We start from the raw sequence: 72,089 nt of genomic DNA on the forward strand, positions 1-72,089 counted from the left end.
GCATGACTTCAAAACTTTTGACGTATTTGTACATTTAATTAAAATTAGAATCATGCAAATGTTTCTGTCACCTTGATTAAATTCAGTTTTACAGCATCTTGCTGCTCCTTATAGACAGAGAGAATGTCCTGGATCTGACCTTCAGGCCCATCTGGTCAGGTGACCACGGCCTCTATGGACATACTGACTCAACAGGTATCTTTATCCTGCTGTCTGCATCCAAAATGATACAGATCACTCTTATCAAGGAAGAGTCTTCTAGAGAATATTGAAAGCCCAGCCAAAGAGCAAGTCTTGGCAAAATTACAGAGTAAGAGATGTTTTAAGTGGTGTGTCTTTGACCCTCTCATTATAATTCAATATCTGTGAAGGCCGGCTTAACGTTATGTTCAACTTTGTAATTCTTCCCTTTTGCTCTCACCCTCAGCCTCAGTTCTTTCAGTCTAATACAAGGCCTCAGAGTAGACATCTAGGAAATGTCTATACTCCATAACATTTGCCTACACCCCATACCTTCTCTCTCTTTTGTCCTTATCTCTCCAGGATATTCAAACAGAATGCACATGAACACCCGCTCTTCCCAAGAGTTCTGACATGCTCTTGCTTAGGGATCTCAGAACTTGTTGATGGGGTGATCATCCACCCTTCATCAATCAGTAAAATCTTTCCAAACTAATATATGCTCTACACTTATACTTCTGCCTCCAATTCCACTTCCAATGTGTGGGTTTTTCCCTCACTACCACACAACAGAGAGATAGCATCAGAATCCACAGGTTAAAGGCTCAGTCTCACAAGACTGCCCCCAATTCAAGTGCCAATCACAAGTCCAGGATGTTACTTGGGTTTCTGACAACCAAATATAGACTGGAAGTTCCCAGCAGGTTCTCACAATCTCCTCCTCAGATTTGATTAATTTGCTAGAGTGGGTCACAGAACTCAGATACCAGTCTATTACAAAAGGATATAACTCAAGAACAGCCAGATGGAAGAGATGAATAGGACAAGGTGTTGGGGAGGGGCTTGAAGCTTCCATGCGTCCAGAGGCAGCACTTTCCTGGACTCTCCACTGGTTCACCATCCCAAAAGCTCTCCGAACCTTGTCCTTTTGGTTTTTTACGGAGGCTTCATTACATACACATGATAGATTAAATCATCAGCCACTGCTTTCATACCACAAAATGAACACTCTGTATCTTGATAGAAAAATTGAAATGGGAGAGTCTTCCAACAGCCCTCTTGGCTACTTTAACTCTGTTTATGTCAAGGCAATGTTCAAATGTTGTAAAAAGACTACATAATATTATTGGAGGAGACTTAATGTCAAGTGAGAGGAAAGGTTGTCTCTGTGGCATGCCTAAAATAAATATATTTTGATGCAGATTGAAACGCTTTGGAAATTGTTGCTTTACTGGCTTAGAAAGAATAGATTAAGAACTACTACGGGGCAAAGTTTTTTTTTCATTGTTTACTGCTTCACAAGGTATATTTCTATATATTTTTTTTTCATTATTTTTCACCATTTAGTCCACAGTTTTCTAATTCTCCACAGTAATATGATAACTCAGATCTTTGCAACCATCTTCTCAAGTACGATACTGCTTTATTCTTATCTCATTTATATACTACTGCACACTTGTTTTGTGCTATAAATATCAATATTTTTCTCAGTGTCTAGTAATTGATTCCACTGAGAACTACTGCAGTAAATTTTGGTATAGTTGGTGTTTTCCATACCTCCAGTTACTCCCCATTTCATTGCTTCCTTGTTGGAGATGTAGTTGACTGTTACCACTAAGGAAAATGCAAATTCATATTTAGAAATATTTAAGCAAAACCCACACTAGGTAGTGAGCATTCTATGTTTTATCAACAACTACGGGTACTTCACTAAAATTTTTTCTCACAATATTTAGAGACAATTTTTCTCATTTTAAAATTATTTGGGTATTTCAAATTTGTATATTTATATCATTCTTAATAAAGCACATATTCCTATGGTATTGAGGTAATTCGATAAAATAGTTTTTACTAAGTTTATGTTATTTGATAATTGAATTACAAAATTAACCTCATGGGATGTAGAATAAAGAAAGCAATTACCTGTAACAAGCTGTCATTTCATCATGAACCTCAATAATATTAAAAAATAATGTAAATAAAATCTAAGGGACATTTGTAAAACAAATGAACAAGAAAAATTTGTGAAAGTCAAATCACAGTTTTAAATAAATGGAATTGAATAAATAAAATGTATCATTTAATGCTGATAAAAGTGTTTATTTAGAAATATTTCTCTTTTACTTTTATTTCTTCTACTAGGATTTTGTGTCTGAATTTTCATACATTGATGTTCACTTAGGCCTTTGGTTTGTTTCTTACTCAAAATGTGTTTACCTTCTTAAGTGCTAAATGTAATTGAAAACAAATTTATTCTGTGACCATATAACCAACCACTACCCAACATCCAATACTTGTGTACAGGGAAGATATACCACATAAGAGGCAGAGCTGTTCTCAGTACACTCTGCCACTAACACATTTGTGAACTTGGATAGCTCCTTAAATTCTCTGAGCCTCAATTTCCTCATTTTCAAAAGGATTTAAATACCTTTTTTTTTTGCTTTCAGTTCTGATATTCTGTGGTTCTATAAAGGTTGTTTTGCCTGCCAAAATATTGATATTAGTGGTATGCCAATAACAAGGTTGAGAGTAACCTCACACAAAGAACCACATACCCAATCACGTCTATAAAGAGCATGTAGTATGAACTAAATGAAAATGAAAAAAAATAACTTACCAAATTTGTGGGATACAACAAAGGCAGTGCATAGAGGGAAATCTGTAGAATCAAAAGCATATATTAGAAAAAAAGAAAGATGTAAGATCAAGCATCTAAGTTTTCACCTTATGAAACCAGAAAAGGAAGAGCTAATTAAGTCCAAAGTAGGCAGAAGAAAAGAAATAATGAGAATTAAAGCAGAAATCAATGCAATTAGAAACAGGAAATCAACAGAGAAAAATCAATAAAACCAAAAACTGGTTCTTTGAAAAGATCAATACTATTGATAAGACTCTAGTCGGGCAATCTAAGAACAAAAGAGAGAGGACACAAATTACTAATACCAGAAAAAAAGATCATCAACCAGTGGACATGAAAGGATAATAAAAGAATACTCTCAACAGCTCTATGCTCACAAATTTGATAACCTAGATGAAATGGACCAATTCCTTAAAAGACAGAATTTGCCAAAACTCACACAAGAAGAAATAGACAATCTGAATTGGCCTATATCTATTAAAGAAGCTGAATCAATCATTAATAACCTTACAAAACAGAAACTACCAGGCTTAGACAGGTTCACTGGTAAATTCTACCAAACATTTAAGGAAAAAAAATATATACCAATTCTCTACAATCTCTTCCATAAGATAGAAGCAGAGGGAATAATTGCTAACTCATTCTATGAAGCTATCATTACACTAATACCAAAATCAAACACTCTTAAAACTCAATAATAAAGCAAACAACTCATTAAAAAATGGGCAAACGACATTAACAGACATCTCACCAAAGAAGATATGCAGGTGGAAAATAAGCATATAAAAAGATGTTCCACCTCATATGTCATCAGAGAAATGCAAATTAAAACAAAAATGAGATTCTACTACACACCTATTAGAATGGCCCAAACTGTAACACTGATAACACCAAATGGTGGTGAAGATGTGGAGCAAAAGAAACTCTCATTCATCACTGGTGGGAACGCAAAACAGCACAGCCACCCGGGAAGACAATTTTGGTAGTTCCTACAAAACTAAACATACACTTACCATATGATCCAGCAATCACACTCTTACTGGTATTTACCCAAAAGGAGTTGAAAGCATGTGCACATAAAAAGGTGCACATGGATGTTCATAGTAGCTTTATTCGTAATTGCCAAAAGTTGGAAGCAACCAAGATGTCCTTAATAGATGAGCAAATAAATAACCTGTGGTACATCCAGACAATGAAATATTATTCAGCACTAAAAATAAATGTACTATCAAGCCATGAAAAGGCATGGAAGAATCTTACGTGCATATTATTAAGTGAAAAAAGCCAATCTGAAAAGGCAATCATCTGATGCCAATTATATGACATTCTGGAAAGACAAAACTATAGAGACAGGAAAAATATCAGCAGTTGCCAGGGGTTGGTGGGAAGGCGGAGGGAGGCAAGAGATGAATAGGCAGAGCACAAAAGATTTGTAGGGGACCGGAAATACTCTGTATGATAGATATACATCATTATACATTTGTTCAAAGTCATAGAATACACAACACCAAAAGTGAACTGTAATGTAAACTATGGACTTTGGGTGATGATAATGTGTTAACGTAGGTTCATCAATTGTAAAAAAAAATGTGCCACTCTGGTGGGAGATGTTGATAATTAAGTAGGCTGTGAGTGTGTAGGAGCAGGGGGTATTTGGGAAATCCCTCAATTTTTCTTTGAACCTAAAAATGCTCTAAGAAAATAAAGTGTTAATAAATTTTTTAATAAAAATACCGAAAGAAAGGGGGGAGAAAAAGAGCATGTAGCAGTGGTAGGAATCACAAGAGATGTTTGCATAAAATAGAGCTTTTGTAAAATGAAAGAAAAAATGTAATGAGATGTAATATGCCAGTGCTGTCAAAGCTATGCTTAGGGTGCACAACGCAACCTGACTCAAAGTGAATATAATTAACACTGTCATCAGTAACTGAAGGTCTTAATTTCTTAAAAAGCAAGACCATGACGATTTCTTTCTGTCACATCAGAATCTAGAACAGAGCTCTTTATACAAGTAGGTGCTACATAAATGTGTTTTGAATCATTTGGCGGAGTGTGTCTGTCACAATAGGCTGACAAATTTGCACACAAATATTAAGTCACCGACAAACATAGGCAGAAACTCACCAAACCCAAAAGGCAACATTTTTTTCCTCAATATAAAGAACAAATGTGTCATACTCTCAAGGTGGAAGAACCGTCATTGTGCAGAAATTAGCCTCTAGGTCAATAATGAAATGCTTAAGACACAGTCAGGGACAGAAATTTCGGACATGAAAGACAGTGTTATTGTTGTATGTCTATATGACCCTAAGCACCATTTTATAAACCATTAAAAACTGTCAGGTCTCCCATGACATATTATATTCTCATAAAAAGACACAAATGCTAAATCAAGTTTGAATTTGAATTAGCAAAGAATAAGAAAATCAATTTATGTGTTCCCAGTGCAATCTCAACCCTTGCACTCTTGCTTTGCAACTGTGTATTTCATTAGTATATTTTGTTACATGATCATGTAATATTTATGCAGTAACACAATATTCTCTGTACATCTAAGATTAGAGAAAAAGTGCAGTTCCTTTCCATTATTTTGTGCCCTTTATCTGCTGAACACTCTGTAACATTACCCGAGGTTTGATGATTATGTAATGAGGGCTCCTATTATAATACACACTGCACAGTTGGAGAATTGCTGTGGGAACCTTAACTCTGCAAATCCTGAGTTTTGGAACAACTAAAGCCTTGGTTTTAATGTCACATTCACTCATTTTTTTCCCAAAATATTTTGCTTTTTTTCCTTAAAACCCAGAAGTACTACAGTAGAAGAAATGTAACAAGAATTATAGGAAAAAGTTCCACAGGAGATGAAATAACAGCTGCCATCTGGTGCATAACAGATGTGTGTTCCACGAACTTTTTTTTTTTCTTTTGAGTTTTCCTATCCAAGTCCTGGCCAGACCCAAACACTATGCCTTGGTTATGCCATCTGACAACTTTACAGCCCCAGGCTGACTGACTGCAGGCTAGTGTTTTTCCTTGAATTCATTGAAGCCCCAGGGAATAAACTAACAGGTTCAAGAATGATACTCAATGGTTATTTTCCTTCAGAAAGCTGTGGAGAACTGCCACTAAGTTCACTTATAAGAAATAAAGTCCAGAAAGTTTCCAATAAGGGATCATTAAAGATTCTGTGCCTTCGAAGACAGATATTCGGGACTTGGTGCCACGAGCAGTTGCTATCCCAAAACAGAGAAAGGAATCACCTGGAGGGCCACGTGATTCCTTCCTTCCAGGTAAAATAGTCCACACCTGATTAGCCGTTAACATTCGCACAAGTACAACCCTACCGAAACTGACAAAGCCACTTGCTTTCTAGAACCTGGTCATGCGTCCTGAGATTTCCAAGGTTGGTGATTTCTATCAGAAAGCACTGACACACATGGCAAGTAATTAGAAGTTTATGGAGTCATCTCCTTTGTGACTTTATAAATTAAGATAGAATTTTTCTAAAAGGTCAAATGACCAAATTAAAATTTAAAAGTCATTTTTTAAAAAAAAGATAGCCCATGGAAATGCGATTTTCTTTATAAATCTTTGTTCTCTCCCTGAGCTCAAGAGCAACTTACACCAGCTCTCAGATTTTGTCATGGTCCTTTTTTTATGGGTCAGATTCATCTATTCTTAATGCTTTCTGGTAATAATGCCCTTGACATGCCTTTAGAGTTTAACAGTTCATTTTTTTTCTGGGACTGCGACCCTTGTCTTTTTAGCATCCACCTACCTGGCACAAGAGAGCTCAGTCAAGGAAATACGGGTGACAATAACTGTAGTCTTTAGCTCTGAGACAGTACAAGTGTCATTGCTGGAGCTTGCTGCTCCATGTTTTTCTCTTCTCTTGATATGGCTCCAAAGTGGCTTAAATTTCCATTGGTGGTAATTAATTATTTTTCTCTCTAAAGCCATTATCATACAGAAACTTGCTTTATTTCCTTAGGACCTCAACCATGCTGAAGTTCTAGTTGCTACCTTGAGGGGCATCCAGATGTTTTCATGCATTGTGAGGGGTTTGTCTCCTTTCTTGGCGTATCATTCTGCCTTACTATTGATTCTGATGATGTGGGCTCCTGATGCAGTCTGTGGCCTTACCATTTGCCACTCTGTCATTGATGCTACGGTCATCACCATCATCACCACCACTTCATTTCTCCTCTAACTGAACCTCCGGCAATAAATCCCAGCCTGTGCACTTGGCAGATACAGGAAGGAACCTAAAGAGTCAATTCAAGATGATCTGCTATTTGGTCATGGAGTTAATGTGTTTACAAAACAGAGATGTACATAAAAATCATTACCGAATGCAAAATAGTCCATCATACAGTTGTATGTATGTCAATCAATACAAACACTAAAAAATATTTACTTTAGCTAATTTAATTGGAAGTCACTGGGCTAAATCCTACTACTGGGCTCCCAAATAGGGTGGTTTTAAAGTCTGAGTCCTTACAAGAGCCCCGTTTTATAACCCTTTTATTGGAATCATCTTGCAGTCCTATTCTCTGGAAACCTGAAACAAGTTCCTTTGGGGCCGGGGGTGGTGGAGGGGAATAAAAACTGAACGCAACGTAATTTTCTGTTCCTACATGAAACAATACTTTTGAAAGCAAAGCAAATTTAACTTACCTACTTGCACCAGAAGTACTTGTTCCTTGAGGATAAGAATGTGAACCAATAGCCAACTTATTAAGACTAATAGCTTGTTCGTCAAGAATAGCTTCCAGGCCCTGGCTTCTCAGAGCCCATCAATCCAAAGCTATTATGTAATACACTTTCTCCAGTCCCAACTCGTACTCTATCTTACAAGACCTGACTGAAAACTTTCCCAGTCCAGGCCCTGAAACCTTGTTTGATATCCTACCCTGACTTCCCCCTTCTGAAACACTGTTAAGATATTGCCAAGGTGATGCTCTTCCTCATCTAATAAACTTAGTTTTCCTTGATTAATGGGTATTTCCAGTAGACTTTCAACAATTGACAAACGTAGAGGTCCCATGGGCATCCAGTCAAGATCCCTTCATCCTCTGTACAACACCTGGAGAAGTACCTTCCCCTGAGGCTCCTTGATTCTCTAAGCTGGATCTTCAGGTTCCATGTTGTGGTCGTCATCACACGTGCTTGACACACAGAAAATTCGATTCCCAGTGGAACCATAAAATCACTTTTCTCCATTTAAAAGAAATATGGGGAGCTCTTCATCCTCTAAGTTGGGACTGGCTGGGAGTCTCTTTGACCCCAAGAGTGAGGTACGACTTAAATTGGGTCTCGGCTCCAATTTCCTTTCATCAGCTCATAAAGATTGTTTATTTTCTCAATGAGGAATAAAGGGTTTTAGGAATTCTTTGATTATCAAGTAGAAAACAGCCTTTTCTTCTAACACTTTGGTTTATATCTCTGTCGGCCCTTCTCTCATGAGTCTGTAAGAAAAATTTTATGGGGAAAGGAGTGGCGTAGGCCCAGCAAGTCTATCACCAAGGACAAAAGGGCTCAGAAGATCTTGTAAGACCGGCATTTTTGGACAAAATTTATAATTGCTTTGAATAGATATAGTTTATTGTCATAAATTATATATTAATAAAGTTGATTTTAAATAAATATTTATGGACTTTCCTGAGACAGGTCTTTGTGTCCCTAGAAATGCTTTATTTAGTTTTGTCTGCCCTGAGCTCCCAGCTGTTAACAACTTACCTTTGGCAAGGTCTAGAGACAGGAAATAGGAACTGCTACCTTTTTCTGACTTTTACCGATTATAAGGGTCTCTTTTCACATGTTAACTCATGTGTGTAACTCTCCAACATAATTCCACCGAGGATAATCTGACATTTCAGTGGCCTTTGGGAAACTTTTGGCATGAACAAGAATGTTTATTTGAGAGGCAATAAAACAAATAGAGAGATTATAGAAAGATTCTCTGACTTGTCTGTCTCAAAGAGAGATCTCTTTGTTCAAAACAGGAAACTCTCCCTGTGACATGACCATACTTCAAAGTTTGATGTACAATTAAAAAACACACAGCTTGATGGAGTTGCCAAAATTCTGAGTTACTGTTTAACTATATATTTTTTCTCTCACTCTTTTTCTGTTATATGTCTATGTGTGTGTGTGTGTGTGTGTGTGTGTGTTTATGTGTGTGTGTGAAAATAAGTTTTCCTGAAGCTAAACCTTCCCCTCTGCTTGCAGAGGACAAGGTAATTCGTCTTTTGCAGTGATAATTTACTATTGGTCTGAAACATGAAGCTTCTCATTTTTTTCTTTTTTCCTTTCCAACTCCTTTTTCTGTTTCTTTTTCTGTTTCTGTAACTTTAGGGATTAATTGATCAAAAAATAATTGCTTTGTTTTTCTGTACACATTCTAGGAATATCTAGCACAGATAAACTCTCAAGAATTTTCAAAAACAAAAACAAATTGCTCTAACGTTGTGTTTTTTTAACTTGCCAAAACTGTAGATAAGAAGAAAAAGTTTACCTGTGAGTTTGGATAATGATCTTGTTAGATAAAAAGATAAGCTAGGCATTTAGAGCTTTTGACATGAATTCACAACCTTAATTGATTTTTCTGTTACATAAATACAGAGGTTAGTTTGTATTTTTAAGTACATGAAATATAAAGAGATGATTACTTACGTAAATTAGAGTGATTAATTTTAGCTGAAAACAATTTTAGCCCTCTCCATAATATTGCTACCAGAAAAAGTAATGTGAGCACAATATTTTAATTAATACATGATTTGAACTTAATTTCTCATGTTTTAAACGTTTTAAAAATCTTACTTTAGTTCAATGAGTCCATTAAATTATTATTTTTACAAATGGTTTAGAGTACAAATATATACCAAAATATGTTTAACTAAATGAAATTGAATAATAGTTATCTTTTTAATATTATGTATTCTTTTAATGCTATAAATCACAAGGATTTAATGTGTCAACTTAACTCATAATTTCCAGGTTTCTAGTCAACTTTAAGACTTCAGCCTAATATTAAGTTGTAATTAATAAATTATCTTTTTATAGATAGACAAGTTTTAAATAAGAAAAAGAAACTACACACATTAGTCATTAACATTGTTTTAAATAAATCTTTTTTTTCTTATTTTTATATATGGAATGAATATATATTAAAAGGATGTACAAATCCCTTAAATGTTACTGTTCATATGTTTATTTGTCATCTTGAAATATGTTAAAGCTGTATAAAATGTGCTTATGGGGAAGAAAATAGCTAGATAATTCTTGATGTACTACCTCCTAGTTTTTTCTAGAAATTATTCACAAAAACAAAAGTTAGCTCCTTTAATTCAAGGTTGTAATTAATAAAATGATTATAGAGAAACAGGAATGTGCATATAAGATAATAAATCCACTTTGTTCTTTAAGGGACTTGTTCTAGTTTATTGAAATGGTAATGTTAAAATGATATATACATACTGATTATGTACAGGTGATTAAGTTAGTTATATTGGAAAGATAAGATTAAAAACTTTAACTTCATCATCTCTTTGCATAGTTGTATATATATCTAAACATATACATAAAAAGTTACCCTAAGATTAATTCAAATATTTGTAAATAATAAAAGAAGATAAATTTAACAGTATACTGCAAATGTAAAACTTCCATGACAAGAAAATTTTCTTTATCTGACAAAACCATATCAGGTGCTGTTAACAACTAACATAATAGTAAAATTCTAGGATGTTAGTCTTTTTTTCTTTATAACATCTTTATTGGAGTATAATTGCTTTACAATGTTGTGTTAGTTTCTGCTGTATAACAAAGTGAATCAGCTACACATATACATATATCTCCATATCCCCTCCCTCTAGCATCTCCCTCCCACCCTCCCATCCCACCCCTCTAGGTGGTCACAAAGCACTGAGCTGATCTCCCTGTGCTATGCAGTTGCTTCCCACTAGCTATCTATTTTACATTTGGTAGTGTATATATGTCAATGTCACTCTCTCACTTCACCCCAGCTTACCCTTCCCCCTCCCCGTATCCTCAGGTCCATTCTCTACATCTGTGTCTTTATTCCTGTCCTGCCCCTAGGTTCTCCAGAACCATTTTTTAAAATTTTTTAGATTACATATACATGTGTTAGCATACGGTATTTGTTTTTCCCTTTCCGACTTACTTCACTCTGTATGACAGACTCTAGGTCCATAAGACGTTAGTCTTTAGATTCACATTTCTCAGTTGAAAACACAAACATCTTCTTTGAATCATGTTCCATCTAGAAAAATTCTTAGGAATGGTCCAAAAGCAAGCAGATGACATTTGGGAAGAGAAAGCTTCCACTCAAAACTTTTCTGTAAAGATAACTGTAAACAGCAAGACCTATGCAAGACCCACAAACAAGAGCCACTATTGTCACACTTCAATCTGCATGCTTTTTTTTTTTCACAGTGATTTTTCTTTCCTCTTAGCTGTTATAAAGATTCTGGATTCTTAACAGACACTTGCTATCTCTTAACTGAGATATTTATAAGATTCCGTTCTTAACATGGACTTTGGCATCCTTAGTCACTCATTAGTATAAATTCAATGCCTGGCTATAATTTGCTTATGATTTGGTAAAAAAAAAAAAAAGAAAGAAAAAACACACACAACCAAAATGACTGTAGGGTTTGTGTTCATTTTCCTAGATGTCACCCAGTTTCCTTTCACAAGAGTCACTTGTAAATTACTCTGTTGATTTCCTTAGTAATTGGACTAAATCATTAAGCAACATTTTAGATTAAAAACAATATACATACCAGAAAGATAGATATCTAAAATTCTCTCTTATGTCAAACCTAAAAATGGAAGTTTCACAGAAACCACCCCCTACAGAACTTTTAAAGAAGCTAGACTCTGTAAAGAGCTAGGGAACAGAGACTGTATATGTGGATGCTATCTCACTTTTACAGACCTTACCAAAAAGGCATACCACTTAGGCTGTACTCTGAACTCTTTGTCTCTAGATCTACCTGATGAACTCTATACTATAAATGGATCACCTGATATAGGACCACGCTTAATGAGTGGTACCAAAATATTTTATTGCTATTTGAAAACTGCACAGGGATATTTTGACTGAAAACCTATCATTGTGTGGTCTTCTGGCATTGGATTTGTAGCACTGAAGTTTCTTGCCTATTGCCTACAGGTTGGACAAAGATCTGTTATCTTGGTATAACAAGTATCTTTGTCCCTTCAGTATAGCTTTGATACCCAAGGGTCTTATTGGCCTGTCAATTTCCCATCTCCAGAAAAGAGATCTGGACATAGTTTAATTCAAAGACAAAAGCTGTGGGGCTTCCCTGGTGGCGCAGTGGTTGAGAATCTGCCTGCCAATGCAGGGAACACGGGTTCGAGCCCTGGTCTGGGAAGATCCCACATGCCGTGGAGCAACTGGGCCCCTGAGCCACAATTACTGAGCCTGCGCGTCTGCAGCCTGTGCTCCGCAACTAGAGAGGACGCGATAGTGAGAGGCCCGCGCACCGCGATGAAGAGTGGCCCCCGCTTGCCACAACTAGAGAAAGCCCTCGCACAGAAACGAAGACCCAACACAGTCATAAATAAATTAAAAAAAAAAAAAGACAAAAGCTGAGCCTTGAATTAACTTTACAAAAACTTTAGTCATTTAAAGGAAATTTGAACTGCTTTCCCCTGTCTCAAATCTTCTTTATTTCATGTTTTTCAAGAGACCCAAAAAGTGGAGAAAAATTATACATGTTATGGTTCAGAGAATAGCAGGTGAATTGAACTATGTCAGTAAGACCGTATTAGTTTCCTATTGCTTCTGTAACAAATACCACCAACTTAATGTCTTAAATCAACACAAATGTATTATCGTCTGGAGGTCAGAAGTCCAAAATGCATTATACTGGAGTGAAATCAAGGTGTCGGCAGGGCTGCGATCCTTCTGAAGCCTCTGGAGGAAAAATCCATCTCCTGGCCTTTTCCAACTCTAGAGGTTGCCTGTAGTCATTGGCTCATGGCCTCCTATTTTCAAAGCCAACAATGTCATCACTCTGACCCCTGCTTCCACTGTCACAACTCCTTCTCTGACTCTCCTGCGCCATTCTTTCACTTACAAGGATTCTTGTCATCATATTGGGCCCCCAAAATTTCCTCATCTTAAAGTCAGCTGATTAGCTACCTTAATTCCTCCTGCAACCTTAGTTCTCCCTTGCCATGTAACAAACATATTCAGAGGTTCCAGGTATTAGGAGATGGGCATTTTGGTGGGCCTTTGTTCTGCCTATCATAAAGAACAAGAGGATCATGAAAATTTCACAGTGGAGGTTCACTATAGAGCTTCTTGAAAGCTGGGCTGTCAAGATGGAATATGTGCTTCCTTCAGGAAAGAGTGCTACATTTACATCCCTGCCTGTCTCACAAGTATATTACTAAGAAATGTTGGAAACAACAAAATCATGAAATAAAGTGATTTGGCTAATATTCCTTACCTGATTCTACAGCTTCTTTGGATTAGAAATGGAATCTCTTGTTTTAATTTGGAAACTCTTGGCTTCTGGCCTAGAAATGTGCTACAAATGATGATCATAAATAATCCTTCTCTTAGTATTTGCATTAGAGTCCTCAAATGTGTGATCTCCAAAGCCTTAAATGCTACTATGCAGTCAGTGTCCTGGCAAATGATCCAACAAATAATATTACCACATAAAGAACAAGAAAATTTGGCAAATACAAAGGTAGGAACAAGTACCATCAGAAATTCTATACAGGGACTTCCCTGGTGGGTCAGTGGTTAAGAATCCATCTGCCAATGCAGAGGACACCGGTTCGCTCCCTGGTCCAGAAAGATCCCACATGCCGCGGAGCAACTGAACCCGTGTGCCACAACTACTGAGCTTGCACTCTAGAGCCTGAGAGCCACAATTACTGAAGCCCACGCACCTAGAGTCCGTGCTCCGCAGCAAGAGAAGCCACCGCAACAAGAGAAGACACAGCAATGAGAAGCACGCGCACTGCAACTAATAGTAGCCCCTGCTCGCCACAACTAGAGGAAGCCCACACGCAGCAACAAAGACCCAACGCAGCCAAAAATAAATAAATAAAATAAATAAATTTATAAAAAAAAAAAAAAAAAGAAATTCTACACATTAAGCTTAATGTATAGGTTGGGATTGATCACGTCCCCAGATGATAATCATCTGTCTTCCAGCTTAGACCAAAGAATGCCCAGCTTAGACCAAAGAACTGAAATCAACTTTGCCCCTAAGTTAAACACTACTTGGGTCATCGGGCATAAATTCTTATCTCAGAATACTGAGAACAAGCAAAGATAACTTAGCTGCTTGCTTCAAAAAGCATCTGCTCTTGGAAGATAAACTATAAACCAATAACAATCAATTCCTTATTACAACTAATACCTTGTTCATCAAGTTCTTCAAGATCATTGCCTCTCTGGGCCCACAAAACCAAAACTATTATATTATAAATATTGTCTACTCCCAACAAGTTCCCTGCCTTGAAAGACCTTAAAATCATTCAACCCACATTCTAAAAGACTAGAAACATTCTCCCCTGATTTCCCTATTCTAAGACATCACTAAGAGTCTGTCAAGTTGGCATTTTCCCTTTGCTGTTGCAAGTTTAATAAATGTAGCTTTAATACACAGCAGGTTTCTCTAGTCATCATTTAGGGAGTTGGGAGTGGAGAGAGGCCAAGTCAGAAAACTACCATCTCATGGTAACTTCCCTGCCCCCATGGAGAAGTTACCCTCTGGTCAGAGGTCAAAGGAGCAGCCATTGCTGTTACCCTTTTTTGAGAACCTTCTATCAGGTCAGCCATGAAGTCTGTGTAAGGATCCACTGAATCCTAATGCAAATCAAACCACTGTCAGTCATCCTTGACATGCCAGTGTTCCAAAAAGGATATAAAAATTAAAATGTCAAATGTGAAAAAAGGAAAATTTAGGGGGAGTTTAAGTTTGAAATAATATTATCATATAATGTTATATCCAATATATAGCATACCACATATATCACATCATGTAATATTACATCCCATTTATGCCTGTTTAAATTTATATATAAAAGTTTACATTTCAATTTTCTAATTTTGTCAGATGCCAACACTGAGAAAGTGATACTGATTTTCATAAATGTTCTCTAATAAATCTAAAATATATACAACTAACGCATAAAGGTGAATCCAACTCCCCAAGGAGAGTCTGACTTTACAAAAATACTTCTTGCTATTTTTAGTTCCTATAAAAAAGGAAATGCTTAGCTTATCTAATTATATTAGAAGATTTTTAGTAGAATGGTAATATCCAAAAGACTCGTTTTATCAATTTTACTGAGAATTTGTGGGTCTATTATTGTGAATCAGCCAGATATACCAAGCACACACTGTCATACAGTCTATTCTATTATAGAACACATATCATGGGTTCTATCATAAGTAGTTCTAGTTATGACGATTATTACTCAAGTAATCTAAAATTTAATTCCCCTAAAATATAAAATTGGTCTAATTTATTCATGTTGGATATGTTCCAAATGAATATCCTAACCTAGCACATAACTTGCAGGTTAAGAAAATAACACATGGTTCAAGCTCAGGTTGAACTGTTAGATGTCCATAACCACTCAAACCAATCCTTTTTATACAATTCATAATCCAACATAGTAAATTAAGTCAAATTCAGAGAAAGGATACAGAAGCAGCTCTAACAATCTGATTTTTTTCATATGAAGTTCAAAATCCCAAGGTTTTACTGTTTGAGTACAACATAAAACAAAAAATTTATCTAGGAAAGCAATATTTACGAGTTGAAGCTAACAGAGCCCTAACCTCAAAAGAATATTTTAACAAATAAAATTCAAAGGGCTTACCGAATTGATACTCTCCAGCACATTGTCCTGTTTTTACCATTTTGCCCATTTGGAAATATTCTCATCCAACACCTTGACTCATATTTCAACTTGGGCTTACCCAATTCCCACTTGATAAGTCCTTTCCTTTAGATATACCTAAAATAAATAATGTCACTTCACATTCAGATTAATTAATTTTTTAGCAAAGCTTATATTCAACTTATAAAGGATCTAAATCGAAAACTAAGCTCTTCTATAAAGTCAGTCTAGGACAATCTAATTCCAGAGTTGACTTGGTTGTAGAACAAAAAGTGATGGTGGAAAAGCAAATGCACAACATACTTTAAACACTAGAGGGAGTGAAAAAAGGAGTTTGAGGGATGGAGTGTTTTTGGTTTGCAACAACTACAAGCAGATCTTTCTTAGAAACCGAGTCAAAACCCAACAATTAAATCTGCCGATGCATGGCCAACCTTGCTATGTAACATGATGATGGTGTGTCTCAGAGTACTTAACACCGGATATTCAAGCATATTTAGAAACCATGTTTTCTGTATTACCTTGCTGTGTGACTTTGGGCAAATCATTCAACCTCTCTGGGCCTCAACTCTCTATGTATTAATTGAAAATCATGCAAAAAATAAAATAATTTTAAAGCTACTTATTCTAAATTTTAAATTAAATTACTAATATTCATTAATAAGGAGAAGCTGCTGAAGATTTCTCACGACTGTTAAGTTTTCAGCAGGCTAAATGAATGGGAGCTTAACCAGTGTCTCTGCATCAATTTTATCAAAGGTTTTAATACATATGTAATAACATTAATAAATATAAGTATGTAAAATAATAAATATTTTTCATCTTAGTGAAGATCAAAATAGATGATCAATCTCATATTCCTGAGTTACTTTCTCAAAGAAGCTTTTCCTAACACCCCCATCACCTCCTCTCCACATTAGGAAAAAGCACTGCCCTAAGAGACCAAGAGAGCTCACTCTCACGTACGTGGTTAAGCAAAGATGCGTTATAAAAAGAATTCTGTAATTAACAGAATAGTTCTGAGCGTAAGTGAGAACTGGATTTAAATCCCAAAACTACCTAAACTTAACTTGTAGTTACTAGCTCTGTGACCTTGCACTACTTACAAAACTTTTCCTAACCCCTCTTTCTTTATCTACAAAATGGACCTCATCCTTGTCTCAGGAATTTTGCAAGAATTAAATATGATAATGGATTAAATCCTAAACACTAGATTAGTAAAGTGTAGTCAGTTAGGGCTTCCCTGGTGGCGCAGTGGTTCGGAGTCTGCCTGTCAATGCAGGGGGCGCGGGTTCGGGCCCTGGTCTGGGGGGGGTCCCGCATGCCGCGGAGCGGCTGGGCCCGTGGGCCACGACTGCTGGGCCTGCGCGTCTGGAGCCTGTGCTCCGCAACGGGAGGGGCCGCGGTGGTGGGAGGCCCCCGCTCGCCGCAACTGGAGAGGGCCCTCGCGCAGAGACGAGGACCCAACACAGCTAAAAATAAATAAATAAATGAATAAATAAATTTATTAAAAAAAGAGTAGTCAGTTAATACTCGGCAAATATTACGTGTTTTTTAGAAGCATGTTAGCCAGAAAATTGGTTAACATATTCTAGAGGTTCTAAATTCTAAGGTTACTTTCAGGATTCTGTTTTGACCCTACAATTACATGAATACACTCACATTAATCTAAAGTGGATTCTTTCTGGCTCTCCTTGAGCTTATCAGAAAGTGTCAAAAAAAAAAGGTTTTTCATACAGCTGTGTAATGGCTGCCACCTGAGAGAGAAATTGTAAGATGCCAGAGATCATAAAATAGCATAGATTGTTAAGTGTAATAAAGAGGTGCTCCAATTTTAAAAATGTCTTAGAATCAGTGAAATAGGCATCCTTAATCATTCCTGACTCCTTATGATTGAGAATCTGATCCCACTTCTTTCTAGGCTTCTCTTCCACTAGCCTTACTAACATTCCTGCCTCTGCATAGAACTTTCCCTCTTTCAAGTGCTCTTTCTTAGTGTAATCTCACATCCTTGATATCTTCTCCCCTCAGAACACCTGTAATCCTTTATTTGTTCCTATCATGTCAGAATTAATACTTCCTGCCTTGCATAATGTTTATGTTTTCTTTTATTTTATCTCTTGTACTAGAGTGTCAACTTTTGAAAGCACAGAAAGTGCTTATTCATTTTTATATCCCTCACAGGGCTTTACATGGGATAGAAACAATATATATTGTCTGATCAAATAAATGAAACTGTAGCAGAATTACTTACATTTCACTGAATGATGTTATTTTTAAGAATTTCAAAGACAATTACATATAGCAAAACAATGTTAACCTAAATAATTCTTATTTTAAGTAATGTAAACCCAAAGTTGTTCATTAAATCAAATAAAATGAAAACTAGAAATATTCTCCACCCTACTTTTTGACCACTGAAGAAGTGGCTTAGTTCAAAAGTTCTCCAACACATCCTTTTGTTTCCTGTTACTGGATACATCATGCTTTAATGTTTAAAAAAAAAAGTGAAAAAGACAGTATTTAATGATTGTTATCTTGCAATAGGTCCTGAACTATACTGAACAAAAATTTTTTGAAGATATCTGCAATACCATGACATCCCACAGAATGCTACCAAGATCTATGAAGAGTTTGAGATTTTTACTGTTTGCAAGTCAATCTGTTAATTGGCCATGGTTTCATGGATGCTCACAAATGACATGAAACCTTTGAGTCAAAAACAAAGGAAAGTTTGTTACTCAAAGCAATAGCAGTAGCCAGAGAATGATTCTTTTTGCACTAGTTCTCCAAGCCTCAATTCCCACAGGGTGATACAAAAGGGTCAAGTGACATGTGGACACACAGTTGGTTGCAGGAAAGAAATCTCGAGTTTAGGGAACCAGATCTTTTACACTGGGCAGTAAACATATCTGCTCATTGCTCTGGAAAGAAAATCCTTCATCTTCCAAGACTGTAAGCAAATGTACCCTTTGCTCCAGAGAGACACACTTTCTCTAACTGCCAAGGCAATTTGCTATACAAACGTCCTGGAAAAGATGATCTAGAAGAAAGACACTTTGTGCCTTTGCTCAGAAGATAGTCAGAAAAGTGAGATGCCTGTGAATAACTGTCTCTGAACAAATATCACTCATCGACTCCCATCAAAGCTGAGTTGCAGACTCCAAAGTTCACTGGTCTGTCATGAATAGAATACAATCAGGTCTACAATAATACAAAATAAGCATTCCTAAGAAGTGCCATCTTATGTAAAATCGTGCAATCAAAATAACAGAGCTGGCGGGGCAGGGGAATGGTGCTAGGAGCATGGCACTCAAAAACTTTGTCTACCACACATTAAAAATAATATAGAAACCTAATGAAAACAGTAGAATAGTGTTAAACGTATTAAATAATTAACTAAAATATCAATACTCCAATAAATATGACAATTTGCCTTGGAAAAAACTTGAAGTTTGCTTGTGGAAGTGAGTGTTGAGAGTTTCAGTTTTGAGTTATTGTGAAGTGGTGGAAGCGGTTATCTGAAATCAGATGGAAAGTTGTAACAACAGCTGGACATGGGCGTAACTCATAATACACGTGGTGAACTGAGATAGATGGTGGATGTGTGTGTGTGTGTGTGTGTGTGTGTGTGTGTGTGTGTACATTTTGTGTTTGCGTCACGACTCATCTGAGCTGGGTGCCATTCTACGCATTCACCTAGTGTTTCTCTTCAATGAAATCAAACATAAAGAAACAGAACGTTTGTGTTATGCTCAAATTATTCCCTAATACATCAATCTCATTAGAAAATTTGTCATTTTCATGATGAGCGTTATAGCAGAACTCACTTTATATGACTATCTAGGCACAAATAATGCCTTGTTCTTATTCATTCATTAAAGCGTATTTCCTGCAGCCCTCTGTTAGCTAGCATTCTTGTTAGCTTAGTTTGAATCAACCTGCGTACTTGAAAGTGCATTCTTTTTATTGGTTTGGGTTACCAAAAGCAAGCATATTTGTAAAAATCTAGAACAATTTAGTGATTCATTCCTCATCTTTCGTGTTGCAATCTTATTTCTTTCCCCAGAGTTAACTGGATGGCAGTACCCTTCCAGATATTTGTTATAGTTTTACACACATGGATAGGTAGTTTTCTGTTTAATTTGCATCTACGCAATCATCCAATGCTTATGTTCCTGAGACTTATCTTTTTCATTCTGAGATTCAACATACTGCATGGCTATTTCTGTTAGGACATCATTTTCACCAATGGCTATATGAGATTTCATTCCATGCTGTTGTGAATGTAACAGCAGTTACATCGATTAACTTGTTTCTCTAAAAACATTCTTGAAAGAGGGGAAAAAAGATATTGGTCCTCACATCTGAATCTTCTGTAGAACAACATTCTGGAAATAGCATTAAGGAATGAAAAACTATACAATTTTACATTTTGACAGATATTGGCAGGTTACCTAAAAATAAAGCACTTTCCAATTACACTATTACTCTTTTCTCCATACCTTTGCCAACACTGGATATTACCCATCTTTAATAATTTTTGTCAATTTGATGGCAATTTATTTTCTGTGTGTATTTAACATAATTTATCAGTGAGAGTGTGCATTTTTACATGTTTGTTGGCTATTGCATTTCATCTCTGAATGTTCATTCATAGCCACTGCCTGCTTTTGTCATTGGATTTTTTGAGGTATGCTTTTCTAAAATACTTATTTGTGGGTATTCTTTATATATTATTGCTAACTCTCTGAAATTTGGTGCAAATAATTCCTTATAATACGTTTTATGTTTTTAACTGTGGCATGGTTAACTGCAAAAAAGAAAAAAAGAAAATTTTATTTCTATAAAATATTCTGAAGTTTTTTTTTTCATTGCTTCCCTAATTTAGAGAAGGGTCATGGAATGAGCCAGATGTTAGTAAGTGAATAAATAAAGTAATTAAGTGGGGTTGGGCACTAAAAAAATACAAAGGAAGAGCAAAAAAGAAAGAGAAAGAGCAAAACCAATAAGGTATAAAATGTCAATGAACTGTGAAAGGCACATCAGCCTTGTAGTGCTTTCTTTCTAGATGAATCCTGTTAAGAGCATTATGACTGAAGTAAAGCTCTTTTATCTAAAGAAGAAAAAGATTTCTAATAAGGAGTAACACAAATCTATAAATAACACTAAGATTATTTTCACCTATGTAAAGAAAATGTAAAGGGAGATGTTATTATTAGGTTAAATTAGAGTAGCAATTAAATGGAAATGTTCCATTTGCTGGGTACAGTAATATTGTATAAAGTAAAAAAAAATTCTACGAAAATTTCTAGCGTCACAGGATTAGTGCCAAGTCAAGGCCATATTCTATTTCCTAGGTGCTCCAACCAAAGGTCCAAAGGAGAGTGGTAGAATAAAAGTGCTATAGGTCTCTGGACTCATAATAAGAAAAAAGATCACGATAGAACAAATAATACACAGCCTTTGTCTGAAAAATATTCATAGGAAGGCTAGAAATATTTTCCACTTTAATTCACATTTTCCACTTTAATTCATACATTTAAAATATTCAAATATATTTATAACTGTTGGTACCTGTTCTTCATGTAAGTAAAAATAAATTTTAAGAGCAATTTAATTTTTTTCCCCCAGTATGATCACCTGGATTTGCAACGTCAGTGTAAAAAAGAGAGGCCAAATTGTGACAATTCAATGATATCTGCCTTCTCAGATTAAGTGGAAAGAAATACACAACTCACAAGGGGCTGAAATATGCGGGGGTGTGATTATAAGACTACTGACCCTTGAGGACTTGGTAGAAATAAGATATGTATCTCTCGAGGCAGTTCCAGAAATGAGAGAAATTTAGCGACTACGAACAGACACATCGCCCACATTTCTCAGTTCTCAACATGATGTTGAGCACAGCTAGGTTCCGTTATTGCGGTTGGGCTGTAGGGCAGTGATCTGGACCGGCTTTGTTCTCCCCAGTAAGAACCGATGCATTTCAAGTCGCTAATCAGCATTGTCAGTGCATTTGCTCAGCTAATCTGGTAATGCTCGATGAACAATCTGCCTATTGACTGTCTCAGCGGTCGCTAGCCCCTCTACCCTCACCCCGTGTTGATACTCATCTAGTTTCTGCTGGCTGCTCTTTTTCCTATTAAAAGAAAAAAAAAAAAAAAAAAGGAGGGGTATAAAAAGCTGGCCATTCTTTTCCCCTCCCCCAAGATACACTCTCCTAGTGAGTTCTCTTTCCCCTCATCTCTGTGATTCCTTCTGGAATTTGAAAAATGTTGCCTAATTCTTAGCTTGTACTTGGATAATTACTGAATTTCAACCACCTTGAGCTCCCTGCTAAACGGAGAAGCCTTTCTGCTGTATCTGTGTGTGTGTGTGTGTGTGTGTGTCTAGAAGAACTAATTTATAACAAATAGGGACATTTTGGTAACATCCATCATCACTTCATCCAGAAAATACTTGTGATTAACACTTTGTATTAGGATAGAGCAGTCAGAAGGTATTGACCTCTGTATTACTGTGATAAATATATGAACTTGAAGGTGGATTCCTTTACAACACACCCCAAAAGGGAATAGGGAAAATCTCTGGATTTCTTATGTTAAAACTTTTTGTCATAGACCCTCCTGCAGGACTAAAATTACAGAGGAAATTTGCCAAGACTCAAATTTTACCAGAAGGTGTAGGAGAAGCTGTAATATAAAATCTGCCTAATTATAAGTTTTAAAGCTACTAGCACAACACAAAATGTTATTGCCTGAGACTACAAAATTTGACATCACCTGTTCAAGTAAACTGTTCACACTCAACTTCAAGCAAATGTATTTATTTGCCAGGAACAAAGTCAGAGAGGAATTAAGATAATTTACCAATATTTCTACTTAGCCTCATCTTCTGGTCTCAACCATGTGTAACTCCAGCCACATATAACTCGACCACACAGAACCAGTTATATATATACACACAACTACTGTGTATAACTATATATGAATCAAAAACAGAGAGAATAAAGCTCTGTCCATCTAGAAGAGCACACACCACAAAGGAGAATTTGTACTCCTTGGTCCCCAATCCCCTCTGCCTCTTCCCTCTTTTTCTTTGTTTCTCTAAAGGAAATAAACACACAAACATCACCATTGGAACTGAAAACTTTCAAATATAAACACACTTCTCCTATTAATAGCAGGATCTTAGGAGAACAGTCATGGCTTAAACACCCAAGATTTCTGGGCATAGTTGATTCTCATAGAGAAGCCCCAAATCTTTAGAGATCGATTTTAGATCATCCGTGCTTTGGTCCTATGGGAATTTAGACAGACTAGAAATTGCCCGTGTATCTAGTAAATGTATCAGAACCCTTTTACTAAACAAGTTCTGTGTCTAGGATGGTTCTATGGTTACTCTAAATGTTCTGTTCAGTCCAGGAAACTTGGACTCTCCTGGGGCATGTAGTAGAGACACATAAATTTGAAGAACAAAAAATAAGCATAAGCTCCCCAAACTGGAGGGGAGTGAAAACAGGACACCCACATTGAAAAGACACTTCCACCACCATGTCCCCCAAAGCCCCCAAAATCTCAAGAAATGCTATATCTAAGAGGAAAACACAGATATGATTATAAGTAGTCGAAATTATATTTTGAAAACAAGATTTAAGACTTGTATTCATGGCTAAAAAGAAAAGTTAAAACGAAATGGAAAAGAGATTTACATTTTTTTAAACTAATTTTATAGACTCCTACAGCAACCAAAAAGAAAGCGCCCATGAACAAAGTTAAATTGTATTACATATGGGTTCAAAAGTATTACAGTAAATTAAAAGAACCCATTGGAGAAATGGAAAGCAGGAAAAAACTTACAAATGCCTGAAAGTAGAGAATGAAAATATGAAAACAATGTGACAATTCAGACATTATTTTTGTACTAAATTATCAATGTATTAAGAGTTGATTTATTATATTATTGTTTTCGTAAATAAAGAGAGTCAACGTAGATCTAAGGAGAGATGAACTCTCAAATCAGACTACTTAGGTTCAAATCCCAGCTCTGCTCTTCCCTAGCTGTGTGATCTCTGGCTAGTGCCTTAACCACTCTGGACCATTTCTTCAGCTGTATAAAAAAGACTGTCATAAGACCAACCAACCTGAGGATACATTGAGTTAAATATGTAATGCACTTGGCCTGGCCCACTGTAAACACTTCATAAGCCTTACTATGCTTAGCCTCATCCCCCCCCCCCACCCATCTCTCTGCACCTCAGTAGTATATAGTTCTTCACTCAGATCTGCGTTCGCTGGAATGATACAGTAAGAAACAGAGACGCCATACTCCCATTTCTGTGCATCTCTCAATACATAATGTCACACATTGGCAGTATGGTCTGTTGTCCTTCAAATCAGATTGATGTCCTAGGAGTGAGACCAAGGCACAATTCCATTTTCTTTGTTTTTCAAAGAATGAACTCATGCAGCTATGTTTCACCAGCTTCAAATGCAATTCCTTGAATTTGGGGATTTCTTTTCTTTTTTCAAAGGTATTTATTGAATAAAACCCAACCCGTTTGTTCCCCGATTGCCATTTCTGAAGCTGCTCGGCCAGACAACATCATCAATCAAGGAGAGCATGTGTCAACAGGGGGCTTCTCTTCTTTTTCTGAGGGTCTATGATGTTTGTTTTTCAACAGAAACTGAGCTCTAAGTAAACACAAATTTTTATTTCAGAGTAAACTTTTTCACGTTCGATGGCACCTTTGTTTTCTGAGAATGTCAATTTTATTTTGGCTCCCAAGTTGATAGAAAAAGAAATAAATCATTTAAAGAGCACATTTATTTCTCACAGCAAAATGGTCCAAGGAAATACTCAAAATGTTCAGCAAAGCAAGACGTTTGCTAAATAAATTAAAACTTCACAAGCTAAATAGTGAATACATGTACGCGTATAGACCCACAGAAGGCAAAAAGAAGAATAAGTAAATCATGCCAGCCTTAAATGGAAAGAGCCACGGCATGCTACATCTCTATAAAGACTGCAAAACAAAAAGAGAAACAGACTTAGTCTCTGTTTCCCCAAAACCTTGGTTCAAGTTTGTGTTCCTTCTTAGGAAAAAAAGGATCTTGAAATTCAACATGAAACATGGTTGTGCTCAGATTCTGAAAATATACTTATTAGTGAAGTTCCAGAAAGATGACTTCAGTAGGAGATTCGCAAACATCTGGGAAACAACTCAAGCCCTTCTAATTATTGATAGAGTGATCTTGTTCATTATTTTCCATGTTAACTTAACCACTGCTTCTAAGAATCCGAGACAGAAGACACTCAGATCTCCTATGGGCTGTATCCGTTTCATCGCAAACTGTTATTCACACTACCTCCCAAGTCTCTACAAAGCTGTCTGCAAGTTGAAGTTTTAATGAACACAGTTTAGAGAGTCACAAAATCAAGTGGAAGGTTGGCAACCATCTGTTGAATTTGTGCTCCATAGATAGACAATCCCCACCATTTAGAAACTGGAGTGGATTGTTTTGCCCTGAATGGTGTGAATTTCCTCTCCAGGCAGTCCAAAAGCACAGATAATGACCACTGTTGTACTGGAGAGGCCTGGCCTAAGAGCTTTGAGACCAGAAATAAAATCATACATTGTACTCTTTCTTGAGGAGGTCAACTTGCTTTATGCACACTATCTAATCAATTCTCAAAGCATTCCATTGAAATGAGGGAGAGGCCGGACAATATTCCTTTACAGATGGATAACCTGAGGCTCCAAAAGGTTAAGCAGTTTGCCAAGGTCACATGGGGCCATTTCCACACAACTGCAATTACCTGGGCCACGCAGGCAAAAAGCAACAGGCACAGACCGCAGACTGCTTTCACTTAAATGAAGGCACAGTACCTGAACGACTACAGAAAAATGAGGACCAGGCCAGAATTATCCAAATAAGCTGGCCTATATGCCGAGATTCGCCAGATGATTGACAATTTTCTATTCAACTTGAAACTGGAAACAGCTAGGCCAGGCAGAGAACAGGAATGAGGTCACAGATCTGCTATTTATAGGCTATCAGCCACCGCACTCAGCTGCTTTTCAGTTAAGGTGAATATAGAATGTAATTTTCTTTCTCCATCTCCATACAGAGAAACTACTTTCAGAAAAGGAAATTACAGAATTTAATAATATTTCTGGTGACATGGTGATTTGCTTTGTGACAGTCTCAGCAACGTTTACCACGTATTCATCAAGGCTTATTGACCATAAATAAAAATGCAGTCACATTCTTTCTTGCTCCACAGATTTTTTTTTTTTTTTAAATAAAGCAATAAAGATTCCATGGGCTTTTTTTCCCCTCACCTACAAAACACTCATTGAATTTGCAAATTATAACAAAACAGAACACCAGCGTGGACAAGGAAAACACAAGGTAGCCATTTACGAGTTAAGGAATCTAAAGCAACCTGATGGGCTTGTTAGGCTGCAAGAGTTAATTCTTGTGAAAAATACACTTCCGCACGTTTCCTTTGGCTGAACGTGGTCTGAGGCTCGTGAAGGCTTCAGACAGTGAGCAGGGGGCGGGCCGGAAGCCACCACTTCTTTTGATGTAGATTGAGGCATGACAGTAGCCCCCGTGCTAAATAGCAAGTTTTCTTTCTCTTCTGCATTTCTCCCAAATCATGAAAAGAGATTCCTTTAGCCCAAATACACAGATAATAGTCCTAGTACGCACCAAAAAAGTTGCAGATAAAAATGCCTCGTGTTTTCTGTGGCTCACCAACCATAACCAAAACTAAACCAGCAAGCTGAAACAGAGCTTTGAATGAGATTCAAGATTAAAAATAAAAGGCAATGAAACCAAGGGGAAACTGCCCATGAAGTGTCTCTAAACTTCTAATTTAGAAGGGATTGAAGGAGGATGAGGGACTGAGAGCCCTATACCTTTCCTCCAGAGAAAAGGCTCTGAGCCAACTGCCCAGGAGCCTTGGGCATCCCAGCCAGCCTGGAGCTGCTGCAGCTGAGGGTGCCCGGCACCCAGAACCCCGCAGTCGGTGCCCACATTGGCCAGATCAGGGGTTCTTGCCTAGGAGTGTGCGCAACAGTAGCCAAAAATCTTGTTCAGCACGCAGACTCCCAGGCTCTACCCAAACTGACATTGATGTAATTGCTTTGAAGGTCCCAGGAATCTGCAACATAACCAGAACCTCACATAATCCTAGGACCACACCTGGAGGCTAAGGAATTAATAATGCCCCTGCTTACACACGCAGGAAGCCAGAGCATTACCTTAAACACTGCATTTGATGGACCTGACGACCTGCTTCTTTAATGGATAAGTATATGTAAAGGCCTAAGAACAAATCTAGAAGATATCATTTAAAGGTCTCTTTTCAACCATGAAATGAGACAAAGGTTAAATTTGTTAAAGTAGTCATAGCTGCAGCTGCCAATTTGGAATTGACAATCAGTTTCGCAGGCAAGACTGGGCAAAAGAGATCATTCAGAGACATTTCAACCTTACCATCGACTCGTTTTACATGTAAGAACTTTTTATAAATGCATAGCTGACTGTGTGTGCTCGTGTGTTTCTTCCACTGACCAGTGTCTTCTGTGCCTCGCCCCTCCCCCACCTCACCATATGCCAGTCCTTCTTCCTGAGCCCTCACTGTTCCCTCTGTCTCATTTGACAGACCCTCTTTGTCCTCCTTTCCCCATCATCCAGCTTTTGTCGATACAATAAAGCTTACAAAGAGGACTGCTCATTGGTGAGACTGTTGACCAATTTATGGAGAAAGGAACAAGAATCGTCAAAATAATAACTCAACACTTGTTAACATTTTAGAATTTACAGAGCATGCTCACATTGTGCCATTTGACTTTCACAAAACGAGCAAAAAAACAACAAAGCAACAGAGGTAGTAGTATTATGCCCAACGAAGGCCCTGATACTTGAGAGTATAAGTGATTTGTTCTAGGTCACATTACTGGTAAAACTTCCAGTTTTTAGTCACACTGCTCTTTCCCCATACTGTTTGGGAGAAGGGCTCCTAGGACCACTCAGATTTTTGATATTATTGAAGGGTTCCAGTTTGAAACTCAGGTATAAAAAATAAAAATTGATTACATAGAACCACTGGACTGTAAACAGGATTCAGTTTATCCTGAGGTAATTTATCCAATGGTGTGAAGAAAACCACTTTTTGCATTTTCCTAGAAAGGGGATAGAAAAAAATAGCAGAGAGCAGTCATCCTGTAAATTCCTGTAAGGAAGGAAGGCTTTTCGTCCTGGGCACTTACCCAGCCTCTTCCATGGCTCCTGGTGGTCTTCTGAATTCAAGTCCAGTGCATCTTTGAACCTTTTAAAGTTGGTCATTCCAATCAACAAAAGAACAATACTCAACCACCCACTCTGTTTTATTTGGAAAAATGAGGAATTAGCTGAAATATACCACAGAATGATATGCTGTTGAAATTCTCCTGTTAAATTAGTCGATGTAGTTAAAGCAATAACTAAGAACCTATTATGTGTTGGCAAGCACGCCAGGCAAGTCATGGGGAGAATCACTTGAGAAGGCCAGTTTTCTAAGTTTCTTAGCTACTAAGCTGGATCAAATAAATTAGACAACTAACACTCTGCTGTACTTTAGAACTTGTAAATACAATATTTGGGGCCCAGAAGGATTCCCAAATTGCACCGCTACTCTTCCAGTGGGCAACAACGAATGCAAAATTCTTGAAGAAAAGGTAATCAACTCTCAAGTGCTGTGTGGTCCTCTAGGTGTTGTAAAACATCCTTACCATCACTTTAAGCAAATATTATAAGGTTATTTTTAAAACACCCCCTTCAAACCAATTACAAGCTATTTTGAAGTGGCTTTAGGGAAGGGGAAAAGAACTTAGTGCAATTTTAATTTGTATCCTTTATTGCCAGCATGTAAACCTTTGGATTTGCTAAAGATGTGATTCCAAGCAGTCCGAGAAACAGTATCTCCTTAAAAGCATGAGGCAGAAACATTCATCAGAAGATCGTGCTTTAAAGTCAGAATTCTATCTTACACTTCTCCACAGAGAGACCGACATCTCACGTTGTTGGGTTTTTATCTGGTTCGAAGTACTCTCTAACCTGCTCTGAGACCAAGGCTTAAGGCTGAGGCAGTCATCTCATTTGGCTGCTGTGGGCAGTAAGGATTCTGAACACTCAGCAGTACATGGATATTTCCTGCTTATGGAGGTCAAGAGAAGCAGTAGCAGTAAATCTGAGAGAAAGATTTGACCCAAAGGAGAGACTTAAGGACAGAGTAGTGATGTAGATACTATATGAACTTTATTTGGATTTTATATGCAGAGGATGCTAAATAAGGACTCATGGAGACATAGAGAAATGAGGCTGTGTGACGTAGCCTGCCCTAGCATTCTCATCTCAAACCCCATCTGCATGTTCTGGAAGGTGGTAATACTCAGAGCTATGCCATCCAGATTTTTTCTAAAATACAGTTACAGATAGGTCCACATTTATCTAACATACTCCTGTTGTACTTACATGGCTTATAAAAATGGTCATTCTACTGTGCCCTGGGGCCCCACCTCGACATGCTTCCATCAAGGACACCTCCTTCTCTGAAGACCAGTAATACTGGTTTACAGGAATTCGGTAAGAAGTTGCCAGATAGTGAAGTCATTCCTTAATCCCAAATTGTCTTTGTTCTTCATCCCTGAACTCTCTTCACTGCAGTCACTCCCCCAGTGTTCCCTCACCTCCCAAGCACCCAAGGCCTGATTTCTGACCCAACATTCCTGCTTCCGAGAAAAAGACCTGATTGAATAAAATGAATTCCCACTAGGTAATTTATATCTTAATACACTCCTTCATGCAAGAATTTGCAGAACGATTACACTAACTAATGGCGGAATTAAGGCACTTGCCACAGGCTGTTGACAATTTGGAAGGTTTTCCTTGGAGCTTCTCAAATACTACTGTGTAGGTGACCAACATGCTCTTCTAATAAGCCTTGAATGTGAATGTAGGTAGAGAGCTACTTAAGATTCCATATGTAGCTCTACAGTGGAAAACTGTGTTAATAAAGAAGTCAGGATGCCATCCCTTGCTCGTTTGACTACTGAAACAAATAACTTACTATGAAATTGCTTTAGAGAAAAGTAAAAATAATATCCCAGAAGCCAACAAAATGTTCAAATAAATATAGAAAGTAAATACATGATGATTCAGTTAATTCAGTTCTTATACCTCAGACGATTCCTATAATTTGAAAAAATGATGAAATATTTGAAAGTCAAAATCAAGTATCTTTTAATTGACCCAATAAGAATTTAATGCTTCACTTCATCTTGTGGACACAACAAGGGAACATTTAGTAGACTGTGATTTGAGACAGTTGTTGAAAATTCCCGCCAGGGTGGTCATGCTATATAAACACTGCTAGTACTTTGAGGGAACATTTAATGCACTGTATCTAGGTTTTAATTGTTCTGCCTTGGCAATTCTCTGGGGATCATGCATAACAAAAGGGAGCAAGAAGACAAAGACAAAGAGAAATGTTGACTGTTTGTTGTGGGGGACCAAGTGTGTTTACGTGGGTTTGTATAAATGTTTGCATATAGTGTACACACACACAGATGTGAGGGTGACCGGATTATGACACCTGAAATCTCTTGGTTCACTGAGAAGCCCAGAACTGATCAGGTTAAGCTCACAGCCTTGATGAATATTATACATTTGGTCAGATAATGGGCCATGGACTATACCAACTTACACACATAGGTAGTAAAAGTATAGGAATGCTTGGGGACAGACAAAAGTACTGCTTTGCTTTATATAGTTTTGAACTGCAAGGTTTTATATTTAACTTAAAAGCAATCTAAAGCACCGAAGATGAACAAAAAAGTATCCTAAATTGAAATGGCAAATATATCCACTTCCTTAAATTAGCTTTGCAAATATATTTGATCTTTTTCTTACTATAACATTATTAGGCTACTTTCTGTACTGAATAAGAGAGAAAAATAAAGAAATGAAAAAAAGAGAAAATTACAGACCAATATCACTGATGTATATACGTGCAAATATCCTCAACGAAATACTAGCAAACAGAATCCAACAACACATTAAAAGGATCATACACCACGATCAAGTGGGATTTATCCCAGAGATGCAAGGATTCTTCAATATATGCAAATCAATCAACGTGATACACCACATTAACAAACTGAATAAAAAACCATATGATCATCTCAATAGATGCAGGAAAAGCTTCTGACAAAATTCAACACCCATTTATGATAAAAACTCTCCAGAAAGTGGGCATAGAGGGAACCTACTTCAACATAATAAAGGCCATATACAACAAACTCACAGCAAACATCATTCTCAATGGTGAAAAACTGAAAGCATTTCCTCTAAGATCAGGAACAAGACAAGGATGTCCACTCTCACCACTATTATTCAACATAGTTTTGGAAGTCCTAGCTACAGCAATCAGAGAAGAAAAAGAAATAAAAGGAATACAAATTGGAAAAGAAGAAGTAAAACTGTCACTGTTTGCAGATGACATGATACTATACATAGAGAATCCTAAAGATGCCCCCAGAAAACTACTAGAGCTAATCAATGAATTTGGTAAACATGCAGGATACAAAATTAATGCACAGAAATCTCTTGCATTCCTATACACTAATGATGAAAAATCTGAAAGAGAAATTAAGGAAACACTCCCATTTACCACTGCAACAAGATGAATAAAATACCTAGGAATAAACCTAACTAGGGAGACAAAAGACCTGTATGCAGAAAACTATAAGACACTGATGAAAGAAATTAAAAATGATACCAACAGATTGAGAGATATACCATGTTCTTGGATTGGAAGAATCAATATTGTGAAGATGACTGTACTACCCAAAGCAATCTACAGATTCAATGCAATCCCTATCAGATTACCAATGGCATTTTTTACAGAACTAGAACAAAAAAATCTTAAAATTTGTATGGAGACACAAAAGACCCCGAATAGCCAAAGTAGTCTTGAGGGAAAAAAAACGGAGCTGGGGGAATCAGACTCCCTGACTTCAGACTATACTACAAAGCTACAGTAATCAAGACAATATGGGACTGGCACAGAAACAGAAATATAGATCAGTGGAACAGGATAGAAAGCCCAGAGATAAACCCACGCACCTATGGGCAACTAATCTATGACAAAGGAGGCAAGGATATACAATGGAGAAAAGACAGTCTCTTCAATAAGTGGTGCTGGGGAAACTGGACAGCCACATGTAAAAGAATGAAATTAGAACACTCCCTAACACCATACACAAAAATAAACTCAAAATGGCTTAAAGACCTAAATGTAAGACTGGACACTATAAAACTCTTAGAGGAAAACACAGGAAGAACACTCTTTGACATAAATCACAGCAAGATCTTTTTTGATCCACCTCCTAGAGTAATGGAAATAAAAACAAAAATAAACAAATGGGACTAATGAAACTTAAAAGCTTTGGCACAGCAAAGGAAACCATAAACAAGACGAAAAGACAACCCTCAAAATGGGAGAAAATATTTGCAAATGAATCATCGGACAAAGTATAATCTCCAAAATATATAAACAGCTCATGCAGCTCAATATTAAAAAAACAAACAACCCAATCCAAAAATGGGCAGAAGACCTAAATAGACATTTCTCTAAAGAAGACATACAGATGGCTAAGAAGCACATGAAAAGCTGCTCAACATCACTAATTATTAGAGAAATGTAAATCAAAACTACAATGAGGTATCACCTCACACCAGTTAGAATGGGCATCATCAGAAAATCTACAAACAACAAATGCTGGAGAAGGTGTGGAGAAAAGGGAACCCTCTTGCACTGTTGGTGGGAATGTAAATTGATACAGCCACTATGGAGAACAGTATGGAGGTTCCTTAAAGAACTAAAAATAGAATTACCATATGACCCAGCAATCCCACTACTGGGCATACACCCTGAGAAAACCATAATTCAAAAAGACACATGCAAAAAAAAAAAAAAAAAAGACACATGCACCCCAATGTTCATTGCAGCACTATTTACAATAGCCAGGTCATGGAAGCAACCTAAATGCCCATCGACAGACGAATGGATAAAGAAGATATGGTACATATATACAATGGAATATTACTCAGCCATAAAAAGGAACGATATTGGGTCATTTGTAGAGATGTGGATGCATCTGGAGACTGTCATACAGAGTGATGTAAGTCAGAAAGAAAAAAACAAATATCGTATGTTAATGCATATATGTGGAACCTAGAAAATGGTACAGATGAACCGGTTTGCAGAGCAGAAATTGAGACACAGGAGTAGAGAAAAAACGTATGGACACCAAGGGGGGCAAGCGGCAGGGGGTGGGGGTTATGATGTGATGAATTGGGCGATTGGGATTGACACGTATACACTGATGTGTATAAAATGGATGACTAATAAGAAAAAATAAATAAATAAAAAATAAACATAAAAAAAAATTTTGCCTTTATATAATATGAATAAGTACATGAAAACTGAAATTAAAAATACAGTAGCATTTAAAATCGTTTTTCAAAGAAATACTTAGTAAACTTAAAACATGTTCAGAAACAAAAAAAAGAAAGAAATGAATTTACTGTAATGTGATCAAATTTACAAATATTTTCCCACTGCATTTATGATGGACTTCTCAAGGGTATTAACATATTCTGCTTTTATACGTTTTATCAACTTTTATACATTCAGAATAAATCAATGGAGAAGGTAAATAATACCAAGATAATGCTAAGAGAGCATACTGCAATATCAAAAATTCTTTCAAAGTGTAGAAAAAAGAATAAAAACAAAGCTGAAATTAACAATTTTGTTCATTTACTAAATATTTGTCTTAATATTTGTCTTAAACATGTATTTATTATTCATAAACTAAATTTTCCTTCAATAATCAGCAAATTTATATATAATGCAAAGTTGATCATTTCATGATTTGACAATTTAACACATATATATATGCTGTCTTTATTAGGAAATTCTTAGTACATTAAAACAAATTATTAAACAAACTTTTTAAAACTTAGTGGAAAACTAGTAAAAAAAATACCTATACTGGAATTCTGAAATTAGCTCATATATAACATGCATGTATAATAAAGATAGAAGAAGAATAATATACAGCCAGGAAAGCTTTGTTTGGTGTGGGGAAGTGAAAGCCAAATCTAACTGAAACTTTGTAAGATGCTAAAAGATAAAGAATAATAATAGACTGCTAAAAAAATGATTTAATGTTAATAGATGACTATCAAGAACAGCTCAAACCCAGCTCTCAAGTATGCTAGGAGTTTCAAGTTGGGAGGAATGACGAGTAAGATGAAAACTAATCAGGATGTATCCTGGGACAAAATTCATCCTTATTAAGAGGATTGGTCCCTCCAAGATGAACCAGCTGTTAAAATATCAAGTCCAGGGAGGTTAATGCTTCTTTGGAAGGGAAGATGGTCATCCTCTGACTTCAAGGGATATGTCTTTCTTATCTGTATAACCCCAGTAGCTGACATGATTCCACAGTGAATAAATGTGGAAGAAACAAAGAAAGAAAAGAAGGGAGGGAGAAAGGGAGGAAGGAAGATAGGAAGGAAAGGAAAGAGGACTGAGAGAAACAGTAAGGCAGGAAGGAGGAAGCAAGGAAGGAAGAAAGGAGCTACATTATGAGACACCAAAAGCACATTTTATTGTTGTAAATGAGTTAAAATATTTTGAATCAAGGAAATTATATTCAAGTTTAAAGAAAGTTGCCCTAATTCTCAGAAAAGAGAATGAGATGCATTCCAGAATTCACAAAGTAGTAAGCTAAAAGTTGATCCCCATTTCCTAGAATGATGTGTTAAACAGACACTAAGTAAGTAGTCTTTTGGAAAACAGCATAGTGAACACTAGGAGCCAGCATGATTCACTAAGAAAAAGTTATATCAATTAGCCTTCATTTTATTTTTTTTCATTGGGTTACTGGATTGTAAATGTATAGGGATGCCATATTGGAAGCCCAATACAGTGCATGCTAACTTCAAAAGATATTAGCCATGGCATCATGACATCCTTGATTGTGTGTACAGTTATGTGGACTCCCAGCTACTTGACGTTTACATCAGAAAAGTGTTTATAGGATTTTATCAACCAAAACGTGGTTTCTAATATCTTGTTCAAGTCCTTAGTCCACAGCCTAGTATCATTGTGTTTTAAATGGATAACTTGGCTAAAGACAGAAAGCATGTCCTAAAGCTAGGAGAAATAGCAACAAACAAGATTCAAAATTATCTTAATAGAGGAAAACGCTTATCTTAATCATAAGATCAAAATTTAAAAGGGTAAACAGTAAATCTTCCTGGTAAGTTAAATTATCAATTGCACAGGTATACTGCTTGTATAAAAAGTCCTGGCAATTTTCGTTACATGAAGGCAAAGGATGAGCTAACTGATTTACAACAGTCCAAGTGGTCCATGGATAGAATGCAAGGGGTCCATGAACTTGAAGGGGAAAAAAATACATTATTACTTTTAGTAACCGCAGACGGAAATTTAGCATGTCCTTCCGTTATGAATGTAGGCAAAATACCACAGTAGCCTCAGCAGTACCTGTAACTCTGTCAACAAAAGTAATTGCAGATATCTTCCTATCACATTAAAACTTTTGTATGCATCTCAAAATGGTATCTCTGCTTCACTACTTCAAAATTAATTAATTACTGGACCCACCACTAAATCTTGTTAATAATACATTAATAAAGAGATGTATACATACACACGTATAATATTAAACCACACATTTGTTTTCAATTCTTTGTTAACTACATTTTAATATAATTTGTTGGTTTGTAACTCCATGCATTTTATTTTATGCACTAAAAACATTATTCTGAAAAGTGGGCATCTTAAACCACTGACATAGGAGTCTGTGGTGCAAATTCAAGGGTGTAAAGAAAACACGACCATGTTAATAGTGAGGAGAAACAATGACCAGGAAGACAAGTCTAGAAATTATATCATCAGGAACATAATTCCTTTAGAAGCAAATACTACTTAGAGCAAGACACAAGAGAGGAACCATGATGTGGAGAAAAAGAATATGTGCTTTGGTTGAGACAGAATTACAAGCGTCTCCCACCTCCACTACTTACTGCCATGTTATCTTAGGTAGTGATTCAACATTCTGATTCTGTTCTGATGTCTATATCTTGAAGATAATGTGCACAATACAGAGTTGTGTTGAGGGTTAGGGAAAAAAATGTATTAAAAAGTCTAACAGTGCCTGGCACATAATATACCCCCAAGAGTTTTATCATGATTGGCGTGGTCTCGGCAAGGGAACCAAAATGATCAAATTCATATGCCCAGATGTCTTCTACTCCAGCAGGGGTTGGCGTGTAGCTTGGATGAGCCCTTCCACCCTCAGGAATATGGAAGCTGAGCAGCTCTGTTTTGTCTTGCTCCAGGGGACAGAGACAGGACAAAGGGTGCAAGACAGATTTTAGCTCACTGTCATGAAGAATGTCCTAGCAATCAAAACTGTCCAACAATGGCCATGACTGCGTCATAAAATAATGAGGATCTTGCCTCTCTTCGTGTTCACACAGAGATTGGATTCCCACATTCTCTGGATGTGTAGGAGAAGAGCTTGCTGAATGCGGTAGCCGCCCCCAGCCTCAGGGGTTACCTCCAACTGTACAGCTCGGTGTCTCCGTAGCCTCACGGACAAGGGCTAAGCACAAATAATGCATCAGGCTGTCAGAATCAACAAATGTTTTTCCTCTGCTTCTGAGGACCACAGTTATCCTTTAAATAAACATATCATTAATTTGAGAATAGGATTCCCAGCCTCTGGTAAAACAAACACAATATTGGACAGGGAACATTTATATCTCAAAGAGACACAATGACAGTCATAGCTGCAGGATTCCAAAATGAACTAATGTTCAATTTTGTAATAATTAATGACCACATAAAATGGCTGAAAAGGTAATAAAAATGTACATGAGTCTGCTATAATCAAGGGAATGCTTAAACAGACTACTGTTTTCTCAGGGGAATTATGGCTCTAAAGCCAGTTCGAGACAACCCGAGCAAGGCCATTAATGAAAAAGTCTGTCTCCAAAAATGGCTGAGTAGCAGGCTGAGAATTTCTGCTTTGAATACCAGTGAAACAATCATAAACATTTTCTTACCAGATGTACTTCCCAAATTGTAAGGATACAATGTTTTAGCGAGTAAGAAAAGGCAGAAAGAAACAGGAAACTTGAAAAGCAATACGCAAGTTAATCAGTTGTTTTAATAAATACCCAAATACCCAAGAAATAGTTATCATGTATAACATATCTGACAGAAAAAAAAATCTTTTCTTTCCTTCTCTCTTTTTTCCTCAGCATATTCTCTCAATTTCTCTCTCTCCTCTGGTCATTTTTCTCTCCCCAAAGGGTCCCCTTGAATCGCTTACAAACTCTGAGGTTTCCTCATGTTTCCACACTTTAAAATGTTCTCCCCTCCCCCACTGCATCTCCATTCTGCAAAATCTATTCTTCAAAAATAGAACTAACCTTTCCCAAAGAAAAGTCATCCTGAGAGAATCATAGTTATCAAGTCACTCATTTCCAAATAAGTTAACCACAACAAAAAAGAAACATAAGGAAGATCTCACGCCATTTAGAACTAATATTTACTATTATTTGGTATTTATCCAGATTTAGGGAAAAGCTATGGGAAAGAGATTTCAGAGCATATATCAGCATCTAAAGATTTTCCACATAAAATGTTTATACATCAAATTCTGGCCTACCGCACAGCTCATGTAATGTTTTACTTACATCCTCTTTACACTGACAGTAATTATTTAAATCCTTCCTATAAAGATACCACAACATATATTGTGTTGTAGCTTAGAAATCTGAATACTGCACATGATTCAATGTTGTGGTGCCACTGCAAAAGTTTCAAGAGGAAAAGTCACTCTCAACACAACACTACCTTGGGGTGTCCAGTTGGTCGTTGAAAGTCTCCCAGAGAAGGAATTCTCTGCTCTGAAGTGCAAGTCCAGGGCTTTGACCCTTTCACACCCACACAGTGAAGCCTCTTCTGAAGAGTGAACTCACAGCAGTCAAGCTCCCAGGGCATTATATACATATATACTCATCCCAATTTATGAAGATATGGTAAGAAATGTAACTGCTAAAGAGACCAGCTCATTCTCTCCCTATAGAAGTTTTATGGGAGTTCAACCTAAGATGCTCTGGTGATCAGTGAATCAGAAAGAGACGAGAGGTTTTCAAAGTTGAAGGGAATGTGTAGTGGGACAGCCCAAGGTGTCCGTGTCAAGGTTGAGCGTCTATCATTGAGTCTGGACAAGCCAATTTCACCAGGTAGCTGTTCCCCTGAAGAGTGCTAGAAAGGACACTGACAGTGGTGGCCTTTTTCTACTTCCTCATAACTGACTAATATTCTGATTATTAAAGTTTTCTTTAAATATATAGATACTTTCAGAGCACACAGTCAAATACTGATGATCTGGGTACAAGTTATATTTTTAAAGTGATTTTGCATTTCTCTGCTTGATCTAATTTGTTAATGTTAGTGCTTTACTCTAAGGTGAGGGGGTAGGGAAATTTCTCTTGGAAATTCGAATACGAAAAACATATACCTGTTGATAACGTGAAATGTAGCCATGAAAATGTTTATATAATCACATCAAAAGTGATGCACTGAGAAGCTACAGCCGTGGAGAGTGCTGACTACAGCCCGGGCTGACTCCTGGTCCCACCATATATCACTTGTGTGAGTGTTGGTCAAATTATTTAATCTCTTAGACCCTAAGTTTGATCAACTACAAAGTGAGAATAACGTCTGCCTCCCAGGTTGTGTCATGAAGACTTAATTGATGGAGTGACGTGTAAAGAGGCTGATGCACTAAGAGGCTGTAGCACATTCCTCACTGATTTTTCTTCCCTCATTACCTCCTCCCCTCCAAAAAACAAACCTTCACATCATTTTCCACTGTATTCCTAAAAAGTCAAGTGAATTTGCGTGGGACTCATGTATGTTTCCCCTCATTTGCATGCCCACGTCCTTCCCCTCCAGTCACCTATGGGGACATCTCTCGATGAGCATCAACAAAGTCATTTTCAGGATTAACTTCTCCTCCTACGGGCATTATCCCTTCCCAGCTTTGCTGTCTCCATCTGTCTTATGTCAATTTGAACTTGGTGACACATTGCTCAGTTTCATTACTTCCTATGTGCCTTGTTGCCCTAATATTTCAGTTTCTTGAGAGTAAAGATTTTGCTTCCTAGCTCTTTAAAACTGGCACCCTCGGTCACCTAAAGCCCCACCCCCAGTTCTAGCTAAGGGGGCAGTGGCATTAATTATGTGTTGATGTCTGGCTAGATATATCAAAGCAGCAGAAAAAAGAGGGGAAATCAAAGAAGGTGAGGAAATTCTGTCCTCTTCCCCTCCTCAAAAAGGCAAATGATTTATTCACTGCCATCTCACAAGGAATACAGGTACCTTCCCTATGGCTACTTTCTACAAATAGTGGTAGCAAAGAAAAGTCAGAAATGCAAGTATCAAAGTAGAGACAACAGAAACCCTTAAAGAAAAAAGTTACAATAAATAAGTACTTAGAGTTACAAAGAAATTAAAGAATGTAAATGCAAACATTTTTCTCAAGTGTATCTGACAGCATCTGAAAACATTTGCTACAAAAAGCTACATTTTCAAAATATAGATGTCTACTGTGACGCATATAATTGAATATACGTAGATGGGAAATACTAAAAATTAAACCTATCCACAACTGAGTAAATTTTCCATTAACAGAAGTGAAAATGAATAATTTCATAATGGATGAGAGACATAGTTTTGCATTGATTAAAACTGGATTAAAAGAGAAAAAACAAGGAACTCAGTAGGCAGTTATTGTCTCTGTTTTTCTGTCCCATACAAACCCCTAAAGAACGTTTTCCTTCCTATCATTTCCCAAAGGACAGACATTAATTCCAGGAATGTGCTTCTATCAAGATAGAAAACTGCATATTTGTTACAAGGGAATTACACCTAGGAATGAGTGTTTAAACTGTGGACAGATTTGGAGGGAAATTAGTAAATAAAATTCAAATTAGGGCAAAATCAAATCATAATAGACAAATGGGAATACAAATCCCATCTGGATGTGTGGTAGTCAGATTTTTACTAAACAATAAAAATGGGAAAATAGCTTCAAGATTCAAATCTCCTCATTTAAATGCAGCCCCATTAAAACTTGATAATTCTAAGTGAATGTGATAACTTTAATATTGTACTACCTATATAAGATTTTGATTAACATGATCTGATGGATGGGAATGAAACGTTCCTTTAAAAATATTTCAGAATTATTATAAAAGTAGCTACTTCAAAGTTACACATTGAAATTATTTTTAAATGTTCTCTTATAATAAGGGAAAAACATTTAATTTTATGCTTTCTAAGAAGCATCCTGGAAAAAACTTCTTATTAGCATTAAAGTGGATTTATGTTGATGTTTTGAAACTTGTAAAGGACTCCATGACACTCTGAGATAATTCTTGACCCTTGGGAGTCACAAACCATAGAAAGTAACTCACTTATCTAAAAGAAGACTACAATATTCTTCAATTAAGAGAAGTTTAAAGTAAAATGACTTTAAAGAAAATTCTGCTGCAGGAAAAGCTTTAAAACACATGTAACGTATTTGGAAAGTAAAGCAGAGGAAGCCCTTGGATTTGAAAAATGCTTCTCCCTAAGTATTCACAGCTCTTCAAAAAATGTTAGTTTCAGTCAAAACTTGAAAGAAGAGATGATGAATAGGAAAGAATGGCAGCAAGCGATGAGAGCTCTAGAATGAGGTTTATAGGGATAAAGCAGCTCAGAGAGATCTTTGACTTGGGATTATGCCAAGATTAAGGTATGTGTACATTTGCCATAAATGAGGGAATATTGGTCAGAAGTTATCGGGGAAAAAAAATCTATGCCAAAGTAAGTGTGTGTGTGTGTGTGTGTGTGTGTGTGTGTGTGTGTGTGTGTTGTATGTCTGAACAGCTAGAGTCATCTCTCTTGATGAATCTAGTTGAATTACAATCCTTTTCTCCAGCAACTAGATACAAGATTTAAAATAAAATGGGACCAGGTGAAGTCAGTCAAGTGAATAAAACACAATAGATTCATTTTCCTATTTGAGATAGGAATAAGAAAATAAAATTGTGAGAAACTAAAGAACTAAGGAATAAAAAAGGAAGCAAATCATATTTTTAAAAAGCTAGCACTTTGTAGTCATTAGGATTATTTTATTATGGCTATTAAATAGTTTCCAGAATCCCTAATGCTGAACGTAGGGACGGGGTTAGGGGAGTGGGAGGAAGGGAAGAGGAAGTGGAAAGAGACAGAGAGAGACAAAAACAGAGATGTGAAAGCTCATGGAGAAAGACTGGTGATTATTGAATATCTGGTTTTTTTCTGGCAATCTCTCATTTTAAATCTAATCTATGACTGTTCCATTGATTTGTCTGTCACAGGTTAAATTTATGGAAAACTTCTAGAGAGTCTTTGAAGTTGGAGATGACTAGCATCTAATAAGAGCCTTTTTAGTGCCAAATTCTCTGCCAAAGTCTTTATATAGATTATCACATCGAAAGCCATAATAGCCTTAGACTGTAGGCACTGCTATTATCAATTTTTCTTAAAGGATAAGAACACTACAGTATTGTAACATGCCCCAGGCCACACAATGTGTTGATCCCAGGCTGGCTCTGTACAATCTCATAAATCAGTGATTGCCACAGTGGTTACAAGCTCTGCATGGGCCACAGTGGTGAGTATTACCACAACATCAAAGATGTCAGGAATCCAGGCTCACACTCCCGTGTTCAGCCACTGTTACCCAAAGCACCACACCATGCCAATGTGGCTGGCTGCTAAGAAGAGTCCTGTAATTTTATGCAGCCCCCAAACACTATCACCCAATCCCTCCTCTCCCTTGGATAGGTCACTTTGGGGGGAACCCTGCTATTCTTTTCTGCCTGCAGACCCCAAAGTTTCTGGCCTTTGTGTGAGTGTGTGTGGTCAATTTCATGCTGGAGTGACCATAGATAAACTCATATCTAGAGATACTTTTTAACTTGAAAACTCTTATCCTTAACTTACTGGCATCTGCACTAATACTGACATTTAGTCTGAGACCCTTTGAAACAACTTAGGTAAAATTCAACACCCTGAATGGGATTTTTGCCAGTGGGCTGGATCCCATTTTCTGGCAGAGAAATCTTAAAGTAATTCAATTTGGTGTGACTTTATCATGTCAACCCTTCTAGGTTCCAAATTACAGGACTCTAAATCAAACTTAGATTGCAGGCTGCAGGCAAAAAGTGCTTCCCTTCGTCTCCCCCAACTTGGCTTTCTGATGGCTTGGTTCTAGCCTAAGTTTATCTTCCTTGATGAAAACACCAAGAGACAATCAAAACAAGCTAATATTTTGATGTTTTCCCACTATTTCTCCAATGACTATACCTTATGGGAACATGTGGTCTCCAAGATGTAACAGGCAACAACTTGACCAAATGTTTGCAACCTTATATCATGGTCACCAGTTTTCTGACTTTCAATATCTGAGAACTTAATATCTTCCTCCCACTTATTTCACTTAGCAAATGTCAAATTTTAGGCTCTGTTTTGTAGGACCCAATTCCTGGTACCAAGTTCAATTTGACTTGGTTCAGCTATGTGTAACAGATAGCCCACAAATAACAGTGGCTTAAACATGATAATTTATTTCTCTTGCAGATCAAAGAGCTCCAAAAGGAGAGTGTCCAAGACAGGTATGGCAGCTTCACGGTTCAATGACATTCCCGGCCTCTTGTTTTTAGCTACCATCTTGCCAACTTTAACATATAGCCTACATTCTCAAGACCATCATGTGCTGGCCCGAGATGGTTACTAGGACTACAGGCATAATAACACATCTTAAACAGCAAGAAAAAGAAACAGAGGAAGAGAAGCACTCTGATCTTTATAAGGAAACTTTTCAAAAATATTATACACAACATTTCTACTTAATTCTCAGAAGGAATAACCTAGTCGTATGGCCACACTAGATGCACAGGAAGCTGAGAAATGCCATCTTTTAACTGGTGGCTTGTGCCGATCTAAAAACATCAGAGTTTGTTATTAAAGAAAATAAGTGTTTTAATATGATTCTCATATATTGTTTCTCGTAAATGTTTTAGAAATTTCTGATGGAAGATTAATCTTAATTTTATGTGTCTACGTTTGCCATCAAGCATGCTTAGCTATCAAAGCATTAACAAATGATCTTTTTTCTCTTTGCCTTATGTTTTTCACATATTTCACTAGAGAAATATCTGCAAATTCAGACCATTTTTGGAGATTAAGTTGGAAAAAATATATATATATCCATTCAGATACATACATACAAATGGCATGTGTGGAAAATCTAACACCACAGGGAACTTGTTTGTCGTAATTTGCTGTATAGAAAAATATTTTCTTATTTAGACAATATTTACCATACTTAAAACTAATAACAAAAAGAAATGATTCCAAAAAATTATATTACTGAAATGAATCTTTGGCCAAAATTTAAACTGAATCAAATTTGTATGTTTACAAGAAAAAAATTGAGTTACTTTTCCCATACCTATAAACTTCTTGAATTCAGTTAGCACTAGACATAACAACATATTACAAGGAAGTCAGCTTGTTTTGCTGTTTATAGCCCCCAAAATACTGGATATCTCCCAGGAAATTCCAGTCTTAGGAGGATTCCAACAAACATGCAAAACTGAGTGGTTCAGATTGAAGCACAGATTAGAATTAGAATGTGGACAGTATTCCAAGTTCAATGTGTCTGATTTTTGAGATTCAGCCTTTATTCATATAGGCTTCTACAGCGTGACATTCAAGAATAAGATCTGGAGAGAAGATAGAGTCAGTGTGTCAATACATAATCTTCATTACTGGCATAATGAAAATTAAAATTTACCACTTTCACATAACCCGTTATTTATTCTGAAGTAGATGGTAGTTACATATATATTTTTTTTAAATTTTGTGATGAATTGGGCGATTGGGATTGACATGTATACACTGATGTGTATAAAACTGATGACTAATAAGAACCTGCTGTATAAAAAAAAAAGAATTACATAACCTTCCAATATCAAATCTCCCTTCCTTGAAGTGGAGATAATAATGGTGCCTTACCTCTGATGGTTGTGACGAATGAGATAAAGCCTGTAAGTTACTTAGCACAGTGGGTAGTGTATTATGAACACCCAATAACTGTTAGCTATTATTATTAATAAATGCCCCATATGTGTGTATTGATTCAGAATTATACAAAATGGGAACACAAAGATGAACAACAACAAAAAAAGACACTGTAAACAAATGCTTGAAATCTTGAGTGACACAAATGTTATAAGATCACATATATCCACTCACTTTCGTAAAATAAGTTGTTCTTATATATGTTTAAAATAGGCTTTTGGATCATTCCTGTGTTATTTAGCAACATTTTCATTATAGGGTACAATCAATGCATTTACTTAATAAAGGTATGTAAGGTTCTAAGAAGCAGGAATATACATTAAGCCATAAATTACTGGGCTATTTCTGTAATATAAAGTTCAGTGTCCATATAAAGTAGACCTTCTTCCTTTTGACTCTATACTCTTAGTTTTCTTAATATCTTTATCTAGTAAATATCCAGCACATGGGAGGCATTCGATAAATGAGATTAAGTAATAGGTAGGTCAGTGGTAATATTACAATTACCTTTTGACAAAGAGATGCATTAAGGAGCAATGTAGGTCATTCCTGCAGAGCCCAAGTAACTGGTTCTGATGCTGGCAGGTGGTTCGTTTTGGCTAATCCTAAAGATCGCTTATTACCAACACATGCAATTTTAACTTCCTGTCAATATCAGACACAAAGATGACAAAAGTCATTCAATCAGTGTTGCTACACTTTAATCACTAAGTAGAGACAAGATCTTTTAAGGTTTCCAGGCATTGCAAAATCTCTAGGTACTCAGTAATTAGAAAAACCCATTAACAAGTAAAAATTACCAATAACCCAGTTTTGTTTTACTGTTATCCATTGATTTGGGGTGAAGGGGAGGAGAAAATTTATTGGATTGATTGATTTCATTTGACAATTTATATATGTAATCCTAGAGAATCTGTGATAGCATGATAAAAATGAACTTGAGACCATTTATAACTATTACATAAATTTTCCAGTACATAATAGTTTTACCCCTTCCAATATTCTCTTCCACCCTAGAAAGATATGTTTTCCTTGTCTTCAGTATTTGATATGTATATTTCCAATTTCAACATCTCATTAACAGAGAGAAAATGGATAGAGAAAAAATGGACAGAAAGAAAAAAATCATAGATATACATGATTACTAGATAATCATATGTGTGTATATATATACAAATTAAACTTTTATTATATAATATAAAAATTTAAACAATTATCCTGAATGTAGAAATTAGGAGAGCTGGATTTTTATCCTAGCTCTGTCCTTACTTTCTGGGTGAACTTGAGAATAGCTGTTGCTTTCCTGAGTAATACTTCTTTTGTCCATAAAATGGGAAGGATGACACTCACATTTCCTCTTTCGTGGCATTGTTGTAAGAATTACATAAAACAATTTATATCAAATATTTCTAACGTATGAAGGATTCTATAGTAAAATGTTACCTTTATTAAAAACCAATCCAAAATATAACATGCAGTGTTCATCAAAGAGATAAACTAGGACTTTGTTATTGGCATTTCAAAATGGTTATTTGCTTTATAAACAAAATTGCCAAAGGATTCCTGTTTTCATTTAAGGGAAGTATGAAAGAAGAGAAGGGGAAAGACAGAAAATTCTAGATATATCTGGGGATAAATTATTACTCAATTTATTGGTTCTGGCATAAAATGTTTAGTAAAAGTCTTTCTTTGAATTATTCAGATTATATTAGGAAGCAGGTCGCAATTTATTACTAATGTGAATTCTTCACCACTGTGTTCCACCAAGAAGGTATCTGAGTGCCCTCTTGGGGTGAATATTGTGCCCCAAGCACTGGACTATTCCAGAAGTCACCATTGGCACTATAGTCTGCATGAATGGTGACTCATGGAGTTGTGCCCCATGCAGCCTGCAGGGCCACACAAAACAGCCCTGGTCAAGGAACAGTGAGCCTGTTTCCAATACACTGGGACTGAGTCAACGATTCTAGGACAAATGATTTAGGCTCTCAGGATATATGTGAAACTACAAACGTGGAATCTAAGAGGCAGAGCGTTTCCTACCTTAAGGCTTCCTAACCCATCTCTAAATAGAAGACCACTAGCTTCATTTTGGTGGAATATAGCAGGAACAAGGTTATTGCATTAATGAAAGGTTGCAATTGTTTTTATCACTTCTCTACTTTGAAGATCTAATATTTTCTAATCAGAACCTCAATTTTTAGATGCATTTCATATTCTCATTATTCTAAACTCTCTGTAAAATTAAGAATATGCTTTCACCAGCCATCTACTTTGAATATTTTAAAAAGCTGGTAGCTCTGGGGGAGATGGAAATACGTATGAGTTGTGTGTTGTAAGTGTGGCTTGTGTTTATGTTTTAAGATCACAGACTACTTAGAGTTGCCTCATGCAGATTCCTCTTTCTTTGAGGTATTTATCTCCTTTGGAATTTTGTTGATGATTAGAATGACTATAAACCATTCCCGTCAAACAGTATGTTTCATTAGCTAACTATTTTGCAAACTGAAATGAAATTCAAACCAAATGCAGAATTTAGAATGTTCTAATAGCTTGTAAATAATTTAATTTTGTGTGTGTGTGATTCCATCAGATTTCATCTTTTATTCCCCTTATGCAAATCATTGTTTAAAGAAGACCTTCTCTACCCCTCCCTTTGTACTCCCATAACCAGATTTCAGTTTTCCACACATCACTGTCCTGGGGAGTAAGTCAAGAAAGTGAGCCAGTGGCAAATGTTGACATTCCATACACAAGGATACTTATGTGTGCAGTACTGTTTAGTACCCCAGCCTGCCCACACGCATTCACACAAGTACACTCCTAAGCCAGTCACTGAAGATTACAATCATTCTTCTGGAAATAATCCTTAGGAATGAACAAGTAAAAGACATCATTTGTCCAGCCTGTTTTCTCTCATTTTCCCCTTCCTTCCTTCTTTCCTTCCTTCTTTCCTTCCTTCTTTCCTTCCTTCCTTCCTTCCTCTTGCTCTCCCTCCTTCCCTTCCTTCCTTTCATTCTTTCTATTTTTTTTTTTTTTCCTGGAGATTTCTCTGAAGTTCAACTGTGATTTCTTTAATTAACAGGAAAAAAACCCCCAAAAAACAGGAGAGAACAAGAGGGAATAGTAAACAGTTTCCTCCATGCCTAAGGGGTTAGTTACAAAATAAACATCTCATAGACTTGCCCACATCTCCTCTAACGAACGAGACAGCTCTGGCTAGAGAGACTGCAACCAAAGTTCCCCCATGAAGGGCATTCACTTGGAAAAATTAAGTGGCCCACTTGTGTTGACTGAAGTGCCTCGCAGAGGTTTTTCACAACCACCTACAGCATTTTTTGACAATCTGCCTTGTGCTTTCCGCTGTCTGTCCTGAAGGCTCTCTCTGCTGCGTTTTGTTTTAACGGTTCAGCCTGCTCACTGGTGATTCAAAGTCCAAGCTCTTCCGGTTAAGCCTCTAAATAAAATAAAACCCCTTAACCCAGAGAAAAGGGGAGGTAAGCAGGGTGTTTAGTTTGATTTTTGGTGGAACATACCGAGGCAGGAAATTACTATTACAACTTTTTTCCTTCTCCAAACCAAAACATTCTGATAAAGGAAGATTGTTCACGTTTGTAAAATTTGCCTTGAGTTCCTTGGAGAAAAGATGCTACATAAAATCTAAAAATAAGTAATGATCAAAATGCCTTAGAATAGAACATTCTAGTAATAACCAGAGATGTTAGCATCAGTCTAAGAAATGCAGGGGGAAGTCATACTGGGATATTTCTTGCAATCCAGAGGCATGTCACATATAAAAAAGTATTATGACCTATCAAAATTAGGTCACTATCTCTAATATAATAAATACACACAAACTACTAATGAGAATGAAATGCTATTTCTATAACTCATGAAGAGACAGAAGTAAGAGACTAACTTGGCTGAAGTCGTTGGAAAGACAACTGAATTTTAGCTCAGTGTTTCCAAGCAAGAAAAGCTCAGCAAGGGTCATATTTCATAACATTAAAGATGATATGAGACAAAATCTAAACCATCCATTTGTTTGCCTTTCAAGCTCCAGTTAGGGGCTATTAATTTATGAAGGTGTTTGTTCACTTGTCAGTCAGCACAGCAGTAAGTACTGAGACATGTAATTCACTTCCAGTTCTCTTCTGTGCTCTGGATCTATTTCTTCGACCCACTCACAAAAGGCATCTTTTCTTTCTACTGTATGAAATCATTGATGTCTGCTCTCTGTTTTGACCATTGTGTTCAGAACCAAAGAAAAATACACCCATATAAATTTGCCTCCCCAAAATGTGGAAACATGTACACTTTTAAATGTCATTTAAAAAAATAAATTATCAGCTACATCTTGGGAGCGAATCAGGATTAGGACACATAGAACACCTTCATTTTCTCCAAGAATGGCTGGGACTTTGCTGTTATCCATTTAGATCTGCTTGCTATGGCTTCCTTGTTATCTTCAGCTTTAATATCTCCTTTCTCTGTTCCAGCTAGCCAAACTCAGTGCAGTTTTCACAATCCTGCCTCAGTGCCACCATTTTTCATTCTTTGAAAATAACAGCTTTAAATTGTCTCCTTTCTCTGAATCCTTTTTGCAGCTAGATTTTGTAATGCCCTAATTAGGACTTGATGATTTTGTATTATGTATGTTAGCCTTGTCATTCATCCATTCATTCCATCAACATTTACTGAGTGCCTACTATGGACCAGGTAGAGTTCTAGCTGCAGGGAATACAGAATTATCTTGATAGACAAAAAGCCATACTCTAACTGGAGCTTATATTTTATTGAGATTTGCTGATAATAAGCAACATAAGTTAAATATAAAGTGTCAGGTAGTGACAGTGTTAAGAAGAAAAGCTAAAGCAGAGAAAGGAGATTAGAAATCTTATAATGAAGATATATGTGGGGGGAAGTACTGTATATTTGTGAATAGAGTTCTTATTATCTCATTTTGATGAAGACAGTTGAAAACTTCCTTACAAACGGGCATAAGAAAAAGCTTCTGCAAACCACTGCTGTATAGTTCTTAACACAGTGACGGACGTAATTCAAGTAACAATAAGTAATCAATAATTAATTCTTTAAATTTTTGCCATTGTTTTGTTCTATAAGTATGCTATTTTTCCCTCTAACTCTTATTTTCTGATGAAGAAGAAACTGAAAGATCTTAACACGATGCTAAAAAACAAAACCAAAAAATGGTAGTGTTTTGGAGTCTAAAGTCTTGAATTTTGAATTCACCTCTATTACTCATTTACTGTGTGACCTTGGCCAAATCAGCTTTTCTCAGTATCCCTTTAGTCATTTATAAAACAGTAATAATTACACCTGCTTCACAGAATAAGGAACAATGAGGCCAGATATTTGACAATATTGGTAAGCTCTTATACAACTGGTGGTTATTACTCTTATCCAAAGAGAATTTTGGAGGAAAAGAAATTTCCAGGATGCCCAGTGAGGACGATGCATGTAAAAGGAATCTTAGCCGGCAAAGAGCACTAGAGCTTCAAGAACATGCTTATAATTTTCACAAGGCAGTATTTTGAAACTTGCCTAAGGGCTTCAACCAATAAAAGCCAAAGTTGCCACTGGCTGAAGGAATAAATCTCCAGAAGCTATGCAGTATCTGTTCCTTGTAGTTTACCCTTCAATGGAGAACAGCAATCACACAGACAGAGAAATACTAAGAAATACCAAGTCAATCAGCCCTGAAGTCATTACGGAACTTGAGGAAAGCCACATACTTCTGTTTCAATAACTAACTGAACACATGCTTCACTCAGGCCAGCTCCTAGATACTTGTACAGTTTATAGTTAACTCTGCTGGGTAAAGGTCTTACTACTTCCCTGACCATGGTCCCTGATGCCTGATGGCTCCACACCCTTATTCTCAAGTCTGCAGTAACCACACATGGCATTCTACTTCAGCATTTGAGAAACAGTGTGTTCCCAGAAGCTCTGGAAAAAGATCCAGGTGTCTGTTGCCATTACCGAGCTGTCTGTCTATTTTAGCGGCTCTTTGCTTTTTGTCTAACAGATAAAAATGCAAAGATGGAGTGTGGGACATCAAAAAAGTATACTTGAGTCACTCAACCATTTCTGAAAAAAACCAAAGTTGAATTATTTGGATTCCATTCAGAGGCATGCAGAGAAAGAAAAATTTGAAGCTAAGTATCTGGATTAAAGACTCTTTAAAGGGAACAAGAAAATTCTTGTGTTTACAATGAAGTCCAAAGGCAGGCTCTCTCTGCATCTTTTCTCATGGCATTAGGAAAGCAGGCTCTTACCAGAGCACAATCCATGTAGCCCAGCTGTCGAGTCAGTGGTGATACTGTGATCACAAATCCTTTTGGCATTCTCAGTGATAACTGCTCTGAGTCGGATTTTTTTTTTCCAAGGCAATCTCTGTTCAAGCCAAAATTGTGCTTCGGTAGACCACTGGAATAGTGAGTGTTCAGTGAACCGCACAGCTGCCCCAGGGATAAGTATTCCAGATGCTGGGAATCAGAGGTTAAAGTGGGTTTTGTTTGCATTACTAACAGACACCTTTCTACTTAAATCAGAGAGACTCACGGGCCGGAGGGAAGTGACACACAACCTCGGAGGTGTTTACTGTCCACAGTCTGTAATAGCATCTCATTCCGTGCACAGTTTTAACTGCAGAGATGTTCTTGAACATGTGTTCCCAGCCCTAAATAATCTCCATAAACTTAGCCATAAATCTAGCTACAGCTAAACGTGAGAGTTTCTGTTTTGTTATTAGATATCTTAATCCTCCGTGTGGAACATCACTCATTCCACAAGAAAAAGGAGAAGAAAGGCACTGAACAATAAAATCAGCAATGCATCTCCTCAAATCATGAAACAGTCAAGAATGAGCTCCACTGAAAGTAAGTACAGCCAGAATGTGGAACGAAGTCTCTCACAAGCCCATCGTAAAACTGCGGTCTAGTCAGGCCGCCTCTGCTTAACAGTAAGGTCTTTGCTCGTGAAAAGGTTGTAAATACAGAGAAATGTGTATCCTTCCTTCCTTGTGACTATGAGTAGCCTACAGGCAAGTCAGGAGAGGAGATGATAAAAGTTCATAGCAACTTTTTTAACATTGCTATCTAAAAAGTGATATTATTTTTCTCTCTGTGAAACTGTATAGTGATGAGAGGCTCATAAGCAGTTTTTCTATCTGGTGATAGGATACAAAAATCTTTAGAGTAACAGCAAGTTACAGTACTCAACCACCTTGACTTACACAGTAGCTGCTAAAGTCAGGAAAACATAGAAACAAAATTGTTGACCCAAAGCTGAGAAATAATCTGTTTTATCTGTAGGCCTAGTCTTGGTATATGTGGCTATAGACTGAATCAAAATAAGGCATAAAGGGAGTTCTAGATAGACATGGAGGACTGAACACATACTGTTTACCATGTTTTTCTCCCAAAATCACAGTAAAAACATTTAAAAAGATTACCACTTACTCAAGAGGTAAACAAAATAGGGAGAGGAGACAATAGGAAATTTTTTAAAAAAGAAAAAGAAAAAGAAGGAAGGATGCCAGAAAGGAAGGAAGAGTAATAACTGACATAGCAGAACCCCCAGCCCAGTTGAAGGGAACACTGAAGTGAAAGGTCACACCAGGATTATGGAGAGCATTAGAGTATGGACAATATCAAGTGACTAGGAAAGTAAAGTACACAGTTAAAAGTCTATAAGAACTGGCAAAAATTTTAAAAGAAAGAGAAACTTGCACCCTACCTGCTCAGAAGTAGCTCCTTCTCTCCCCCAGGAGAATACTACAATTTTACTTTCTAGGGACACTGAAGAGAAGAAGCCCTAGATGCAAGAAAACCAGGCCCATATGAGGGCTGGGATTCAATTTGTAAAAGAGGAAGAATAAGTGAAAGTCAATATTCTGAATACTACCCCAGTCTCTTCCTTTGCAAAGTTCTAGAAGGAATGGCACTCAGGCTTTTTGCATACCTGCCATGCAAAAGATGGGAGAATTACTCTGAGGACAAAAGTCCTACAAAGCCTGCCATTTGGGGACCTCCAATGAAGAATTTCAACCCTGTCACTCTACTGGGAAACCTAGCATTTAACAAGTTCCACCCATGAATACAGAGCTTCCAGTCAGCTTCTTAGGCTCCGTTAATAAATATGAATAGTCCACTAAATATTCAAAGATAATTTGATGAAAGACAGACAAAAATAAATTTTAAAAAATAAAGAAACTTGGAAGACGTGCAGGCAAGGAAGAAAGAAAGAAAACTATAAAACACATAATCAGTATCATTATAAGAAAACATTACATCAATGCAATAAGAAAATAGTGCCTTTAAAAAGTCAGAACAAAAAGAGCTATTTAAAATAAAAATATGATGAAAGAAAAATTCGGTAGACACACTAGAAGACAAATTTGAGGAAGTTCCATAAAGCAGGACAAAAAGAAAGTTGGAAAGAAAAAGAAGAAAGGAAGGAAGGAAGGAGGGAAGGAAGGAAGGAAAGAAGGAAGGAGGGAAGGAAGGAGAGAAGGAAAGAGAAGAATGGAGTCATGAAATTTTGGATCACCAGAGATACAGTGAAAATTCTAAAAACTTTCATATTTTTTTTAAAATGTTTACTTTTAAACAAGCAACAAAAACAAATTACAGACAAGAGACAATCAGAAAATAGAGTGCCATCAGTTTTCTCAAATATGCCATTGGAAGATAAAATACCTTCAACATTCTCAATGAAAATTATTTCCGACCTAGAATCCTATACCCAGCGGACTATCACATAAGTCTGAGAGCAGTATTGAAGGTATTTTAAGACATGCAGATTCTCAAGAAAATGTAACTCTCATGTATCTTTTCTTAGTGACCTACTAGAAAAGGTGCCCCAACAAAATATGTATTTGAGCCAAGAGAAGGAGCATTTGGGATTCAGCAAACAGGGGACAAACTGAAAAAGAGAGATTAGGAATAGTTCCTTCAAGAGGATGAGGGGACATCCCAGGACAACAGGGAAGATGTAGAGCTAGGGAAAAACTGGCTCATACTGAAGAAGCAGGATGGAGGATTCCAGGAAGGATGTCTCCCAGAAAAAAGTAAAAATGAGAGCTCACCTGATAGGTTTTAATGACACTTCTAGTGAAGAATTTTGGAAGAAATTAGTGGTAGGTGCACAGAAATGTTCACTTATTAGTTTCCAGGTAAACAAAATGCTGGATGAAAATGAAATATATTCATAGTATACTGCACAGAATACTGTGAATCGTAGTTAACAAAGGCATGACAATGTAACTACTGAATACTTGTTTAACCTAAATATGGATTTTATTGAGAGAATGGGGAGAACGTTGGAGGAAGGATGGTACTAAGGGAAGGCTCTTGTAGGAGAAATCCAGAATAAGAAGTTAAGATCTGAAATTGAAAAATCAAGAAATAATAGCATAGGCATATCATATACAAATATGGAGGTTGCTAGACGAAACTACTAGAAACTTGAAAGTATCAGCTTCTGAGAAGTGGGAACTGAATGTGGGGAAGAGTGAGGCAAGGAACTTGTTTTTTGTTTGTTTTTGTTTAGTCTTATAGGACAAGTTGACTTTGAAAACCTTGTGCAGGGACTTCCCTGGAGGTCGGGTGATCCCTGGTTGGGGAACTAAGATCCCACATGGCAGCTTGGCATGGCCAAGACATAAACAAACAAACAAACAAAAACCTTGTGCATGTATCACTGATAAAAATAACTTCTAATTTTAATTGAAAAGAAAGAGGAGCTAAAGAACTAAGCGTTACAATACAATTTGGTATCTCCAGCTACTAACTGACTGGGGACATTTATACAGGAGACTATGGTTAAGTTGAATTTTTATGGAGAAGTAGTTTACCAAGAAGAAATAGTTGAGATAGGCATTCCTGGCAGAGGGTACAGTCTGTACAAAGATGTAGAGGCAGGAAAGAGCAGTCCGTATTCAGGAACATACAGATAATGTGAAATGGTCATAGGTCAGGGGCACCAATGGCAGTGGCTCTAAGATGAGGTAGGTGGGATTATATCAAAATAGATGTTGGAATCTTGCAAGCCATGCTAATGAGTTTGGACTTTTTTTCTGTAGACAATAGGGAGCTGTCAGCAGATTTAAGGCAACAAAATAACAGATTTCCATTTTGGAAAATTATCTCTGACAGTTTTATGAAGGGTACATACAGAGGCTTGAGACAGGAGGCAAGGAGGGGTCCCACTTAGGGACCATCATAAAAGCCCAAGCGTGAACTTGGTAATGGTAGTGTGGCTGTAGAAGCATGAGGACGTTGGGCGCTCCCAACTGGGAAACTGGTACAAGAGAGAAGCAGGAAATCTTCTCAATTACCTTATGAGACACATACAATTACCCCACTTCAGAGGACAACTGCCACTTGTTAAGTAACTTGACAAGAGAATGCAACTAGTGAAATCAGGTTTAAACCTAAGGCCCTCTGAAGGGAAATCTCAGGTTCTTTAGACTAGATCACATTGAGACAAACCTTACTTCATATATAAAATGGGAATGATAATGGGACCTAACTCATAAGATTGCTGGGAGGAGAAAATGAGATTGCACATGAATTTGTTTTTTAACCTAAAAAATACTTACATAATGTTGGTAGTTAAAATAACTTTGCCTTAGGCCCATTCCCCAGACTCTTTGTTCATCACAACCACTAAATTCAGTGCATTTGTATGAAGACTTAACAAATTTTATTTACTTATTTGATTTTTACATAAGCTATAATTTTATGCAGTTATATGTCTGTGATGTAAACCTGATCTCCTGAAAAACGGCCAGTTTGTTCCAACCTAATCTAAGTTCCCTTGAAAACCAGGAGGGGCTTTTAGGCTTGTCACGTGGACTCTATTCACTACTTTTTATCTATGCCAATATACACTGGCCCTTGGAATTTAAGGGTCTTCCGATCTCTGAACTACTACGCAAGATGGTAACACACCTTTCTTTCCCTGCCAATAGGAAGGATAGACTGAAACACAAAGACAGAGGTTATTTTTTCAGTAATCACATGCACTTGTGGGTTGGGTTAATAATAGTCAAGCACACAAAATGTATCGGAAACAAAAACACAAAAGTCTTATCTTTGATGTGCTCAGAGGTCTCTGAGTTTTTTATTATTTCTGTTTCGGTGTGACAGACATTGTCTGGAGGGAGGAGCAGGAGGGGCTCTGCTGGCAGCTCCATTATCTGTGCCGCATTGTTCGCCTGGGGAAAAGATATCATTTACTCTGCCACCTCTGTAGCTCTTGGAGAATCAGATAACCTACTTATGCTTTCTAACCAGCTGAGCAATCTGGACCCTCTAAAAATGCTGTAACTCCTTGGCACTGATTTCTCAGGCTAAACTGCTCACAGTCTGAGACTGTATACTCACTACTTCACAAAAATACTGAAGACAAAGAACAGCCTGGTGAAATAGCCTTGCGATCACGTATGGAGGTTGCCATGTTGGTGTTTTAGCCAGTGTCTCTCTATTCAAAATGATCTAATTTAATTTTCTTCCCTGATTGCACTAGATTTATTGCTCCAGTAAATTTCTGTAAGGGAGGAAGGTGGGTGGGGAGATACCTGAATACCCAAGGGATTGCCAGCCAGCATGAAATCACCTGACACCTTGGACCTTCTATCACAACAAGAACATTCCTGAGGATTCGATTGCATTGTTAGTGCTAATCCCAGGCTAGAAACATCAGAGGAAACTAAAAGTGACTGTGCATTTTATATAATTGGAAAGGAAAGGAGTGAAGAGAGAATTCTCAGGAAGTGGGGAGAGAGCAGAGTCACAGCTCTCTCAGATGCATTCTTAGGGGAAATAAATGAAAAGCCACACTGTGCCTACACCTCTGCCGGAAACAGTCAAAATGGGGGTTCTTCATCCAGATGAACAGTCATATTATTACAAATAAAATTGCATTATTCACTGGCTTTTATTGTTATCATGACTGTATTTTGCTTAATTATTCATTACCATTTTTCTCCACTTTGCTATTATTAAGGATAAAGTTTCTTTTACCCTGTAATGAAGCTGCTTTCCTTTATCAGTCACTGTTTATTTTCTGTCTTCTGTCTCCACGGTGCGAGGGACATAATTGTTTTTCATTTTTCAGCAGGGAGTGAGAGCGAAGAGAGAGAGGGAAGGTACTGGAAAAGGCAGGCTCTCCCCAGTGCCTTGTACATCATACATGACGAAGCTACTCTTGCAGGCATTGCATTTGCACCTGACCTTCTCAGCATACTTAAGGTGTGGTGTGTGTTTCAGGAAAAAGGAACTTAACCTACAGGAGGAGTGAACCCAGCAGGACCATTAATCTGTTACAAGTCATAAAATGCCTGTGTCCAAGAGTGAGCCATAAAAGCTAAAAGATAAAGTTGTTAAGTATATGCCATTGCCTTGGAAAAATGTCTCTCCCTCTATTTCTGTCCAAAATTAGCTTGTTTTCACATGAAAATTTATCTTATAATAACTACCTGTGAAGTCTACTTAAAATCTAAAACTGAGAACAATCACATGCTTCACAATATCCATTTTCCAGATGGAAATATTGAGGCTACGAGAGGTTGTATGACTTACTCAAGTCACACTGAAAGTCAGGGGCAGGCCCAGGAAGAGAAAACAAGGCTCTTGGATCCTAGTCAGGTTCTTTCTCTGCCCTAAACCACAGTCCCTCTCAATATCATTTTCCCAAAATTGACAATGATGAAAAATAGCTTTAAAAAATAACATAAACTCTCAGTAAAGCTTAGGCTTGCCAATGACAAAAAGAAAAAAAAAAAAAAGTTTCACTTAAAATGGTATTTCTCCCCCAAAAATCTGTTCACTGAATAGAATTTATGTATAGTAGACGCTTCATTGTTATAATTTACTTTCAGCAAATTGCATTAATCCTTATATTAACTGTCATAAATCAAAGATCTATATTGTTCTAATTCACCATATATTTAAAGACAACCATGTGTGAAATACTGTCAGATTCTATGGGAGACAAAATAAGCTTCAGCTTATAGCTCCTAATCAGTGAAGTGGGACTCAATCTCCTCTAGACACACTCTTCAAAACTTCTAGGTAAACTCCACCTGCTTCTCAGGCAGCCTTACCCCCATTTATTGCAAGGATCCAACCCCCTTCCTCAATTCATTTTTCTCCCCATCTGAGTCCATCATTCCATCTGAATCCCATCCCAGGTCTGCAGCAGCAGGATAAAGGATATTGAGTGTCTGGGACCACACAATTACCTCTTCAAGACCCATTGTCTTGATTGATTGAGTTGTATTTCCAGGAATGTATGCTGAAGGCAAGCCTGTCTGTATCTTTTTTGTCTCCTGATACATGAAAGTCACCTCTGAAGGATAACCATGAGGAGAGAGGGGAAAAGGAAAAAAGGAAACAGCAGAGTGAATCCCACATTAAAGATGCAACACTTGGTTCAGCTGGCAATGAATTCAGCATCCCATTACTGGGGAGCGGGTATGGTTGATTGAGTTGGCAATTCCCATTCCTCACCTTTTCTGGTGTCCCTGCCTTTTGCCATGTAACTTTCAAGTTCCTCCTATAAAAGAGGGTAAGCACTTGCCAGCTCTTTGATTGTGGGTTCCCTTGACTGTTTGACTTGCTTTGGCCTGCAGGATATGGGCAGAAGCAGCAATGAGCCAGTTTCAATCTTGGATGATAAGAGACTTCATATGTTTTGGCTAGCTCCCTGCACTAACACCAATGCAAAGGAGAACTTTCCCTGAGTAGCTCATACACACTCAGCCTGGACCCCAGGATGAACATTTGTGGAGCCAACCAGAAGCCAGCCCATGGCAAGCAGCCAAGCCCAGCTAGAAGCAGAGCCCTGCTGAGCTCAGCCAACCCCCCTCAACCTACAGGTGCAGGAGAAGTAAGTGCTATTGTTATATGCCACAGGGATTTGGTGGTTGGTTGTTAACACAGCAATAGCTAAATGATAAAGAAGAGGGTTTTTTTTTTTTTTAATCTTTTTCTTTTTTGCTTCTTGGAGTAAACCAAATCAAGGATAGAACTACTTTATCACTTAATTGATGTTTTCTTATTGACATAAAAGTCTGTGAAATGTCCCTTGAGTAATAGCTCTTTGAAATTCTTCACCAAGAATTCATTTAAGTCTTCATTTACGAAGATGCTCTATTCTCATCGTTATAGGCTTTTCTGAGAACAAGTAGAACATTATTTTTGCAATGTAGTATTCTTGAGAGAAGAAGAGATTGGTAGGAACTAAATTATACAGATTCTAAGTGTGTGATTCAATCTGTTTTGTGAGACATTAGATCATTTACTCATTCCATGATTATGTAATAAAGGCACACTGGCAAAGGACTAGAATGAGGAGAAAGGAGGAGACAGATTAAACTGATTTTATTAGCTTGGATTACTGGGAGGTTTCGGAAAATGATAACAGAAATATTAAAAAGTGAAAAAAGTGAAACAAACTACCTGCAGAAAGAACTTTGATGAGAAAATGAGAAGACCTAGGGGGAACCTTGAGGTAATCTAATATTTAATGGTTAGACAGAGAAAGAGGAGCCAGCAAGAGAAACAGACAGAAGAGCCAAAGAGATAGGACGAGAACAGAGGTGCTGTGGAAGGCAAGGAGAAAGAATATTTCAAGAAGCGGGATGATGTCAATGGCGTCCAGCACTGCTGAGTGATCCAGTAAATGAGGGGCAGAGAAATCAACATTGGGTTTATAGATATGAAAGTGTGTGTGAGGGGTAAGGAATTAATCAAATATTCAATCTTTAAGAGAGTGACTAATAAAAATAGAAATATATAGAAAATAAAGAAAAGATCTTATTGGAGTGGACAAAGAGTAGGTATGAGCTGGGTGATTTCTCTACTGCACAGTCCTTAGGGGAAACATGAGAAAATGAGGGTAAAGAAACTGAACAAAGGAAGACTAGAGTGGCCAAGACTGTGTCATTCAGTCACATTCTCTATGTTGGGAGAGGGAGGTACTTTTTTTGTTTTTTTTTTTTTTTTTTTTGGCTGTGCCGCGCCATGTGGCTTGTGGGATCTTAGTTCCCCAACCAGGGACTGAACACAGGCCCTCGGGCAGTGACAGTGTGGAGTCCTAACCACTGGCCCTCCAGTGAATTCCTGGTACAACATTTGGAACGGTATAAAAAAATGAATCTGAAGAATCTACATAGAGAGGATTTTGCTTTCTCAGTGGTTCAGGGATTGTCAAGTATCAGGTGCTTTTTGGGATGTTTTGCATGTAACACTCATTTAATGCTTACGATTATATCTAATATATATGACTCTGCACCAGGCATGTTTCTATGAGCTTTATATGTCTTAACTCATGGATAACTTTTCTACAGTGTGGGTAATATTGCTCCTTTTTTAAAATGAGAATAATGAAAGAGTTCAGTAGGGTTCAGTAATTTGCTGAGAATCACAAACTAATAAACGGCACATCTGGGATTCAACTCCCTGAGTCCAAAGTCTATGCTGTTTACACCATATCAGCTTACTTAGCTTAAATGAGGAAGAGAAGCAAAAACAGAACTAGGAAGTGAAATCAGAGATAACTGTCAAATGTTTAAATTTAATTAATGAACCAGCTACACTTTGGTTTGGATGTGCACATGCAGTGTCCTAAAAATAGCTTTGACTAGAATTGTCTAAGTATTAGTGGTTTCTGCTGAAGTCAGTATTGCAGGGAAAAAGAAAGAGACTGACTGTGGCCCTATCACTGTGATCCTGAGTGAGAAAACCCTCCCTCCTTCAGTTTGCTTCAGTGGTGGAGATTATTCAAAGCACTGGAACACTGAATCTTACCTCTTTTTCTCATCTCTTTTTCCCAGTGCATTGAAGCTCGTCTGCTTGGCTTTCACCCTCAGAAACTTTCACTGAATATGAGCTTTTTGCATAAGGAAGAACAATTTCACAATCAAGAGACAAGGTCAGGGTCTATTTCTTACAAGATATATAATTCTAATTCACTTGAATGTGTATTTTTATGGTCTTCAGCTAATTTCTACCATGGTTACTTCATGGATAAGTGGTGACAATTCAGTAAAACAATATATATATATAAATATAAATACTTTATAGACTGTAAAGTGATATACAAATAGTACATATTATTATTCTCTTAAACATTCCAATTCCAAGAGACTACCCCATACTCTTTGACTCTCACTAACTTTCTTCTCAACTTCCTCATTTCACACCCGGCTCTCACTATTTCCCAAAAGGGACAAATTCTGTACTCAGCAGTGCTCACTGTTGATTGCCAAAGGCTAAATGGCAAAGCGTTATAGAAATATATTCTTAATGTTAAAACTGAGGGAAATCCCGAAGACCTAGTCCTCTGCAGTACTGAGCTAAGTATCACATTTCAATCTAAGATGCACATATTTCTACATTCTAACGACATCTCTGAAATCCAGATTCATCTTGTATTAATGCGATAAGAAAACAATGCCTTACAGATCAAATCCAGCCCCCCACCGCTTTTGTATGGCTCTAGTAATGAACTTTTTTCAGTTTTAAATGTTGAGAAAAATTCAACAGAAAAATATTTCATAGCATATGAAAGTTTTATGAAATTCAAATTTCAGTGTCTATAAATACAATTTTATAGGAACACAGCCACGTCCATTTGTTCACGTATTTTCTACGGCTACTTTCTTGCTACCTCGGCAGAATTCAGTTACTACAGAGCACGTGTGTGTATTCAACAGAGTTTGTAGACAGACTAAAAGCTAGACTCCTGGAGGGTAAATGTAGGCAACAACTTTTCCCTGGCAGGTCTTTGAAATGCCTGCTCCTCTAGGGGGTTGGGTACCAATCTCCGAGTTGGTGAGTGGGGTTCAAACATACATAGACAAAGCTCTCAGATTTTTCTAGCACCTAAATGGTAATAGTGGGAACTCCGAGAAAAAAAAAAATATTTCTTATGAAAGAAATCTGGCATAAGAAATTCTTTTCTGCAATGGGTCTGAGTCTGGGGAAGAGTGCAAATTATAAGTATAAGCCACATTCTGGACCAATCAGCAAGCTAGGAGGTAAGGCTCTCAGACTGACCCTGCAGAGGTCACATACTCTTAAACCAGTAACTGTTGCTAGGCTGGCAGGGTGGTGGAACTCCCATCTGGACCTCGTGTATGGAGAAGTGGGGAGTAGCTGAGGAAGAATGAAGGATGTTCCCTGAAAGGGAAGGAAATAGAGACATCATCTGACATAAAGGAAGGCCAATGTCCATGTGCACAACGACAGGATATTTTTAAAATTTATGATGATGGAAACAACTTCGTAGATGACATCAAGGTGAAAATGGAAGTATAAAGGATCTACCGTGTATAGTAGTCATGTATGCTTCCTAATCTTGTTTGAGGTGGGGGGAAAAAACCTAATCATATAACCATTAAAAACATATTTTTCACTAAGATAAATGTACAAATTATAGAAAGAAGATTTAATAGAAAAACAATTTGTTGTTATTATGGTTTCTACTCATGATTCAGATGTCCTGGTGTTCATCAATGTATACGCCAGCAGTCTATGAGCTCTGTTCATGAGAATTAAGGACCCCTGCCTTAAATAAGGAGGAGACCACATTAATGGATGACGAAGAAATAACATGTCTTAGGATCAGGCAGGGGAAGCTCAGGAGTGCTCAGCTCTCTATTTGTGTAAAGGACTCTAACTTTTTGGCATATCAGGTGCAGCTTAGAAGGATCTCTGTGGGGTTGATCTGAAGGCCAAGATGCAACTCATCCCTTGTACTGCCTTCCTCCCTCAGCTCTTAACTCACAAAGGATGTTGTCCTTTTGTTAGCATAAGAAGGACAAAATTTGTGAACATCTTAAGACTCATTTTTTAACTGCTCAGAGACCTTTTCTTTTATTTCTTTGGTAGGTCTCTAATTTCCTCTTTAACATGTTTTCTGCAAATCATCTTTATTTTTAGCCTCAATGGCTTAATTTTTTCCTACTTAGTGATTAATTCCTACTAATCCTTAGTTTTATCTATTTTTATATTTAAACTTTTTATTTAACGGGTTTAAGTATTTTATCTTATTCTTTAATCATCTATAGCTTTATAATTTTATTGATCCATCCTTTTATCTTTATTTTAAATCACATTTATTTAATTTTTTGTAACTCAATATTTTATTCTACTGGAATTTTATTTCTCTGAGACCCACTTCTACTTTATTCTCTTGTCTCTTATTCTCAATTTTTATGTTTAATTTTCTTCTGTAAACCTCTACTACCTTAACTTTCTTTTAACTTTTTTTTCTTCTACCTTCTCTATTTCTTTTTAAAAATAAATTTTTATAATGGCTGACAAGATGAGTGTTAAAGTGGCTATAGTGATTATGAAGATGAAATTGATAATAATAATAATAATAATAATAGCAGAAGAGCGAAATTGAAGCCCTTCTTTCTCTACATGGCTCTTCGGGCCTCTACCTCCTCCCTCAAGTTAATCCTGAACTCGTTTCAAGGTTATCTCCTCCTATTCCCAAACAACCCTCACTTTAGGAGGAAAATCTTAATCAATGCCCCCAAGATCACAATTTTCTCTACGTAGAAACAGCAACTCATTTATTGAGAAATTTTCCCTTCCTGAGATCTTACACCATGTTGGTTTTGGCAGCTGTAGACAGTGGCAAGCAGGAGGGAATGGCTGATGAGGGATCTTGTATTTATGGATTATAAAGTCTAAGTGATCCTTTTCCACTTAGGAGAGTAGTTTTTTTTTTTTTTTAATTTTATTTATTTATTTATTTATGGCTGTGTTGAGTCTTCGTTTCTGTGCAAGGGCTTCCTCTAGTTGCGGCAAGCGGGGGCCACTCTTCATTGCGGTGCGCGGGTCTCTCACTGTCGCGGCCTCTCTTGGTGTGGAGCACAGGCTCCAGATGCGCAGGCTCAGTAGTTGTGGCTCACGGGCCCAGTTGCTCCGCGGCATGTGGGATCCTCCCAGACCAGGGCTTGAACCCGTGTCCCCTGCATTGGCAGGCAGATTCTCAACCACTGTGCCACCAGGGAAGCCCAGGAGAGTAGTTTTAAATGGTGATAATCTACCTGAGAATATTGACAGTTATATTTTTTAGATTTAGTAAATTTCCCTTGAATTTTTATCTCAAAAGCAAAGTGATTTTTTTTGTTGTTGGCTTCTCTCTCTCTCTCTGTCTCTCTCTCTCTCTGTCTCCTGGGACTCAAAGCCTGGGATCTTATATACTTCTGTGTGGTGGTAAAACTATTTATTTGAAAGAGGACTGGATTTTAAAACATCCATCAACCCAAATCCACAGTTTCTGGATCATTTATTTTTCTGGTAGATTTGCCTTAATGCTTGTGTTTATTTTCATACACACATTCTCTAGTCAAGGCTCATTCTGTGTGGACATAGGATTGCTGTTTAACATTCATTTATCCTACATATCTACAGCAGAGTTAGTCATTCTCGGATATGAACTCCAAGATTGCTGGTGGTTCATATGGTGAGCTACCAGGGCCATTGGGAAGTAGATGGATTGCTTCTCCATGGACCACCGATTAAAGACCAATATATTTACAGAAATATATTTTAAATTACTAAAATTATTTATGAACAGAATACTAGTGGTGCTGAGTGGTAACACATGGAATAAAACCAGAGTGTTTATTTTCCCCATATTTTAGCCCCTGGAGTGGTTCTTATGCAATGTGTCTGCCATCCTGGTTGGACTGGGGGAAGTAGGGAGATTGAAAGTGATAACTTACAGATGAGGAGTTGCTCTCTAAGCAACATTTAAAACTATTAATTGACATTATAAGGAAAAGATTTCTTCTATTAATGAATGTCTGATAACTTAAACTGTTTATATGCAAATAACAGAGCTGAAAAAAAATATCTTTCTTCCTCTGGCAGAATTACTATTAAGGAAGTAACTGTCTTTGATTAAGAAAATATTTTGTAATATGATTTAGCTATCACTTAGGGAACCCGAGAACCTGAGTTCGAAGAGTCAAGGCACCACAATAATAGTTAACTCAACTATCTGCATGAGAAGATTGAAGGATTTTATTTTTGTTCTGGGGAGGTGTGGGAGAGAAAAGCCAGAAAAATTGGGGGAGATTAGAGACTATCACAGAGGGAACAGCCAGGAAGAACCCTCTGGGGATATACAGTGCCTCGGTTCAAACATCTGCTGTAATTCAGTCTCCATGAGGGCAGGGATCTTTGTCAGTTTCATTCAATGATAAACCCCCAAGCACCTTGAACTGTGTTTAGCACAATGTAGGCACTTAATAAATGCTCGTTGAAGAAATGAAAGAATGGATGAAGGAATGGTTAGTAAGATTTTTCAGCGTTCAGCTTGAAATAGTTGGTGATATTGGAATCAAACTAATCCAAAAAAAAAAAAAAAGAAGAAGAAGAAGAAGTCAAATTTACTATATTCCAAAGTTCTTTATGATTCAGGGAGTTCTCTGAGGATACTGAGGCTGAATTTCACATCTGGTGATATGGTGCAGAATAGAGACAGTATATGTGGTAGAACTTGTTCAGTGAAGGCAGGAACCTTGAGTCTGTGATAACTGTGCAAAACAAAACTCTAATGCATGTACAGAAAGAGTGAGGATCGTTTTGGACTTCCATAGGGCATGGAATGGGGCTTAAAGCTGATCTTCTCTAGGAACTAAGGGACCTGAAATCTCCACCTGATAGCCAAGTCCCATCAGTGACTGTCACACCACGTGCAAAACTTTGCCTTCATGTACTGGATGAGGACCTCAAGAAACCACAGGAAAACACACATGAACAAAAACTATTGATATGATAGTGCTGTGACTAAAGGAAAGGTTTAGAACTTGACTATCCCAAGAAAGCATTACATTGAAGCCATGCTAGTCCAATGAAAATATATTTTGTCTCTTTAAAGTCTTAGAAAAAAAGTTTTCTAATTGGATGTTCCATTGCATTCAGATAACGCAAGTCAATTCTATTTCCTCCTGCCAGAAGAATAGCTACGCTTATCAAACACCAAGACCCTCAGCAGTCCTTGCCTTTCCTCTGTCTCTGGGGCTCCCAAGGTGGAGATGACACCTTGAAGGTGGGGTTTCGAGGGGGTATTTCACACATGTTGCCACTCTGTAGTCCTCACTCAGGTTGACACTTTGCTCACCTGTGCTGATGTAGCCCTCACACGTGGAGGCAGCACTGTGCTGTTGGCACCACGTTTGCCCATGGGCTGCTGTCCATGTTGTTGCAAAGGACCTCTGTGCCCACAGACTCTGCCCAGGTCATGAGTCACTGCCCCATTTGTGGTACCAATTCACGCACGTCTTCCAAACTCTTTATGGGGAATAGAGCATTACGTTTCTGCTGCCAAGGTTCCTCTTAGTTTATCTCACTGTCTCTGATGATCACATCTCTAGATGGTGGGAAAATGTCATGCACTTCTTACATCTACCCTTTAGAAGAGGTACCACTAGATTTGAGAGTCTATTGGCCCCTAATGGTACTATTCTGATTTACCACTCAGCATCTGGCTTGAAGTTTAGTTTTACAAATCTTTAATGCTTTCTGTAGCCCTTTCTTTCCCAGGGCACAAAAAATTTCCTTCCCAAGGCACGTGAAAAAGGGAAACTGAGGCTTTGCATTTCCATTTATTTGTAAGAAAATCACTTGCTAAGCATGGTTCACATCAAATATTTACAAACTGTACCTCATCCTAGTTTCATCTCATTTTCATATCCTTATTTTCCTTGGGTCTTTTTCTCCAAGCACTTATTTTCAAGTTATGTTATATAGCTGTTTTAAATATGTGTTCTCCAGTTATTTCTAGAACAAGATGGTATAAAATTAAATAAACATATCCACACAGGCATACACTCATGCTGAATGAGGCCAGGCTTTTCACCCAATTCCTAGGGAGCAGGACACCAGCTTCACTCCAGTTTTACCACAGCTTCATCATACTGTCTTGACTAACTTGCTTCCCCTTCTTTGTTTTCATTTACTTTGGCATAAAGAGGTATCATAGCAGTTAACCTATCTCCGGGGTGTGTTCAGGTTTAATGAATAAATGTGTATAATGCCCTTGGAGTGCCTCACTTGAGGAGTGCTGTTACTGCATGTTATTAGAGCTGCTATTACAGTGCCATCTCGGGACCCTCAGCCTTTAAGCTGGCTCGAGACAGGAGGTCTCAGAAATAATAACAGCTCTTCTCCCATATGCCTTTCTCCCTGAAACCTCAGAGAACTTAAAGGCATTACCTGATTAATGTAAAACTCAGCATGAGATGGATGGGAATGACTACGGAGGATTTCCAGTTTTCAGGTGAGAGACGTTAAGGCAACACTTTCGCACTGACACACAGCTCACCTGTAACGTAAGCACTTACCAACATTCTTCATGCCAGAGACAAAACCTACTTCACTCTTTCTCCACCGAGGCATGACACTGGGTAATGCTGCTGGGAACAGTGGGTTCCAGGCTGGTATTTTTTAAGTGTCTCAAGACAGCGACGAGAGAATTGTATATTAAGAAGCATGATAGTGATCATATATTTTTATTTAGCCATGGTTCAGTTAGCTAAAGAAAGCATCCAATTTCTATCTTTCTTTTCCTACAGTAATCTCAACTGAATATATCAGAAGACTCTATTTGTCCTTCCAGTGGTTATTGATTAATTTTAAATGGCTGACACATTGGTGCTTACCGGACACCATTCGGTAGTCAACATCCTCCAAATTACAAGAGACTTTTAATAGATAAGAAATCATTGGCTGGGAATCAGAGTTTAGTTGCTTATAACCTCATCACTTGAAGGATGAAGAAGCTGACACCTTGGGTTATATGATGATAGTATCGGCCTGCTTAAAAGTAATTCAACTACACTTTGTAAAACTATTCTATAAACCAGACAGCCTTTTCCTACAATTAGTCTAAAGTAGGAAGCAATAATAATATGACATTCCACCTCAGTATTGTGCTGTCCTTGATGCCCAGTATGATGTACCCTGATGAGCTGGGCTCCTTTAGAGTAATGCTCTTTGGACTTTTCAATAATGAAGTTTCTCAGAAGTGGGCTCCAAATGGACCTGCTTAGACTGATGTCTTCAAGGGTACAACTCCTATTCCTGTTATTTGTAATGTTGAACCCATTTAACCCTTTTATTAAATTTCCTCCAACATTTTTATAAGTGATTTTTAAAGTAAACTCAATAATTCCACTGGCAAAAAAAAAAAAAAAAAAACAACTGGCATTACATACAGAGACGATGGGGATTTTACTGAGTTGTCTGCTCACATCAATATGTATCGAAAATAGAACGAGCCCCTGGGCTCTGCGTCACTTGGTTAAACCACCGGCATTTAGCTGACATCACTCTTTGGCACTTGCCTTTCTCCTCTCACTCTTTCACCAACGGGTAATGGAAACAGTTGTCAGCTTCAAAGTACCCAGATGTGGAGAAACCAACTCCTCGTTACATTCTGCCTTCCCCATCCGAGCCCCACCCAGCCCCACCCAGCCCCAGCATGTCTGTTCTTTAATAGTTAATGGGAGAAGAGCCCAGACAATCCCTATGTCAGACATTTAACTTAGTCTTAGGCCACTTGCAGTGACCTATTCCTCATGCTTCACGTGAAAAGCAGAAATAGACGGTCATTTGCCTGGGCTGCTTTATAATGATGTGTGTAATGGAAACATTCCTTCTAGACACCTGCAGCAACTAGCTTAGGCTTTGAAGCATGAGATTTGCTTTCCCCATTTTAGCATACAGGCTTACAAATATTGTTATTGATCATAAAATTATCCAATCTTTTTAAAATACAGCTATACAAGTTGATTAAAGTACTTTCTACTGCCATAAATTTGACTGCCTCCCCCTTGGTGCAGAATTTTCTTTCCACTTAGTTTTTTAAAGCCTGCCATTAATTTCCTTGAGCAATTCTTTAGTCCAATGTCAGTGGGATTGGCAGGTTTATTTTACTCTCAGCTTAGCAGGATACTAAATTGTCCCCTTCAGGAAAATACAGAGTTTTGCTGCTCTCTGACTTTCTGGAGAAAAGGGCATCCTTCTTTGTACTGGGTCAGGGGCCTGGAGTTAGAGAAAATCCTATGGTGATGCAGACTTTGTCCCCTCCCTCATTCCTGTGCTGCCATGACTCAGCTCTTCCTGGGTCCCTACAAGTGGACTCTCTTTTCTCAAGTCAAAGAATTGGTTCACCCAAATGGGCCACCAAATGTCTGCATGTAGCCAAAGGAAACCATCATTGTTTGCTGGAAGCCAATCCTAGTGTTTGTGTTACAGATCAGTGCAAGCCCTGACTCACAGCTTGCTTTCATTTCAAAGAAAGATATTGAGGCCAAGGCATTGCCGAATGGATTTGAATTTCGCCAGGTCTTAAACCCCATTCACCACTAATCAAAACAGAACACCCCAGATTATTTTTAAGAGCAGTACTTTCGCTGGAACAATTAGAACAATTTCCCAGTAAACTGATTCAAATGATATGATTTCTTCAGGAATATTTTGAAAATTAGTTTTTAGCATCAATTATTGAGGTAAATTTATCATTTTTTTCACTATGCTATTTTAGATTCAGCCTTAGGAAATCTTTTAGAACATCGCTCTCAAAAAAAAAAAAAAAAAATCCACTATGAGACAGCAATCAATCACAATTGCAGAGTGCTTGATCACCAAAGAGACCAAGAAAGAATAACCTATCATCACTCTTCATGTTAGCCCGTGTCACTGCTGACAGCAGTTGCTACCTATGTTATGGGAGTGATTGAAAAGATAGATTTGGTAACAACATTTTTTCCCCATGTTTGGACATGGAAAAATGGCCTTTGATTTGTGGCTATAGACCTGATTTGATGGACCCTGTGTTGTTTTCAATGAAAAAGGAGGAGTAGTTAGTGATAATCAATGTGATTTTAATCCCCAGTGTTTTTATTTATCCCAGAGATCAATATCTCTACAGGAGCACTCCCTTCAATCAAAAACACTACGGAGAAAGCCTCTTCATCATCTTAACCACATCCATTTCTCAGCCCCAATGATTAAATAACTTCAGCATGTATGAATTTCTTTCAGGTGTCCTTAAAGTAGGCTAATTCTGTTCCATTTGAATGTCCTTGGTTATATGGTATTCAGACAGAAGGAGATTACAAAACACTAGAAACTATTCAAATGCCTTTGTGTTAATTAAATTGCCAGAAATTTTATCATGAGGCTGTAATGATTCCCAGGCCCTGGCAGGATGTAGCTCCTTTAAAAGGAGCAACACGCTAGAAAGGCAGCTTCCCTTCTCTGACTTAGCAGGGCTGCAATCAGCTTGCCTAGAGCCCCCTGGGAACCGGGCAAGGCAGCCCTTTGGTACTAAGTGGATGTATGAAGGTTCTGCAAGGAGATTTTCAAACTGCGTGCAGGAACTAACACAACATTGTAAATTAACTATACTTCAATAAAATAAATAAATAAATAATGCATGCAGTATATCAGATCTTGAATCTACTCAAATCAGGACAAGGTTTTCTACATTTTTATTTCGAAGTCCAGAACTACTATTAGAACTTGGCAATGTGACCTCTCTGTTCACCTTCATAACCTGCTAGAACTCAATTCATGAACAATATTTTAGGGATTTTCTCTTGATTCTTATTATACATTCTTTTCCACTCTTTGGAACTTGATAGGAAATGTCCCATGCATTCTTCTTTCACGTGAACTTTGAAAAACCCTCTGGGAGAATATTTTCTCCTTAGCTTGGCTTTGAATGTGGGAAACTTACAATACGATGTGATAATGAACAATGTGAATTTGTTGGTGCCGTCGTAGCATCCAGGACCGTTGAAAACTACTGCGTGATCTGAACGAGGCTGGATAGGTTGCTATGAAATGTGTCTCCCTGGAGATTTTATTCTCATTCAATTGTCCCTTCCAATTAGTTATCCGCAATAAGAAACTGGGATTTTTCTTGACATTGCAAGGAACCTTCTTGCTTGGACTGCTGAAACTTTTAACACTAGAAATTTGAAGCCAGGTAAAACTTTCACATTTCTTTTGGAATCTGACACTACCCAGTTTACGGAGAGATTTGCCAAGATTTGATGAACCTTTCTCTGAACCTCGGGAAATTTCACGCTAGGGCTGAAACCGGAAAACGAAGCACATTTCACTAGGTGTCAGATTTCATACTGACCAGCTCGCCAGGCTCTCCCCCCAGGCTGTATTAATTATTTCCTGCCTCTAGATGAGGGAGAAAGATTAACTGGCCTCACACTACAAAATAAACTACTACCAAGGAAAGAGGAGTCCCATCAAATATCATCTGAAGAAGTTGACTTCACAATATCATGTCATTTACACCTGGACTCGTTTGAACAGCGGCTTTGTTCTAATACAGATAGTGCTCGTGAAAACGAAAACATAGATGAAGACTAAAATTAGGACTGTCTAACGATGGTAATAACAAGATGCACAATGAGAGCTTCAGAGGGAAAAGAAAGAAGAAGTCAAGCACTTAGTAAAATGTTCTTAGATTAACAAATTTATCACTGTTCTCACTGACTCCATAGGGCCCTCGATATGGAAGAGAGAATTCAGAGGCGAACGTGCACGTATAAAGTTATAAAACTTTACAAACTTAGTATCGAGCCAAGTAGTTTTGTGTAATAATCTCTCCTTCTTTTCAAATGAATGAAGTCTTTATGTGTCTAAATAAATGATACCTCTTCCTTAAATGATTGTGTAAATCAGACTTTCTTAACCTCAGCACTATGGACATTTGGGGCTGCATAGTTCTTTGTTGCAGGGGCTTTGTCCTGTGCAAAATTAGCAACACCCCCATCCTGTATCCACTGGCTACCAGAAGCCCCTCCCCCCAAGTCGTGACAATCAAAACAAATCTCCAGACATGGCCACATGTCCCCAGTGGGGCACTATTGTCTCTAGTTGAGAACATTTGTTTAAGTCTTATGTCCCCTATGTCTTCAAATGCCTCCAAATTCATTAATTTATAAGTCAATCTGTTTCTTTCAGTGAATTCAGAGTACTTTCTATATATCAAGACTGCAATTGCTAAACAACTCCAGGGAACATCTAGAAACAATCACAGAATCTATGAGTTAGGAGGGACTTCAGAAAAAATAGCGGATTATAACAACAGCAGCCACAGCAGCAGCAACAAAATATGTTCTAAAGTGCAAACCTATTAATGAGGAAACAAAGAATGTCCTAAAAAGAATATACACAGATCAAATCCTCTCAAAATTTTTGGAGAATTGGCATGTGAAAGTGATTGCTGGCTCCTTCTGCAAAATGCTAGAGTTCTGTTGTTCAATGCAGTAGCCATTAGCCACACGTGACTATTTAAGTTTAAATTTAAATTAAGTAAAATTAAATAGATTTGAAATTCAGTTCCACAAGTTGCTATACTCAAAGCCATATGTGGCTAGTGGCTACCATATTGGGCAGTGCAGCTAGAGAACACTTTAATCATGGAAAAAAAGTTCTACTGGACAGTGCTCCTTAGAGTACAGAAGCAATGGGTGGAAGTTACTGTGAGACGTTTCAATCTAGCATAAGAAGAAAACATTAAAGAATCAGAGCTTTACAACAATTATCCTCTCAAAGAGCATAAACAAGTTTTGGGCAGATGCCAAGAAAGAATGACTTTTTGCTGGGTAGACTGCTACACTGGATGAACAGAATCCTCTAATTCAGACTGAAAAGGGCCTATGTATGAGGTTTTATAATTTTTTATGTAATAAAACTTCCATAATTTCTAAACACAACCCCATGGAATCAGAAGAAACACTCATATGTTAAAATTGAGACATTTTAAATATTACATAACTTCTAGATTAAAACAATATTCACAAAATGAAGACTGCTTAATTTTCCTCTGTGGTAAGGTCTGTTCATACTTTATCTGCCTTCAAAATTAAGAAAAAGAAAGTTTATATTATTATGTCAAT

Source organism: Eschrichtius robustus, chromosome 9 (genome assembly GCF_028021215.1).
Source record: "Eschrichtius robustus isolate mEscRob2 chromosome 9, mEscRob2.pri, whole genome shotgun sequence".
In the NCBI taxonomy this organism is placed as follows: Eukaryota; Metazoa; Chordata; class Mammalia; order Artiodactyla; family Eschrichtiidae; genus Eschrichtius; species Eschrichtius robustus.